Source organism: Lolium perenne, chromosome 3, assembly GCF_019359855.2.
Source record: "Lolium perenne isolate Kyuss_39 chromosome 3, Kyuss_2.0, whole genome shotgun sequence".
In the NCBI taxonomy this organism is placed as follows: Eukaryota; Viridiplantae; Streptophyta; class Magnoliopsida; order Poales; family Poaceae; genus Lolium; species Lolium perenne.
In genome coordinates this window covers 310,698,724-310,770,008 of record NC_067246.2, presented here as the reverse complement: position 1 = coordinate 310,770,008, position 71,285 = coordinate 310,698,724, and the positions used below count along the sequence as shown (strand labels likewise).

At 44.2% G+C, this 71,285-nt stretch overlaps 6 protein-coding genes across 6 annotated transcripts; 3 read left to right on the top strand and 3 right to left on the bottom strand.

Moving 5' to 3' along the window:
• The first annotated feature begins 12,914 nt into the window (after positions 1-12,914).
• On the top strand, positions 12,915-17,721 carry LOC127345428 (uncharacterized). The gene is made up of 16 exons (XM_051371902.2): positions 12,915-13,204; positions 13,286-13,485; positions 13,568-13,650; positions 13,763-13,870; positions 14,189-14,315; positions 14,412-14,470; positions 14,565-14,630; positions 15,275-15,342; positions 15,431-15,527; positions 15,619-15,687; positions 16,232-16,330; positions 16,754-16,894; positions 16,992-17,021; positions 17,100-17,162; positions 17,247-17,324; positions 17,419-17,721. The coding sequence occupies exons 1-16, from the start codon at positions 13,089-13,091 to the stop codon at positions 17,467-17,469; spliced, it is 1,455 nt and encodes a 484-aa protein (XP_051227862.1). The 5' UTR covers positions 12,915-13,088; the 3' UTR covers positions 17,470-17,721.
• A 985-nt stretch (positions 17,722-18,706) lies between these two features.
• LOC127340264 (uncharacterized) lies at positions 18,707-20,029 on the top strand. Its single transcript, XM_051366034.1, has one exon. The coding sequence runs from the start codon at positions 18,707-18,709 to the stop codon at positions 20,027-20,029; it is 1,323 nt and encodes a 440-aa protein (XP_051221994.1).
• Positions 20,030-37,965: 17,936 nt separating this feature from the next.
• LOC127345427 (uncharacterized) lies at positions 37,966-42,455 on the bottom strand. The gene is made up of 2 exons (XM_051371900.2): positions 40,068-42,455; positions 37,966-39,749 (listed from the first exon to the last, which is right to left on the bottom strand). Exon 2 carries the CDS (start codon positions 38,794-38,796, stop codon positions 38,248-38,250), a length of 549 nt encoding a protein of 182 aa, XP_051227860.1. The 5' UTR covers positions 38,797-39,749; positions 40,068-42,455; the 3' UTR covers positions 37,966-38,247.
• Positions 42,456-42,591: 136 nt separating this feature from the next.
• Positions 42,592-44,403, bottom strand: LOC127345426 (large ribosomal subunit protein bL27c). Its single transcript, XM_051371899.2, has 3 exons — positions 44,057-44,403; positions 42,948-43,049; positions 42,592-42,870 (listed from the first exon to the last, which is right to left on the bottom strand). The coding sequence occupies exons 1-3, from the start codon at positions 44,336-44,338 to the stop codon at positions 42,694-42,696; spliced, it is 561 nt and encodes a 186-aa protein (XP_051227859.1). The 5' UTR covers positions 44,339-44,403; the 3' UTR covers positions 42,592-42,693.
• A 10,928-nt stretch (positions 44,404-55,331) lies between these two features.
• On the top strand, positions 55,332-59,016 carry LOC127345425 (F-box only protein 6). Its single transcript, XM_051371898.2, has 2 exons — positions 55,332-55,607; positions 57,627-59,016. The coding sequence occupies exons 1-2, from the start codon at positions 55,507-55,509 to the stop codon at positions 58,867-58,869; spliced, it is 1,344 nt and encodes a 447-aa protein (XP_051227858.1). The 5' UTR covers positions 55,332-55,506; the 3' UTR covers positions 58,870-59,016.
• A 6,446-nt stretch (positions 59,017-65,462) lies between these two features.
• Positions 65,463-69,425, bottom strand: LOC127345423 (uncharacterized). The gene is made up of 2 exons (XM_051371897.2): positions 69,352-69,425; positions 65,463-67,946 (listed from the first exon to the last, which is right to left on the bottom strand). The coding sequence occupies exon 2, from the start codon at positions 67,942-67,944 to the stop codon at positions 65,722-65,724; it is 2,223 nt and encodes a 740-aa protein (XP_051227857.1). The 5' UTR covers positions 67,945-67,946; positions 69,352-69,425; the 3' UTR covers positions 65,463-65,721.
• Between the last annotated feature and the right edge of the window lie 1,860 nt (positions 69,426-71,285).

Below are 71,285 nucleotides of genomic sequence, written 5' to 3'. Positions count from 1 at the left end.
CACCGTCTTCCTTGTTGTTCAAACTCAATACTAGAAATTATCTAGACCTTAGAGAGACCAAATATGCAAACCAAATTTTAGCATGCTCTATGTATTTCTTCATTAATAGGTGCAAAGTATATGATGCAAGAGCATAAACATGAGCACAACAATTTCCAAGTATCACATTATCCAAGACATTTTACCAATTACTACATGTAGCATTTCCCGTTTCCAACCATATAACAATTTAACGAAGTAGTTTCAACCTTCGCCATGAAAATTAAGAGCTAAGAACACATGTGTTCATATGAACCAGCGGAGCGTGTCTCTCTCCCACACAAGCATTTATTCAAACAAAACAAAAATAAAAACAAACCGACGCTCCAAGCAAAACACATAAGCTGTGATGGAATAAAAATATAGTTTCAGGGGAGGAACCTGATAATGTTGTCGATGAAGAAGGGGATGCCTTGGGCATCCCCAAGCTTAGACGCTTGAGTCTTCTTGATATATGCAGGGGTGAACCACCGGGGCATCCCCAAGCTTAGAGCTTTCACTCTCCTTGATCATGTTGTATCATCTCCCTCTCTTGATCCTTGAAAACTTCCTCCACACCAAACTTAGAACAACTCATTAGAGGGTTAGTGCACAATCAAAATATACATGTTCAGAGGTGACATAATCATTCTTAACACTTCTGGACATTGCACAAAGCTACTGAAAGTCAATGGAATGAAAATATCCATCGAACATAACAAAACAGGCAATGCGAAATAAAAGGCAGAATCTGTCAAAACAGAACAGTTCGTATTGACGAATTTTATTGAGGCACCAGACTTGCTGAAATGAAAATTCTCAAATTGAATGAAAGTTGCGTACATATCTGTGGATCACTCACGTAAATTGGCATAATTTTCTGAGTTACCTACAGAGAATTTTTCCCAGATTCGTGACAGCAAAGAAATCTATTTCTGCGCAGTAATCCAAATCTAGTATGAACTTTACTATCAACGAGTTTACTTGGCACAACAATGCACAAAACTAAGATAAGGAGAGGTTGCTACAGTAGTAAACAACTTCCAAGACACAAAATAAAAACAAAGTACTGTAGCAAAATAACACATGGGTTATCTCCCAAGAAGTTCTTTCTTTATAGCCATTAAGATGGGCTCAGCAGTTTTAATGATGCACTCGCAAGAAATAGTATTTGAAGCAAAAGAGAGCATCAAGAGGCAAATTCAAAACATATTTAAGTCTAACATGCTTCCTATGCATAGGAATCTTGTAAATAAACAAGTTCAAGAAGCATAATGCAACAAGCATAGAAAGATAAAACAAGTGCAGCTTCAAAAATTTAAGCACATAGAGATGTGTTTTAGTAACATGAAAATTTCTACAACCATATTTTCCTCTCTCATAATAACTTTCAGTAGCATCATGAGCAAACTCAACAATATAACTATCACATAAAGCATTCTTATCATGAGTCTCATGCATAAAATTATTACTCTCCACATAAGCATAATCAATTTTATTAGTTGTAGTGGGAGCAAATTCAACAAAGTAGCTATCAAATATAGGAGGCATATTGTAATCATAATCAAATTCATCCTCCATAACAGGTGGTACCAAAAGGCTACTATCATTATAATCATCATATATAGGAGGCAAAGTATCATCAAAGTAAATTTCCTCCTCAATGCTTGGGGGACTAAAAAGATCATGCTCATCAAAGCCAGCTTCCCCAAGCTTAGAATTTTCCATAGCATTAGCAACAATAGTGTTCAAAGCATTCATATTAATAACATTCCCATTAGCATGCATATAAAGTTCCATGGGTTTTTTAATTTTCGCATCACGCAATTCATGTCTTACCTCAGGAAATAAAACAAGAAGCTCATTGTTGTCCATTATGCCTAACTAGTGTAAAACAAGAGACAAAAAGATGCAATTGCAGGATCTAAAGGAAATAGCTTCGAGCACAAATACAATGGCGCCAGAAAAGTACAGTTACCTGGAACCGAAGTATGAGTGCCTTTTACCTTTCCTCCCCGGCAACGGCGCCAGAAAATAGCTTGATGTCTACGCCCCCTCCTTTTCCTGCAGACAGTGTTGGGCCTCCAAGAGCAGAGGTTTGTAGAACAGCAGCAAGTTTTCCCTTAACTGGATCACCCAAGGTTTATCGAACTCAGGGAGGAAGAGGTCAAAGATATCCCTCTCATGCAACCCTGCAACCACAAAGCAAGAAGTCTCTTGTGTCCCCAACACACCTAGTAGGTGCACTAGTTCGGCGAAGAGATAGTGAAATACAGGTGGTATGAATATATATGAGCAGTAGCAACGGCACCAGAAAAGTGCTTTGCCCAGGACAGTAACAAGCAGTAGTAACGCAGCAAAACAGTAAACAAGCAGTGATAGCAGTATTTAGGAACAAGGCCTAGGGATCATACTTTCACTAGTGGACACTCTCAACATTTATCACATAACAGAATAGATAAATGCATACTCTACACTCTTTTGTTGGATGATGAACACCATTGCGTAGGATTACACGAACCCTCAATGCCGGAGTTAACAAGCTCCACAATTCAATGTTCATATTTAAATAACCTTAGAGTGCATGAAAGATCAACACGACTAAACCAAGTACTAACATAGCATGCACACTGTCACCTTCACACTATGTAGGAGGCATAGATCACATTAATACCATCATAGCAATAGTTAACTTCATAATCTACAAGAGATCATAATCATAGCCTACGCCAAGTACTAACACGGATGCACACACTGTCACCATTACACCGTGCAGGAGGAATAAACTACTTTAATAACATCACTAGAGTAGCACATAGATAAATTGTGATACAAAACACATTGCAATCATAAAGAGATATAAATAAGCACTTCACTATGCCATTCATAACAGTGAATAAGTATTCTGTGAAATATAGCCTAAGAGACCCACACGGTGCACACACTGTCACCTTTACACACGTGGGACAAGGAGTCTCCGGAGATCACATAAGTAAAATTCACTTGACTAGCATAACGACATCTAGATTACAAGCATCATCATATGAATCTCAATCATGTAAGGCAGCTCATGAGATTATTGTATTGAAGTACATAGGAGAGAGATGAACCACATAGCTACCGGTACAGCCTCGAGCCTCGATGGAGAACTACTCCCTCCTCATGGGAGACAGCAGCGTTGATGGAGATGGCGGTGGTGTCGATGGAGGAGCCTTCCGGGGGCACTTCCCCGTCCCGGCGGCGTGCCGTAACGTAGACTCTGTCCCCCAGATCTTGGCTTCGCGATGGCGGCGGCTCTGGAAGGTTTCTCGTACCGTGGCTTTTCGTATCGAGGTTTTAGGTCCAGGGGCTTTATATAGGCGAAGAGGCGGCGTCAGAAGGTCGAAGGGGCGACCACACTATAGGGGGGCGCGGGCCCCCTGGCCGCACCGGCCTAGGGTTTGGTGGGCCTGTGCCCCCTCTCTGGCGGTTCTCGTGTGTTCTGGATGCTTCCGGGCAAAATAGGAACCTGGGCGTTGATTTCGTCCGTTTCCGAGAATTTTTCTTTACTAGGATTTCTGAAACCAAAAACAGCAGAAAACGACAAGCGGCCTTCGGCATCTCGTCAATAGGTTAGTTCCGGAAAACGCATAATAATGACATAAAGTGTGCATAAAACATGTAGATATCATCAATAATGTGGCATGGAACACAAGAAATTATCGATACGTCGAAGACGTATCAGGCGGCGCGGCCCAGGCCCTGGCCGCGCGACCCTAGCGTGTGGGCCCCTCCTGGCGCCCCCTGACCTACCCTTCCGCCTACTTAAGCCTTCGTCGATAATAGTTCCAGTACCGAGAGCCACGATACGGAAAACCTTCCAGAGACGCCGCCGCCAATCCCATCTCGGGGGATTCAGGAGATCGCCTCCGGCACCCTGCCGGAGAGGGGAATCATCTCCCGGAGGACTCTTCACCGCCATGGTCGCCTCCGGAGTGATGTGTGAGTAGTTCACCCCTGGACTATGGGTCCATAGCAGTAGCTAGATGGTCGTCTTCTCCTAATTGTGCTATCATTGTTGGATCTTGTGAGCTGCCTAACATGATCAAGATCATCGATCTGTAATGCTACATGTTGCGTTTGTTGGGATCCGATGAATAGTGAATGCTATGTTATGTTGATTATCAATCTATCATCTATGTGTTGTTTATGATCTTGCATGCTCTCCGTTGCTAGTAGAGGCTCTGGCCAAGTTTTTACTTGTAACTCCAAGAGGGAGTATTTATGCTCGATAGTGGGTTCATGCCTCCATTAAATGCAGGACAGTGAGAAAGTTCTAAGGTTGTGGATGTGTTGTTGCCACTAGGGATAAAACATCAATGCTATGTCTAAGGATGTATTTGTTGATTACATTACGCACCATACTTAATGCAATTGTCTGTTGTTTGCAACTTAATACTGGAGGGGGTTCAGATGATAACCTGAAGGTGGACTCTTTAGGCATAGATGCATGCTGGATAGCGGTCTATGTACTTTGTCGTAATGCCCAATTAAATCTCACACTACTCATCATAACATGTATGTGCATGGTCATGCCCTCTTTATTTGTCAATTGCCCAACTGTAATTTGTTCACCCAACATGCTTATTCTTATGGGAGAGACACCACTAGTGAACTGTGGACCCCGGTCCATTCTTTTACATCGAATACAATCTACTGCAATACTCGTTCTACTGTTCTCTGCAAACATCATCATCCACACTATACATCTAATCCTTTGTTACAGCAAGCCGGTGAGATTGACAACCTCACTGTTAAGTTGGGGCAAAGTATCTTGGTTGTGTTGTGCAGGTTCCACGTTGGCGCCGGAATCCCTGGTGTTGCGCCGCACTACACTCTGCCGCCATCAACCTTCAACGTGCTTCTTGGCTCCTACTGGTTCGATAAACCTTGGTTTCTTACTGAGGGAAAACTTGCCGCTGTACGCATCACATCTTCTTCTTGGGGTTCCCAACGGACGCTGTATAGTGTGGATGATGATTGATTGCAGAAAACAGTAGAACAGTATTGCAGTAGATTGTATTTCAGTATAGAGAATTGGACCGGGGTCCACAGTTCACTAGAGGTTTCTCTCCCATAAGATAAACAGCATGTTGGGTGAACAAATTACAGTTGGGCAATTGACAAATAAAGATGGCATGACAATGCACATACATGTTATGATGAGTAGTGTGAAATTCAATTGGGCATTACGACAAAGTACATAGAACGCTATCCAGCATGCATCTATGCCTAAAAAGTCCACCTTCAGGTTATCATCCAAACCCCCTCCAGTATTAAGTTGCAAACAACAGACAATTGCATTAAGTATGGTGTGTAATGTAATCAACAAATACATCCTTAGACATAGCATTGATGTTTTATCCCTAGTGGCAACAGCACATCCACAACCTTAGAACTTTCTGTCACTGTCCTGCATTTAATGGAGGCATGAATCCACTATCGAGCATAAATACTCCCTCTTGGAGTTACAAGTAACGACTTGGCCAGAGCCTCTACTAATAACGGAGAGCATGCAAGATCATAAACAACACATAGATGATAGATTGATAATCAACATAACATAGCATTCATTATTCATCGAATCCCAACAAACGCAACATGTAGCATTACAAATAGATGATCTTGATCATGTTAGGCAGCTCATAAGATCCAACAATGATAGCACAATTAGGAGAAGACGACCATCTAGCTACTGCTATGGATCCATAGTCCAGGGGTGAACTACTCACACATCACTCCGGAGGCGACCATGGCGGTGAAGAGTCCTTCGGGAGATGATTCCCCTCTCCGGCAGGGTGCCGGAGGCGATCTCCTGAATCCCCCGAGATGGGATTGGCGGCGGCGGCGTCTCTGGAAGGTTTTCCGTATCGTGGCTCTCGGTACTGGAACTATTATCGACGAAGGCTTAAGTAGGCGGAAGGGTAGGTCAAGGGTCGCCACGAGGGCCCTACACGCTAGGGCCGCGCGGCCCAAGCCTTGGCCGCGCCGCCCTGTTGTGTGGGCGTCTCGTCGCCCCACTTCGTATCTCCTCCGGACTTATGGAAGCTTCGTGGAAAAATAAGATCCTGGGCGTTGATTTCGTCCAATTCCGAGAATATTTCCTTACTAGGATTTCTGAAACCAAAAACAGCAGAAAACAGCAACTGGCTCTTCGGCATCTTGTTAATAGGTTAGTGCCGGAAAATGCATAAATATGACATAAAGTATGTATAAAACATGTGAGTATCATCAATAAAGTAGCATGGAACATAAGAAATTATAGATACGTTTGAGATGTATCACCCGGCGCCGACCGGATTTCCCACCGATGCCAACCGAGCTATGTCCAGTAAGCCTGGACGCCCCAACCGGTCGCCACCCGGTCCAAACCAGACCGGCCGGTCCCTGGCCCGGTCGACCGGCCCCCAGAACGGCCGTGTCTAAGTCTGTCTCGACCAGATCTATTCTGGGTCGGTTATTTTTGTACTTTTTAGACCTGAGGTCATTCTGAACCCCTATATAAGTGCCCAGGACGCCCCCAAATTAGCTTTAGACCACGTTTAAGATAAATCCTAGTTCATAGTTGTTTGCTTTGCAACTCTATTGAATCCCTACACCATATTGCATTGATTTGGTGTAATACTGAAATTCTTGTGTGATCTACTGTTCCATTGGGAATTATAAGGTTGCAACCTACCGCTTCGTGGTTGACGGCTACGTGCGCAAGTGTGTGGAGTTGCGAATATCTTGCAGGGTTGAGAGCTGTTGCATTGGCGACAGGGACCAATCGAGAGATCTCGTTGCGTCATACAAATTATCATCCACTTCATCAAGTTATCTCCGTTGTGTTCGCCCCGTGATCATCATCACCACCGTTGCTTACTGAGAAGATCGGGCCACCCCTTATCATCTGTCATCCGGGAAAATAAGATCTTCGTGAAAGTTTCTGGATTTTTTTTATCTTCCGAAGTATGGTACCCTGATGATCACTTTTCCAGCAGAATTCCAGCTCCAGCAGCAAATCCCGTGAAAATCATCAAACATGCAAAAATAGATAAAATAACATAAGTATCATGTCTAAATATGAAATATATCAATAAATAACAGTAGATTATAATATAAAATAGTGATGCAAATTGGACGTATCACGTCTCCAAGTTTGCATTTTCCAAGTAGAGGTGGGCTATCAATTGAATGACTCAACTGGTCTAATGAGAACACAAGAATTACACGCTTGTAGAATCCTTAACATTGTTTGGTACTAGAGATTTTGAATAATTTTATAGGTGATTGGGTGAAGCCATTCAAATCTCAAATCTTCAATCCACGAGATAGAGGTAGAGTATTGAGAATCGACAAAAAATACACTATAATTTTTTAAAAGTGGGGATAAGTAGAAATCAAATTAGTTCAATAAACTAGAAGCAAACATGCATGCTTTTAGGAGTAACCGGGAAATTGGGGCTTGGTGGAATGGTCCCCACTGATCCCCACAAAATGCAAACAAGGCCTAATACGGTGACATATACATTATGTGTCACATGATTACTAGACCATATAAGCGCGCGTTGCCGCGCCCGTCAATCTCGAGATAATAGATAGAAGATAATGGAGAAGACAGGTATTGGAGAAATCTATGAAGGAGATATGCCCTAGAGGCAATAATAAAGTGGTTATTATTTATATCTTTATGTTTATGATAAATGTTTATATATCATGCTATAATTGTATTAACCGAAACATTAGTACATGTGTGATATGTAGACAAACAAAGAGTCCCTATTATGCCTCTTAACTAGCTTGTTGATTAATGGATGATTAGTTTCATAATCATGAACATTGGATGTTATTAATAACAAGGTTATGTCATTATATGAATGATGTAATGGACACACCCAATTAAGCGTAGCATAAGATCTCATCATTAAGTTATTTGCTATAAGCTTTCGATACATAGTTACCTAGTCCTTATGACCATGAGATCATGTAAATCACTTATACCGAAAAGGTACTTTGATTACACCAAACGCCACTGCGTAAATGGGTGGTTATAAAGGTGGGATTAAGTATCCGGAAAGCATGAGTTGAGGCATATGGATCAACAGTGGGATTTGTCCATCCCGATGACGGATAGATATACTCTGGGCCCTCTCGGTGGAATGTCGTCTAATGTCTTGCAACCATATGAATAAGTTCATAAGAGACCACATACCACGATACGAGTAAAGAGTACTTGTCAGGAGACGAGGTTGAACAAGGTATAGAGTGATACCGAAGATCAAACCTCGGACAAGTAAAATATCGCGTGACAAAGGGAATTGGTATCGTATGTGAATGGTTCATTCGATCACTAAAATCATCGTTGAATATGTGGGAGCCATTATGGATCTCCAGATCCCGCTATTGGTTATTGGTCGGAGTGAGTACTCAACCATGTCCGCATAGTTCACGAACCGTAGGGTGACACACTTAAAGTTGGATGTTGAAATGGTAGAACTTGAATATGGAATGTAGTTCGAATATTTGTTCGGAGTCCCGGATGAGATCCCGGACATCACGAGGAGTTCCGGAATGGTCTGGAGAATAAGATTCATATATAGGATGTCATTTTATGTGAATTAAAATGATGCGGAAGGTTCTATGGAAGGTTCTAGAAGGTTCTAGAAAAGTCCGGAAGAAACCACCAAGGAAGGTGGAGTCCCGGAGGGACTCCACCTCCATGGCCGGCCAACCCTAGTGGGGGAGGAGTCCCAAGTGGACTCCCCCAAGGGGGGCCGGCCACCCCCTCCATGGAAGGTGGAATTCCCACCTCTAGTGGGAGTCCTAGCTTGGGTAGGTTTCCCTATCATATGGAAGGTTTTGGGTTCGGGTCTTATTCGGAGACTTGTAGTCCAACCCTTGGGGCTTCCACCTATATAATGAGGGACAAGGGGAGGGGGCCGGCCACCTCAAGACCACCACCTGGCCGCACCCCTCAAGTGGCCGGCCACCCCCTCCCAAACCCTAGCCGCCCCCCTCTCCTCCATAGCTCCCGCGTGCTTTAGCGAAGCTCCGCCGGAGTTCTCCACCGCCACCGACACCACGCCGTCGTGCTGTCGGATTCAAGAGGAGCTACTACTTCCGCTGCCCGCTGGAACGGGAGGTGGACGTCATCTTCATCAACAACCGAACGTGTGACCGAGTACGGAGGTGCTGCCCGTTCGTGGCGCCGGAGGGATCGTGATCAAGATCTTCTACGCGCTTTTGCAAGCGGCAAGTGAACGTCTACCGCAGCAACAAGAGCCTCCTCTTGTAGGCTTTGGAATCTCTTCAAGGGTGAGACTCGATAATCCCCTCGTTGCTACCGTCTTCTAGATTGCATCTTGGTTTGGATTGCGTGTTCACGGTAGGAATTTTTTTTATTTTCTATGCAACGTTATCCTACAATCTAGACATCATAAGTGATGCAGATCCCGTAAGAAATTCTATATTTCCCTTCAACATGCAAATATTTTAAAAGCGCCAATTCAAAGGGATCACACGAATCCTATATACAGCTTCTCGTGGTGTTTACAATTATTGTTCAACCGAGGATACCATGACATCTCACACAATTGGCATACAACTATCAGATTTTCAGACTTAAATGACATAACCTTAGACATGCCCATAGACGGTTTCATGTTGTCCATCATGACATTGTTGTTCAGTTCAGGAATCCTGAGGACTAACTTGGCGTCCATCCTGCTACTCTACGGCTTTCTATTTTTTCTTGATTGCCTTAGACAAAGTTTATTCTCTCGCTTGCTCCCATGTCAATTGTTCACCTGATCATAAGTGTAAAAAGATTTCAGAAAAAAGTAAAATCAGGAGTGGATTTTCCAGAATTGCAGATAGTTTCCACAAAACAATATAAAGTCTAACAAAAAAAGACTAAATACACAAAAAGTTCTAAACGTCATGTAATATAATTAGGTGGGTAAAGACAAGTTTGCTGCCCACCAGATTTTTGAAGGCAACAATATAAACACAAGCAACAATTGTCTGAAAATGGGAGATGGTCACTTGTAATTCGATATGCTTACACCCTGTTGATTTTCCTGTGCGAAATAGCAGTTTCCAGCAAAATAAGCCAGCTTATCTTTAGTGTATACAAAACAATTATATTTCTGACAACGCATCATATATATTATAAGCTAACTTGAAGGCTGAAGGCTACAGTTTTCATCAAGTGAAAGATTGACCCAGTTTTTTACACAGAGCTTAGATAGAAGGCTAAAGCTTCAACAACTCTGTGCTGTATAAGCAACTGGCCCGAAGGTATTAAATCCTCTTTTGTTCTAATCTATATAATGAAAACAACATATTAAGACAGGCTGATTGCCGGAACACCTCCTATACACCCTGTGTCAGTCTTCAAAGTAGATTCATTTGTGCAATCTACCATGTGATGAAAAAAATATTCCTGATATTTTTCATCAATTTAATATCAAACAATAAAGCTGCAGTGCACATGTAGCATGATCTACACAATTCTGGAGATCCCGTCGGCCATATCTCTCTAAAAGGTTCACAATCTCAGTGTGTGCATTTTCCCAATCAAAGTGATACGGTAAGGTCATAAATCACAAGATTCAGAAAGGTTTGTAGTTCTTTCCTAGATCTGATCGGCAGGCTAACTCTGAGCTGTCAGGAGACCTTCGTGGAATGGTAGCAGCAGACTGTCCACGCGAGGAAAGGAACCTTGCTGTTGATCATGCTCGCAGCATGGTATATCTAGAAGCAGCACAACACATTCATTTTCGTCGGCGCGCAAAATAAATGAGTGACACCTCTAACATTTATAAAACTTAAATAAATTTGGAGTGAACATATCCAACAATGAATTGCATTCAAAAGGGTTCTTAACGAATGAGAGCATGTGCTTTCCATTACTTTGGAGATTTTATTGATGGGTTCTCATTGGCAGGAGCCTCGACAGGGAGACCAAACATAGTTTTTTTTTGTGAAGGAAGACCAAACATAGTTAGAAAAACAAGGGGGGTAATAATATGACCAGCACAAAATAACTGCGCATCAAATCATCAACTTAAATGCTCAGAAAAAGAAGGTTGGATGGACTTAGAGTGTAAATAAGTTGCATCTTTCCCTTCACCAACAGCAGTCTTTGATAGGTGGAAAGAAAAGCTCATGGATATGAGAAGCGCATATAACAAAGTACCATTTGATTAGTAATACCTCTAACAACTGCACCGGTAGCTCACCACTGTTGTTTGCTTAAAATTTTGCATAATTACTTTATTGTATTATACAACAAGAGTGGTCAAAACCACGAACGGAACAGAAGAAACACTATCAGGAAGAGATACAAAAGGAATTTCGATCTTTAACACCCAATTATAAAAACAACACTACATCATATGATGATGGTATACTTATTAATAAATTTCAAGAGCATACCTCAGTAGTAGTGCCAGGTACAATTCCAATAAGCACGAGCAACTTGTCCACCGGATCACACGAGTAATTAATAATATGATCAATGAATTTCCATGGAGTTGAATCGTGAAGAAGATCCCAATACATATCTGTTTATAGTAGTAACATCAAATGAGGTGGAGAATATCTCTGGAGGCTATATAAAACGTGTGCATCAATGCTCAATGTATGGTGATTTGGAGAGGAGCATGCTGCAAAACCTGAACATTAGAAGATGCGTGCTTGTGAAGGATGGTATCTATTTTCCCTCAAGGCTCGCTACTACTTATTCACAAGGCTTTCCCTGCGTAACACAGGGCAAATATTTTCTGCCCAGACGGAAGAAGAAGAAGAAAATACAAACAGCTTGTAAGATCCAGTTTTCCTGAAACCAATACTCAAGCAACATAGCAGATGCTTCACAGTAAGCTGCGTCAGACAGTATGTCAAGGCACGTCACCATAAAACAGTCCAAATTGAAACCAATCGGGGTCTTGAATGTTAGTAGGTAGCAACATTATCGAGACCTAAGAAGCTCGCAATCAGTAATATTTGAATGATATGTCTTAATAGGAAAATGATCTTTTCTGTGTATGTGGTGGCAAGGGAAAAGCTGATAACCATAATGCCTGTCATTTATACCAATCGTTGTAAGCATCAGAAATCTTTAGTCTCACAATCTTCCATCTTAAGCTTCTTATCTGAACCATCATACCATCATTGAGAACTCAGCCTCCAGGATGGACGTCCAAAATCAACAAATATGTCGTAAAAAGGTATACATCAATCTCGGTTTTAGTAGGATCTCATATGAGATCTTAACCTCTACTACTGAGATTCAAACTCGGCAAATACACAATCAACAAACTAAGCATTATGTCCAAGTATACCGATTTTTTTGGCTCCAATCTGCTCATATGTTCACAGTACACAATTATTAGATAAAAGCAACGGCAATATTTTCTCTGCAGATTATCAGGCCTGTTATAAATAAATAATAATTAATCAATAAGATTAGCAATAACATTAGAGATGCTAGACAAGAAAATGAATTATAAGAGGAGACACCAGGCAAATATTAAGGGAGAAACGAAGAGAAATATCAGGTTAATCCTTACAATTACAACGGTGATGGATTGGAGACCATGCAGATGAAGGGCCTCCAGAGAAACCGATGGACACCTCGTGTCACACGTTGTGTACCATCAAAAGGACATCTCCACCATGTGAAAAAAAGGACATGTCACAAAACCCTCACAAAATGTTCTGGAAAAAGCGAGTACTTGAACTTCGGTGGGCTGGCTCAGATCGCAGGAAAGAGAAAAAGTAGAGAACACGGCACCGCTACGCATGGCCTGGCCCAACAGAAGCCCATCAACCGCCCGCGAGCCAGACTAAAACCCTTGTCCTCCACCTCTCTCCCCAATCCTTCTCCACCGCCCCTCGCTCGCGCCACCAGCCTCGCCGCCGGCCTCTTCTCCACCCTACCCCGTTCCCCCAGCCACCGGACCGCGACCTCTCCGCCCGGCCGCTCTTCCCCGTCAATACGCCAAGAAACCTCCTCCTCAGCGTTCTCTGTCGGCGCGGCGGAGATGATCACGGCGATATCCTGGGTGCCGAGGGGCGCCGCCAGGACCGTCCCCATCGAGGCGGAGCCGCCCACGCAGGAGGAGATCGAGGAGGCCAAGAAGAGCATCGCCCTCGGAAGGTAGTCACCCTCGCTCGCTTCCCCACCGCGTTCCGCCCTGTTGCAGGTGACAGACGAATAACCTTGTGATCTTGCTCGCAGAGCCGGGGGCGACGCCGACGACGCCGAAGGGGACGAAGACGACGGAGACATGGAGCTCGACGACGAGGATGAGGTCGACGAGGTCGCGCAGGCCAGGGCCGCAGCCAAGGCGCTCGGGAAGAGCGGTTCAGCTGCCGTTGGCGACATCTCCGATGGGCTCGCGGAGCTCAACATGGACGCCTACGACGAGGAGGAGGACGGTAAGTGCCCGTGCTGCTCTGGCCCCATCTTAAACCGCGTCTTGGCTGAGACTGATAACTGTAACTCGTATCTCTATCTTAGAGCTTGAGGTTTTCAGCACCGGGCTGGGGGACTTGTACTACAAAGACAACGAGGATGACCCTTATATCATCAAGAAAAACGATGTGAGCATGCTTTCTCTTGCTGTGAAGGAGATATGTTTTTTTTTTGTTGTTGTTGTTCGTGGTATTGGTTATCACATTGGAAGTGAATGAGACCCCTTCTGTGCCTTATTAGGACGATGATGAAGATGATGACGATTCGGAGATTGAAGACATGACTATCAAGCCTACTGATATTGTGCTTGTTTGTGCACATAACGAGGATGAATTCAATTCTCTTCAGGCAAGTGTCGATTTACATGTCTTGCTGCATTTGCTAGTGCAGTGGTTCCTTTTTGCCATCTCTTCTTTAACAATAATGCAAATAGCAAACCTTTACATTGAGCAACTGAATTCTTGTCATAATGCTGGCTGTGCCGAGTAAATTTCTATTCACAGATTGATGCATTCGATCATACAGAATATACTTAATTCACATTAGTTTCCGTGTTCTTCTTACTCTGCCTTGCCTTTCTTTGCTGGGCATCACTAGCTCATGCTGTATGTGTTTGTGGTTATGTTGCATGCAAGGTATGACTGGTGGCCTTATTGTATATTATAGGTAAGTATAGTGGAAGAGCTGGAGGACGGGGATCCTAATATGTTTGTGCACCATGAGGTCCCTCTCTCAGACTTCCCGCTCTGCACGGAATGGATGGATTTCAACCGCGAGAATGGTGACGAGAAAGGTAAAACTGTGGTGCCACGTGGGTTTTGACAAGTATAAGAGTGCCAATTTATTTCTGCAATCTTGTTGCTTTCTCATCATCCTTTTCTTATTGCAGGGAATTTCATTGCTGTCGGCACCATGAGTGCCATAATTGAAATATGGAACTTGGATATTGTAATGTTCGCAAAAACATGCCACACAACCATGAATTGTTTTTGCTTCAAAGATATTTATGTATTGTTTGCTGGATGTTGATGTTTTTCAACAGGTTGATGAGGTCGAACCACATGCTGTGCTAGGAGCACTTTCCAAAAAGCAGATTAAGGGGAAAAAGGTATGCTACTAATATTGCATTGTTGAGCTACTTCGAAATTTTGATTGCTTCTCATGAGATAATTTCCTGGTTAGGCTAGACTTCATAAACACTCACTTCCTTGTTGTAAAGCCTTACTCGACATACCCAACGTTCTCTCAATTTGTGATGTTTTTTTTCCTCTTTGACTTCCTTGGCAACCTCAATAGTTATCATCTGAAACATCTGCAATCTGGTCTCGTAGTTGGTAATGTAACTGTAGGTCTGTGTCCTAACATTGTGCCCGCCTGTTGCCTGTGCAGCTTACTGTTTTATATGTCTGGTTGACATCCAGACTAACTCCACATGAACATAATGCACATGAAACGAGGTTGAATTGTTCATAGCCTAAGTCTATTACGCTCAAGTTCTAGTAGGTTCAGTAAGTTAATGTGCAGATTGGGTTGCATTTTGGCTATTAAATTGATGATACTAGTTTTGATATGAATGCAACAGTGTGGTGTTGGTGCAAAATGGTACTGATTGGATAAGGGTACAAGTGCAATGTACATAACTAGAACAAATGTCATTACTATGTTATGATATTATGACACATATTTGCCTCTGCGCGGGCCTTCCTTCCTTGATATTTTAGTTACACTGTCTGTGCCACATGTCATGTGCAGCCAAGGTACAAGAAGCGTAATAGCCATAAAAATTCTGTGCTTGGTCTTGCATGGAATGCAGTGGTGAGGTGTGTTTTGATTTTAACTCAAGTGATCGCATCAGTCCCTCTCCTTTCACTTATTGGACCAATGCTGATGGCTCCTTACGAATTTCAGGAATGTTCTGGCTAGTTCAAGTGCAGACAAAACTATTAGACTTTGGGATTTAAGTACTGGCCAATGTGCAGTTACACTGCAACATCATGATGGCAAGGCAAGGATCCACTTCTTGCTTCTGTAATATATATCATTCCGAAATATTATGATGGTGTATCAAGTTAATTTTCCCTCCGTCCCATATGTAGGTGCAATCAGTTGCCTGGAGGTCACCTGAAGTTCTTCTCAGTGGATCTTTTGATAAATCGATTATCATGGTAATAAATATTATTTGTCATTATGTTAATTTTTTCCTGAAATATTTGCTGCTGCTCATTACGTATTCTGGTTGTTGGCCAGACTGTAAGCAGCATGCTGATTTCTAGCATGTCAGCAATTGATAATTTCACTTGCTTTGTGTAGCCAATAATTAAAGGTGGTCACACTAATTATGCAACATATTGCTTATTACCTTCTCCTTTTGGTTCCGGGAGTTCATTTTGAAAGCCTTAGTTCACTAATTATGTAATATTTGCTTCACACCGTTCCCTTTTGGTTCTGGAAGGTTATCTGGAAAGCTCTAGTTTCTCTTCTTGTGCGGTGAAGATCCAGTTCAATGTTAATGTGTCATTCCTGATGAACAGTCTGTTGGGTCACTATAGATGTTTCGAGATGCAGTTCAGTGTTAATTTGTTATATTCTTATGAATATTATGAGACACAGACCAGTTTTAATTTGAAATTCTTGTTCAAGAGGCTGTTGCATTATTGTAAATATTTTCTACATCAACTGTACTTATTATTTGATACTAACATTTTACAGAGTGATATGAGAGATAATGGACAAACTTATCATAAATGGGCTGTTGAAGCAGACGTAGAAAGCTTAGTTTGTGATCCACACAATGAACACTCCTTTCTGGTAAGTGATCTTGTTTTTTGACATATACTAAATCCTGCTTGTCTGCCCTGTATAGAGCATATTGGGAATTGCTGATTAATAGCAGCAGCCTTTTGCTAAACATTTATTGAAGTTTCTGTTCGGAGACAGTATGATCGAAACCCAGATGAATATCTAGTTCTCTAATATGAAAGCAACATGTTTTGACTAGAACTAAGAACTATGGATGGACTCGGTCATCTCTCAACTGCAAAACTATAGTGGATCCTACCTACAGTTATAATCTAAGACTATAATGAATAGTAAATGCAGTTGCACAGTTCTGAATTTAGTTTCTGGTCCATGTGTTCACTCGATGCCTACCCCAACTTGCTTGGGACAAAGGTTTTTTATTGTTGTGTTGTTTACTCAATGTTATAGTGACATGGCAGCTGTGTCTTGCAGGTTAGTCTTGATAATGGGATGGTTCAAGCATTTGATACACGGACAGCTTCATCAAATTCAAATTCTGGGCAGCCCACGTTTACTCTGCATGCACACAATAAGGCTGCATCTGCCATATCCTTCTGCCCATCTAAGCCCAATGTATGTTTCAATCTGTATACCAGTGTGCTAAAAGTAAAGGAGGCATGCGGCCACCTGAAATTGAATTACTGATGATATCTTGCCTTTTCTTCTGCAGTTCATTGCAACAGGTGGAACCGATAAAATGGTGCGAACTTTGCATTGATGAAGTTATTAACACTTCCAATAGTAAACCAACCTGTCGCTAACATGTCTTTAAACGCAGGTGAAACTCTGGGATATATCGAACAACCAGCCTTCGTGCGTCGCTTCGCTGAATGCTAAACTTGTATGTGCTCGAGTGAATTCCTTCTTCATCATACAGAAGGATTTACATAAATTATGTTGCTAACCCACTCTCTTGCTGTTTCAGGGAGCTGTATTTACGGTATCGTTTTGCAACGACAGCCCCTTCTTGTTAGCATGTGGAGGATCAAAAGGAAAATTAAAGGTAAGCACAATGCACATATGTGTATAGTCTGTCCAAACTTGGACGCCAATGTCCATGCATTACTCTTCCATTGACACTACTGCACGTTTGGCAGGTGTGGAATACACTGTCGGAACCAGCGGTGGCTAATAAATTTGGCAAGTAGACATACGAAAATGGATCACCTTTCTGAAGACTCAAGAGACTTGGTGTCTATCAAAGTTACATGCTGTAGTTACATCTGGCTATGTGTGAGGATAGATAGATTTTCGCGTTACGGCAACAGTTTGGTGCACGAGGTGAATGTCCCAGTTTTGTTATGGGGCGAAATGGAAGGATTGGCTGTGCTATGTATTACTATCTGTTTTGACGTTTGTACAACTAATGACAGTTTAATAGATTTGCAGTTGAACTCCAATCTTATCAGGTATTTTGGACTCCATTTTGTTTGGACCTCGGGGAAGTTAGAACCCTAACCGTTTGTCTGTTAAAACAAAGAAGTGCGACCTTTATCAACACCCTAAAACCGAACTCGAAGGGACTGGGTGGCCGAACTTCATCCTAAAACCAAATTCATGTGTTGAGGTCGTCGAATACTAATCAGAGCACAATGTAGATAAAATACTCGTCCACTTTTGTGTGAAAGATACCCAGGGGACGATGTGCTCTTTTGCCCTGTAAACTAGATCAATCCTTTATCTTGTTTGCTCTTTTTTCTCTCTCACAGCTCACGTACGTGGAGTCCTTTTCGTGTCACAGTCGATGTGTCGATTTTGTGTGTTTCGGAAAACATTATCATCGGTGTTTGGGATATCTTTGAATTGAAGAAAAAAGCCTAACATATTCGTATATACACCGTGTAACACAAATGACATGTAAATGGATTTGTAATGGAACTCTGTCTGCTTATCACGCATTTTGGACGTTGTTTTGTTTGGACCTCGACAAACTTGTCTGTGGAACCAACCAAGAGGAATCCATGCTTTATCAGCACGCTAAAACCTAGTAACTCTATCTATAAAAAAAAACCTAGTAACTCATGTGCTGTTCAGTTAGCAAACTACTCGCTGAATGTGTTGATCGTAACTTTTCTTTACGGGCTAATCCAGCACAAGCACGTAGCTGAGCTGCGCATATGTAACGGCCGCGAGATCGCGACGACCTACACGATTATCTCTAAATCCCGTCGAAAGGATAAACATTATGAGCTGACCACGCAATGGCAGAGGGAGAAAAATCTGCATTCAGCATGAAATACGTAACAAATAAGTTGCGATCTAACAGGTCATGAAACAGATCGATCCCTTTCCACCAAAGACTCGCCATATTAAACGCCAAATCAAATTATTGATCGCCTCCTGTATACATCCCCTGCATCTCTCCTGATCGCAGCCGCTTCCGTCATGGGCCTGTGTCTCGGCAAGACTTCGCCCTGCCCGCGGCCGGACGTCACGCCCAAGATCGCCGGCGGCTGCCTCTGTCCCAGAGATCCCTCTACTTGGTCCTGGGCAGACCTCCCGCCGGAGATCACCGGCCTCGTCTTCTCCCGCCTCCCGTCACATGACGACCGCCTCAGCTTGGCCGCCGTCTGCCACGACTGGCGCCTCGCCACGCAACACCAGCGTGCCATGCTGCCGCCGGCGCTGCCTTATATCAACCTCGGCAACGGCGTCTGCCACGGCCTTGCCGATGGCAAGGCGCGCCGCTTTGCGACGTTCAGGGGCAGCTACACCGCCAGCGCCTCATTCGGCAGCTGGCTACTCTACGAACAGCGCGGGGGTTCCGGCCGATGCTTCCTCCGCGCTCCTAACTCCCCAGCCATCAAGGTTCCATGTCTCTACGCCCAGCGCGCATTACTAAGCGCGACCTCCTCCATTGCAGACACCGTGGACATGGGGGCGACCTCCTCCATTGCAGACACCCTGGACATGGGGACTGATGTGAAGATGGTCGTGTGCTCGTCCCGTCTCGTCGTCGCGATTTTCCGCCGCCATACATTCGGCGACATACTGCCTAGCTCTGGAGTCTTTAAATGCTCTAACATTGCTTGTTTCCGGCCGGCCCGGGCCCGGGCCTGGCAGCTGCGTCCGGCTACATGGTCACCTGTCTCGTCTTATGATAATCACCGCCGCACAAGCTATCTCTACATCGACATAGCCTTCTTCCAGGGGAAGATATTCGCTCTCACCACCTTGGAGGAGCTCTTCTGCTATGACTTTTTCGCCAATGACAGAGAGAACCAGCAGCGCATTGGTGATCGTCTCATCAAGCATGCAACAGAGCAGCGACCACCTCGGTCTGACAGCTCCTACCTGGTCGTTTCATCCGACAAGCAAAAGTTACTGATGGTGCGGTGGAACGGGATCTTCACTACTGATCATCAGCCGGCAATGGATCTGCGAGTGTTTGAGGCAGATTTTGATGAGGGCCAGTGGTCCGAAGTGAATGACTTGGCCGGCCAGGCCCTTTTCCTCAGCAGGAATTGCTCTAAGGCATTTCAAGCGGGCTCGTTGGAGCATTGTGACCTCGGCTTCCGAGGCGGAAACTGTGTGTTTGTTCTAGGCAACGAGTGGGCACAGTCATGGAGGCGCCCTGATGTCTGTGGTGATCAGACTTCCAGATATTTGGTGTATGACATGGTGAGCGGCGAAACTAGTTCAGTTACACTCGACGGAGCTCCCTGCATAGAACGTTTCAGGTCCGGATGGTTCTTCCCCGACGAGTGAAATTCTCTACCAAGATAAGGATGGATCAATTGATAGTAATTTATTCCTACCTGGTTTTTTTTCTCTACCAAGATTTTTTTCCTGAAATATTTGCTGCTACTCATTATGTATTCTGGTTGTTGGCCACACTGTAAGCGGCATGCTGATTCTAGAATGTCAGCAATTGATAATCTCACCGGCTTTGTGTGCCCAATATTTAAGGTGGTCATAATAATAATGCAACATAGTATTGCTTATTACCTTCTCCTTTGGTTCTGGGAGTTCATCTTGAATGCCTTAGTTTCACTAATTATGTAACATTTGCTTATTACCTCCCTCTTTTGGTTCTGGGGGTTCATCTGGAAAGCCTTAGTTTCTCTTCTCGTGTGGTGAAGATCTCCAGCTCAATGTTAATTTGTCATTTCCCAATATGAAAGCAACATGTTTTGACTAGATAATACTCACGCACTTGCACCATAAAACCAAACTCATGCTCTGTTCAGAGCACACAGTAGATAAATACTCACGCACTTTGAAAGATATTCAGGGGACGATGTTTATACCCTTATTTTCCACGTTCTAACGAACTACACTCGTATTATTATGTGGCAAGTACACATGTACATCAACGTGGCCATGCGTGCTCTTTTGCTCTGTAAACTAGATCAATCCTTTATTTCGTTTGCACTTTTTCTCTCACAGCTCTCACACGTTTAGTCCTTCTCCGTGTCACGTCGATGTCGTGCGGTTTGTGTGTGTTTCAGAAAACATTATCATCTGTGTTTCAGATTCTTTCAAGAAAGGCTACCGATCTGTATATACCACTGTTACCGGGAGGCTAATTCCGTGGCGGATAATTTAGCTAGATTTTCCTTTGATACAAAGAAATTTATTTTTTGGGACGGCGATCCCCCTAGTTTTATCACTTCAGATGTAATGAACGATGTATCCTTTTTTGTCGCCAAATAAAGTGCGCCTGGTTGGCTTTGGCTCATATTCTTGAAGGCTTTGGGGAAGTTACGGGGCTTGTTACTAACATGCACAAGAGCATTGCCGTGCCCATTCGCGCTCCGCCCTTGATCTTGATGATATTATGCAAGGCTTCCCTATTAGGCGCACCAACTTCCCAATCAAATACCTCAGCTTGCCTCTCTCGACTCGAGGCCTCAAGGGCGTCGATGTGCAGCCCCTTGTGGACAAAGTGGCTTCCAAGCTCGTCCCTTGGGAAGGCAAGACTATCGCCGCCGCCGGTTGGGACGGACAAACTATCGGGGGGGGGGGGGGGGGGGGGGCAATGCAAAGTTAATTGGAAAATTGTTTGTAGACCGAAGGAGAGAGGTGGTCTCGGCATCATCGACTTGGATAAATTTGCGAGAGCTTTGAGGCTTAGGTGGCCGTGGCTTGTTTGGAAAGATCTCTCTAAGGCGTTGATTGGTGCGGACCACCCTTGTGATGACGCGGATATGAATTTCTTCTATGCGGCTACCACCATAACCATCGGAGATGGGCGCATTGCGAGTTTTTGGCATGCTCCTTGGCTTGATGGTGTGAAGCCTAAGGACATTGCACCATCCATTTTCGCCATCTCTAAACGCAAGAACTTCACCGTCAATAAAGGGCTACACCATGATTTTTGGATTGATAAGATCGACACCGCCGGGGGCATCTCGACAAACAACATCTCCGAGTTTGTGGATCTATGGTCAAGGGTTCATGAGGTTCGCCTATCCGAGGGCACTACGGATGACATCAAATGGAAGTTCACTAACTCGGGTGTTTACACGGCCGCTGTAACATCCCAAATTTCAATGAGAAGAAGAAGAAGAATTCCAGAGATCCAAAATTTAGAACCAACAAAAACTTTTATTTGCATATAGTGCCATGCATAGGACTTGTGCATTTGAGTGTTATGCCATGATGATTGTTCTTGTGCTTATGTGATAAACCCTAAAACCCTAAAGTGATCCAATGAAGATCACCAACCAAATAAAATAGAAGAGAAAGAAATCAAATAAGAAAACCCTAAAAACCCTCACATATGGTTTATGCCATTTTTGCAAATCTTTACCCTAGACCATTTTGGTCTTCACCATTAGTTGTATTATGTTACTAAACACTTATTACAACTTTTGGACTCAAAGAAACACAAATCAAATCAAATTCAAACTCAAATTGGGATCACATATGATAATGGTCAAATCTGCCATTTATATTCTGGTCCCTACTTTGAGCCCTTGTATTTCAAGTTTTTTAAACTAAACTTTCCTAATTATTTGCATGTCATCCAAGAGCACATCAAGGTGAACAACTTTGGTAAAGACCACCATGCCAAAATCATCTTGTATCAAAAACTATGCTCATATAAAGTTGAGACTTTTTAACTTTTGCAACAATCTCACTTTGGGCAATTTTGCAATTCTTTGATTTTTAAAATTCCACCAACACACATGGTTGTCTCTGGTCATTTACAACTCAACCAAACCAACCACTTCTAATTTTTGCAACCATTTGAACTCAACCAAATTTTGCAAGAATTTGAATTGGGCAAATTTGGAACAAATCAAAAACACTATTGTGAATATTTTGGCCTAACCCTAAGCCACCACTCACCTCTACCCTGTCCCCTGATCCCTTCTACCTCTATTACACCAAATAGCAAGCCTAGAGGGGAGCCCCACATGCCAATCTCCAACCATGCCGGCCATGGACATGGTCACTCCCCTCTCCTCTCTTCTCTCAACACCAGCCTCGACCACCTTGCCTAACAGCCTCCCCTTGGTCCCCTGAGCACGCCATTATGTGCCGTTCGTCGAAAGGTGGACCACAACGCCCTAGCCAGCGCGCTCCCACGATGCACAGGTGCGACAGGAGCGGCATGGCCATGCCGTGCATGTCGGCCGACGCGCGCGCCACAGACACGCGCCGCCTCGCCAGGTCAAGCATGCCCTGGCCCCCTTTTCTTCACCACGCGCCTCGCCGTGCCACCAAGAACCCGTCAGACACGCGCAAGACGCAGACCCGTGCCCGCCGCCGCCGGAGACGACGAGCACATCCCGCTTCTGCCGCGCTACGCCCAGCGACCACCTGACCGCATCAGACGCCGCCCGACCAAGCTGTCCCCGCCCAGAAGACCGCCACGATGCTCTGCACAGTATGCCGCGAGCCTCTAGCTCGCTAGCTCGCCGGAACCGCCGCGCCATGGTCGACTTCCTCACTGCCCCACAACACCTCCACGCCTCTATAAATAGAGCGTTCCCTGGACGCCATTGAGCACACCATCTCACTCCCCACCCTTCACCGCTTCTCCTCGCACCATTAGCAAGACCAATCACCGCCGGAGTCGCCGGAATTGGAAGATCGGAGCCGCGGAAGCTCTGCGAACATCGCCGTCGATTCAGGCCGCCCCAAGCTCCACCACTGCTACAGGCTGCTTCACCGTCATCGACAACCTCGCCCTGAACCTCGCCGCCGACCGCCGGAGCCCTGGTTAGCCCTCCGACCCCCTAGGCTCGCCGCCAGACCCTCGGGTTCTCGCCGGAGAAGACGATGAGCGTGCGCCGTTGGATCTTCCTCTAATCCAACGTCGCACAGCTCGCGTACCGGTTCGGGTTTCAAATAGAGACTGACGGGTGGCCCCCACCTCATCAGACGGCCCGCGCGCACTGGATGCGTTGCTGGGCCAAGTTTCCCTGTTTCAAACCGTTTCGGCCCAACTCCATTTCCCGCCGGCCCTTTTAATTCAAATGTGAATTTCCAAATTCATTTGAATTTCAATACTGGCCCTGACTTTGAAATTCAATGGAATCTGTTTGGCTTGGCCAAATTTAGCAAATTTGACGTTGTTGGAAAACTACTGAAAAGATCTACAAGTTGCCACTGGTCTCACTGTGAGATCTGTTGTAGAAATAAAGTGACAAAAAGATTAAGTCAGGGACTTTTGCACATTCAAATAAATCTTAAAAATCAACCAAAAATGATATTTAGTTGATTCCAACTCTAATATCTCACATTTCACTTACACTAATTGTTTCTGCAAGAATATGGTGTGGTCACCTTGTATGATCATGCCCTAGTTTGAATAAAGGACTATATGGCTAGTTTATTTAAGTGATATTGTCCAAAACTATTATGCAAATTATATGAAGTGTTTCACTTCATTTAAATCTTGTCCCAAGTACTCTCATATGAAGTTGTACTACTGGTCAATTACTCTCACATGAAATACTTGGAGATTTTAAATCATATTAAGCATTGTTAGATAGCCTGGGGTATTTCTACCTCATTTAAATCATTTTCTCAAATGATGATGATGCATGGTTGACTTAGGTCAACATTATTTCATGTATGATTGTTTGATAAATTAAATCTTAAGAAGATTCAATGAGAGGAAATTATTTCTCAAGAACTATATGGAAACTATCATTTACATATGTAATGAGAGGAAATTATTTTTCCTAAGAAGAAGAAACCAATGCACCAAATTGTGTTAATTGTGTGACTAGAATAGTTTGTATGAATGCATGATGTGCTTAGTATAGCCATTGAACCTTGTTGAGTGATTATACCTCGTATTCGAATTTAGACGCTAGCACCGGAGAATACCAGGAAGAGGAAGGAGTCTACCAAGAGGAGGAAGAGGAGCATTTTGACCACTACCAAGGCAAGCTAATACTCTTGCAAAGTGCCAAGCCCTTTGGGGCAAGGCACCATTAGTCTTACCTTTCTTACCACATTCCTATCCCAAGTTTTACCATACAAGTTTTTACTTGTTTATTTAAGGAGTTACTTTTATAGTTAACTTTGGTCTGAGTTAAGAGTAGTAATAAAGTAGCAATGTTAGTCTCAAGTTAGCCAAGCAAGATAGCACCCCTCATGATTAGTGCTAGTGCTAAATATTAAAACTTGACTACTCTAGATGGGAACATGTGACTTGATTTGAATTTGAAACCTTGGAATGATGAGTCATTCCATTGAATGAATTTTGAAGGTGAATATGACTTGGAGAAGATGGTGATTTTTGATTAAAACTGATATTGGTTTGGATGCGATACCTTTCCAATTTTGAGTACCCCCACAATACCTGATTATGGGTAGGGCTTAACTGGAAGTTTATGCATCTTAGTATGGGTTCCCTCTGAACACACATCATAGGGGTTATGCCGAGGCTGCCTTCGTTGTTGAGAAATGATGTGAATTGAGGTGAATTGTACGGCCAAGCCTCGTGCGCTTCCCTGTGCTGACAGCTTGGTCTTCACTGGGAGGCCAAGCTCATGGGGAGAGGTGCTCATACTAGGGTATGTAAGTGAAAGGTTATGGTTGATGATCCACGTACTGTGTTACGATGATTCGGGGTTATCCCGACGGATGAAATCAAATGTTGTGGCACAAGTGTGCAACCTCTGCAGAGTGTAAATCTATTCGAATAGCCGTGTCCACGGTTACGGACGGTTGGAAAGGCCATACAGTTTCCGGTGTCAGATTCTTGAAAATATTGGTGAAGTGAATGGTGAAAGGTGACTTTTTTTGAATCACAACTGAGTTGTGGGAATGACACTAATGTTCCCACTTGAGTTAGTTAGCCCTTGAAAGAGTCTTTGTCAAAAACTTGTGAACTAAAATTGGCTTTATGCAAATAAACTAGAGCTTAGCACCCCTTACTCGATTTGTTAGCACTTACATTAGTATTAGTTTGCGAGTACTTAAAGTACTCACGGCTTTGTCCCTGGCTATTCAAATGGCCAGAGTATGAAGATGAACAGAACTACCAAGGAGGTGACCAGCAGGACGCCTACGACAACTAGGAGTCTTCCAACGTCAAACGTTGGCCTGTGGACTAGAGAGTCCATTTATCTTTACGCTTCCGCTATGAACTTGTGTTTGTTCGTTGATCAATAGATCAACTATTTGTGTAATATGAATCATGTGATTCAAGTTGTAAGACAATATGGGTTGTAATGAATAATTACTATGATATTCAACTATTATGCCTCGCAACAACAATATTCCTGGGATTGCGATGAATGACATAATAGGCATCTGGACTTAAAAATCCGGGTGTTGACAAGTTGGTATCAGAGCCATTGTTTGACCTTAGAAGACCCTAGTTAGAATGGACGTTCAGAAAAACTTAACTTTGAAATCAAATGAAGTGAATATTTATGAAAAATTATTCATACTCTTGTCTTTGAGACCTTTTCAAAGTGATGAAACATGTTCTTCCTTATGAATTTACCTAAAATTTTGCCACACTTGTTCACTCTCTAACTTACTTATCCATTTCGCTTTCAGATGGAGCCGAATGAACCCATCAACACCAAGTTTTACCAGCTTGGGAACGGAGGAAGCTTGATCTTCGAGCACGACCTCAACGCCCTCTCGGACTTCCTCGGACTCCCTCACCCCGAGTTCCACGGAATTCAGGTGGATGACCATCCTGGAGGGGAGTTGCAGTGGATCATCACTGCTGACTTAAGGGGCAAGATGGAGCCTCCCACTTCGGAGAGGATCCTCTTCTCCTTCCGCGAGAGCAAGTGGCTCGACGGACTCGCACGTGCTCTTCAGGAGTCACTTGCTCGCCTCTGCGGGCAGAATGTGGTGCGCATCCTCGCATCCCGCTTCGCGCATCTTGTGAGGCGTGATGCCATGGGAGTGCCCATGGAGCTGCAGCCGCACCCGGAGTTGAGGCACCATGCTGAGTACCTCGACTTCGTGTTGTACCAGACTCAGAAGGATCTGGACGCCTCCCGTGTGTACGCCAACCAGACCCACGCTCACATCGCTTAGCAAGGTGAGGCGATCAAGCTGCTCGCCCGCGACCGCAAGACCCTTCGCCAGCAGCGTGCCAAGAAGGACGCTACTATTGTGCGCCTTCGCGCCAAGATAGCATCTTTGGAGGCCACTGTCAAGGCCCAGGAGGACCAGCTGAGAGAGATGGAGGAAGATGATGGAGGAATAGACCTTCAGGGAGGAGGAGCCTTCCTGAGTGACGACGACAACTTTGAGGAGGACGAGTTCACCGAGGAGGAGGACTACGAGTTTCTAGAGGCAGGACCAGACGTCTTCGTCCCGATCGATGTGGATGATGAGGAGTAGTTGCACTTGATCACTTATGTAGGTGTGAGTTGTATCCCGCCCGTTGTATCGTAGCATGAGAGTATGGTTCTTAAAACCATGGGAAGTGTTAAGTGTTAGTTTGTAATGTGTTATGAATGAATGAATGAATGTTTGTGTTTGTCATCGAAAGACTTCAAGTTTTAAAATTTTGAACTTACTCAAAATAAACCATAGAATTTCCCTCTTATCTCATGATCTTCTCTATGTTCAGATGGCCCCTCCCAATCGCAACACCAACAATGTCATGATGCAACTGCTGCAGACCTTGATGGCAGATAGAGAGACAGAAAGAGCTGAACGCCAAGCCAACATCGCAGCACTGCAAAACCTTGCCAACCAAGGCCATGGAAATCATGACCACCCCGGATCCAAACTCAAGAACTTCCAGAACACCAACCCTCCGGTGTTTAGCAAGACTGAAGAACCCCTCGACGCCGACGACTGGCTCCAGACTATGGAGAATAACTTGGAAGTAGCCAGAGTGGAAGCCAACGAGAAGGTCCTGTTCGCAACCCACTACCTTGCCGGACCAGCCCGAGCCTGGTGGACTAGCACCCGTGCCATGAACGGAGGTCAAGTCATGACTTGGGCAGACTTCAAGCTCAAGTTTAGCAAGTACCATGTGCCCCCGGGTCTTATCAAGAAGATGAGGGACGAGTTCCGCGAACTCAAGCAAGGACGGATGACGGTGGTAGAATACCGCGACAGGTTCCTTACCCTGTCAAGGTACGCCCCCGACGAGACCGACACCACCGAGAAGAGGCAGGAGAGATTCTTGAACGGACTGCATGATGAGATGCAGACTGTCCTCGTCAACATCCCCTTCGCCGACCTTGAAGCCCTAGTAGACTCCGCCATCCAGATGGAAGGCAAGTTGAACCAAGCCAATGAGAACCGCAAACGCCGCATGATGCACCAGAGTGGGCCCAGCAATGCCCCGAAGTATCGCCCCAGCTCAAGTGGAGGTTTCACTCCGAGAAACAACAACAAGCCCCCGATGCAGACTTCACGCCCCGGTTATCAGAACCGGAGTGGAGGAAACTCCAGGCCAGGAGGCCACCACAACAACAGCAACTACAATAACAACAACAACAACTTCAACCGCGCTCCGCCCAGAGCCCCCAACAACAACAACAACAACAACACCAATACCGCTCCAAGGACTGGGAGCAACGCCATCCCCGTCGCAACCAAGGACAAGGCCACCATCACTTGTTATGAGTGTGGTGTGGTGGGACACTACTCCAACGAGTGCCCCAAGAGGTTAGCCAAGATTGCAGGCAACACCGCTGCACCTGCTCAGCAGCAACGCCGTGTCTCCACCGGCAAGAAGTTCGCCCCCAACAACCCCAATAACCGCAACGACCGTCTCTTCCACATGAACGCCGAAGAAGCCCAGGAAGCACCAGATGTGGTACTGGGTATGTTTTCTGTCAACTCCATCCCTGCCAGAGTGTTGTTTGATTCCGGAGCATCTCATTCTTTTGTCACTGAAGACTTTGCATCCACAAGTAAAATTCAACCTATCAGTTTGAAGCATGTTATGATAGTTCAAATTCCGGGATCAACCACCAAAGCCAGAAAATTTTACAAAAATGTACCCATCAGAATCCATGAAGTAGATTTCTATGCCAATCTGATTATTCTGGGAACCAAATGTTTGGAAGTCGTACTAGGAATGGACTGGATGTCAAAACACCATGGATTGATTGACTGTGCCAAGAAAGCCATCACCATGACTAGCAGCACCGGTATCCTAGTAGAACATGTATCTGAAAGACTACCCAGAAAATTCACCTGCAACCAAAGTGTAGCCAAGCCAACTCTGGATCAGATCAGGGTCGTTCGTCGATACCCTGATGTGTTTCCGGATGATCTACCCGGTATGCCCCCGGATAGGGATATCGAGTTTATTATCGAGTTAATCCCCGGAACTGGACCTATAGCACAGAGAGCCTATAGCATGAACCCAACAGAGCTGGTGGAGCTGAAGAAGCAGATAGATGATATGTTAGCCAAAGGTTTGATTCGACCTAGTGCATCACCCTGGAGATCACCTGTTTTGTTTGTGGACAAGAAGGATGGTGCCACTCGTTTATGTACGGACTACCGTAAGCTTAACAATGTCACCGTCAAGAACAAGTACCCCCTACCCAAGATAGAAGACCTGTTTGATCAGTTGACCGGAGCCAAAGTGTTTTCTAAGATTGATCTTAGGACTGGTTATCATCAGCTAAAGATTCGAGCCACTGATATCCCAAAGACTGCCTTTACCACCAGATATGGGTTGTATGAGTACAACGTCATGTCGTTTGGATTAACCAATGCCCCAGCTTATTTCATGAACCTCATGAATAAGATCTTCATGAATTTTCTGGACAAGTTTGTCGTTGTCTTCATCGACGACATCCTTATCTACTCCAAATCCGAAGAAGAACATGAACAGCATTTGGAGACTGTCCTAGAAACCCTTAGACACCACCAGTTGTACGCCAAGTTCAGCAAATGTGAGTTTTGGTTGAAGGAAGTAGGATTCCCAGGACATGTCTTGTCCGCAGGAGGAATTGTCGTAGATCCCGCCAAGATCAAAACTGTTACAGAATGGCAAGCCCCAACCACCCAAACCGAGGTCCGTGCTTTTCTTGGATTAGCCGGATATTACCGCAGATTTGTGGAAGGCTTTTCGAGCATCGCTCGACCAATGACACAACTGTTGAAGAAGGACAAGAAGTTCGAATGGACTGACAAATGTGAAGAGAGTTTTCAACAACTCAAGAGTAGACTGACCTCAGCCCCAATCCTGATCATGCCGGACATCACCAAGCCCTTTGACGTCTATTGCGGCGCTTCCAAGATTGGTCTTGGATGTGTCTTGATGCAAGAAGGCAAAGTGATTTCATACCTTTCAAGACATCTGAAGCAACATGAGCAGAACTATCCAACCCATGACTTAGAGCTTGCAGCCGTTGTCCTAGCCTAGAAAGTTTGGCGTCATTACCTCATGGGTAATCGATGCGAGATCTACTTCGACCACAAGAGCCTGAAATATATCTTTACCCAGAAAGAGCTGAATATGAGACAGCGCAGATGGATAGAATTGATCAAGGATTACGACATGGAGATTCACTACCACCCCGGCAAGGCCAATGTGGTAGCGGATGCTTTGAGCAGACTGCCGTGTCAGTTGAACTCCATGATTGCAATCGAGCAGCCCAGCCTGTTTCATGAGTTTGAACAGTTTAGACTTGAACTTGTGAGTGAAGGATTCCTAGCCAGCATAGAGCTACAACCCACCTTGATTAGCCAAATCAAGGAAGCCCAGAAGGGAAACGCTAGCATTGACGGGATCAAGAACCAGATAGTTGCAGGGAAGGCACCAGGATTCACCGTAGATGAAGCCGGAGTTCTTTGGTACAAAGGACGCCTTTGTGTACCATCTGACTCAGACTTGAAGCAAGTCATCCTGAAAGAATCCCATGACACCCTTTACTCAATCCACCCCGGAGGTACCAAGATGTATCAAGACTTGAAGGAACAATTTTGGTGGCATGGAATGAAGAGAGAAATCAGAAGCTACATCGCCAAGTGTGATATCTGTCAACGAGTCAAGGCGGAACATCAGTGACCCGCAGTACTGCTACAGCCACTGCAGATTCCAGAATGGAAGTGGGACTCAGTAGGAATGGACTTTATCACAGGTTTGCCCAAATCCAGCAAAGGAAATGATTCAATCTGGGTAGTTATCGATAGACTGACCAAGGTAGCCCATTTCATCGCCGTCAAGACCACATACCAAGGCCCAAAGTTAGCGGAACTGTATATCTCCAGAATAGTCGCCCTGCACGAAACCCCGAAGTCGATTGTGTCAGATAGAGGATCACAGTTCACCTCAAGATTCTGGCAGAAAGTGCACGAAGGACTAGGAACCCGTCTGAATTTCAGCACCGCCTATCACCCACAGACCGATGGACAGACTGAAAGAGTCAACCAGATACTGGAGGACATGCTGAGAGCATGTGTACTGGAATATGGATCCAAGTGGGAAGACTGCCTGCCTTATGCAGAATTATCTTACAACAACAGCTACCAAGCCAGCTTACAGATGGCCCCCTTTGAAGCCATGTACGGAAGGAAATGTCGTACCCCTCTGAATTGGTTAGAAGTCGGAGAAAGCCAAGTCTTTGGACCAGATGTTCTTCGTGAAGCCGAAGAGAAGGTGCACAAGATCCGCGAGTACCTCAAGACGGCGAAATCAAGACAGAAGAGCTACGCCGACAAGCGACGCCGAGAGATGACCTTCGAGATCGGAGATTTCGTCTATCTCAAAGTACCCCCCGTGAAAGGAATGCAGAGATTCCAGCTGAAAGGAAAGCTCGCACCCTGATATGTCGGCCCCTACAAAGTTCTCAGCCGCCGCGGTGAAGTATCTTATCAACTGGAGTTACCAGAAGAAATGTCGGCGGTGCACGACGTGTTTCACATCTCACTCCTCCGGAAGTGCCTTGAAGTCCCCGAGAAGACCGAAGTGTTCAAGAACATCGATCACCGATCGGTGGACATCAAACAGGACTTGACGTATCGCAAAGTGCCGATCTGCATCCTGGAGGAAGCTTACAGAACCACTCGCACCCGAAGCATCAAGTTTCTGAAGATTCAGTGGAGCAATCATACTGAAGATGAAGCCACCTGGGAACGCGAAGACTTCATGAAGAAGGAGTACCCAGATCTCTTTAGTACCTAACTTTCTTTTAGATCTCGGGACGAGATCTTTTGTAAGGGGGAAGGGTTTGTAACATCCCAAATTTCAATGAGAAGAAGAAGAAGAATTCCAGAGATCCAAAATTTAGAACCAACAAAAACTTTTATTTGCATATAGTGCCATGCATAGGACTTGTGCATTTGAGTGTTATGCCATGATGATTGTTCTTGTGCTTATGTGATAAACCCTAAAACCCTAAAGTGATCCAATGAAGATCACCAACCAAATAAAATAGAAGAGAAAGAAATCAAATAAGAAAACCCTAAAAACCCTCACATATGGTTTATGCCATTTTTGCAAATCTTTACCCTAGGCCATTTTGGTCTTCACCATTAGTTGTATTATGTTACTAAACACTTATTGCAACTTTTGGAATCAAAGAAACACAAATCAAATCAAATTCAAACTCAAATTGGGATCACATATGATAATGGTCAAATCTGCCATTTATATTCTGGTCCCTACTTTGAGCCCTTGTATTTCAAGTTTTTCAAACTAAACTTTCCTAATTCTTTGCATGTCATCCAAGAGCACATCAAGGTGAACAACTTTGGTAAAGACCACCATGCCAAAATCATCTTGGATCAAAAACTATGCTCATGTAAAGTTTAGACTTTTTAACTTTTGCAACAATCTCACTTTGGGCAATTTTGCAATTCTTTGATTTTTAAAATTCCACCAACACACATGGTTGTCTCTGGTCATTTACAACTCAACCAAACCAACCACTTCAAATTTTTGCAACCATTTGAACTCAACCAAATTTTGCAAGAATTTGAATTGGGCAAATTTGGAACAAATCAAAAACACTATTGTGAATAGTTTTGGCCTAACCCTAAGCCACCACTCACGTCTACCCTGTCCCCTGATCCCTTCTACCTCTATTACACCAAATAGCAAGCCTAGAGGGGAGCACCACATGCCAAGCTCCAACCATGCCGGCCATGGACATGGTCACTCCCCTCTCCTCTCTTCTCTCAACACCAGCCTCGACCACCTTGCCCAACAGCCTCCCCTTGGTCCCCTGAGCACGCCAATATGCGTCGTTCGTCGAAAGGTGGACCACAATGCCCTAGCCAGTGCGCGCCCACGACGCACAGGTGCGACAGGAGCGGCATGGCCATGCCGTGCATGTCGGCCGACGCGCGCGCCACAGACACGCGTCGCCTCGCCAGCTCAAGCATGCCCTGGCCCCCTTTTCTTCACCACGCGCCTCGCCGTGCCACCAAGAACCCGTCAGACACGCACAAGACGCAGACCCGTGCCCGCCGCCGCCAGAGACGACGAGCACATCCCGCTTCTGTCGCGCTACGCCCAGCGACCACCTGACCGCATCAGACGCCGCCCAACCAAGCTGTCCCCGCCCAGAAGACCGCCACGATGCTCTACATAGTATGCCGCCAGCCTCTAGCTCGCTAGCTCGCCGGAACCGCCGCGCCATGGTCGACTTCCTCACTGCCCCGTAGCACCTCCACGCCTCTATAAATAGAGCGTTCCCTGGACGCCATTGAGCACACCATCTCACTCCCCACCCTTCACCGCTTCTCCTCACACCATTAGCCAGACCAATCACCGCCGGAGTCGCCGGAATTAGAACATCGGAGCCGCGGAAGCTCTGCGAACCTCGCCGTCGATTCAGGCCGCCCCAAGCTCCACCACTGCTATAGGCTGCTTCACCGTCGTCGACAACCTCGCCCTGAACCTCGCCGCCGACCGCTGGAGCCCTGGTTAGCCCTCCGACCCCCTAGGCTCGCCGCCAGACCCTCGGGTTCTCGCCGGAGAAGACGATGAGCGTGCGCCGTTGGATCTTCCTCTAATCCAACATCCCACAGCTCGCGTACCGGTTCGGGTTTCAAATAGAGACTGGCGGGTGGCCCCCACCTCGTCAGACGGCCCGCGCGCACTGGATGCGTTGTTGGGCCAAGTTCCCTGTTTCAAACCGTTTCGGCCCAACTCCATTTCCCGCCGGCCCTTTTAATTCAAATGTGAATTTCCAAATTCATTTAAATTTCAATACTGGCCCTGACTTTGAAATTCAATGGAATCTGTTTGGCTTGACCAAATTTAGCAAATTTGACGTTGTTGGAAAACTACTGAAAAGATCTACAAGTTGACACTGGTCTCACTGTGAGATCTGTTGTAGAAATAAAGTGACAAAAAGATTAAGTCAGGGACTTTTGCACTTTCAAATAAATCTTAAAAATCAATCAAAAATGATATTTAGTTGATTCCAACTCTAATAGCTCACATTTCACTTACACTAATTGTTTCTGCAAGAATATGGTGTGGTCACCTTGTATGATCATGCCCTAGTTTGAATAAAGGACTATATGGCTAGTTTATTTAAGTGATATTGTCCAAAACTATTATGCAAATTATATGAAGTGTTTCACTTCATTTAAATCTTGTCCCAAGTACTCTCATATGAAGTTGGACTACTGGTCAATTACTCTCACATGAAATACTTGGAGATTTCAAATCATATTAAGCATTGTTAAATAGCCTGAGGTATTTCTACCTCATTTAAATCATTTTCTCAAATGATGATGATGCATGGTTGACTTAGGTCAACATTATTTCATGTATGATTGTTTGAGAAATTAAATCTTAAGAAGATTCAATGAGAGGAAATTATTTCTCAAGAACTATATGGAAACTATCATTTACATATGTAATGAGAGGAAATTATTTTTCCTAAGAAGAAGAAACCAATGCACCAAATTGTGTTAATTGTGTGACTAGAATAGTTTGTATGAATGCATGATGTGCTTAGTATAGCCATTGAACCTTGTTGAGTGATTATACCTCGTATTCGAATTTAGACGCTAGCACCGGAGAATACCAGGAAGAGGAAGGAGTCTACCAAGAGGAGGAAGAGGAGCATTTTGACCACTACCAAGGCAAGCTAATACTCTTGCAAAGTGCCAAGCCCTTTGGGGCAAGGCACCATTAGTCTTACCTTTCTTACCACATTCCTATCCCAAGTTTTACCATACAAGTTTTTACTTGTTTATTTAAAGAGTTACTTTTATAGTTAACTTTGGTCTGAGTTAAGAGTAGTACTAAAGTAGCAATGTTAGTCTCAAGTTAGCCAAGCAAGATAGCACCCCTCATGATTAGTGCTAGTGCTAAATATTAAAACTTGACTACTCTAGATGGGAACATGTGACTTGATTTGAATTTGAAACCTTGGAATGATGAGTCATTCCATTGAATGAATTTTGAAGGTGAATATGACTTGGAGAAGATGGTGATTTTTGATTAAAACTTATATTGGTTTGGATGCGATACCTTTCCAATTTTGAGTACCCCCACAATACCTGATTATGGGTAGGGCTTAACTGGAAGTTTATACATCTTAGTATGGGTTCCCTCTGAACACACATCATAGGGGTTATGCCGAGGCTGCCTCCGTTGTTGAGAAATAATGTGAATTGAGGTGAATTGTACGGCCAAGTCCTGTGCAGTTCCCAGGTTGACAGTTGGTCTTCACTGGGAGGCCAAGCTCATGGGGAGAGGTTCTCATACTAGGGTATGTAAGTGAAAGGTTATGGTTGATGATCCGCGTACTGTGTTACGATGATTCGGGGTTATCCCGACGGATGAAATCAAATGTTGTGGCACAAGTGTGCAACCTCTGCAGAGTGTAAATCTATTCGAATAGCCGTGTCCACGGTTATGGACGGTTGGAAAGGCCATACAGTTTCCGGTGTCAGATTCTTGAAAATATTGGTGAAGTGAATGGTGAAAGGTGACTTGTTTTGAATCACAACTGAGTTGTGGGAATGACACTAATGTTCCCACTTGAGTTAGTTAGCACTTGAAAGAGTCTTTGTCAAAAACTTGTGAACTAAAATTGGTTTTATGCAAATAAACTAGAGCTTAGCACCCCTTACTCGATTTGTTAGCACTTACATTAGTATTAGTTTGCGAGTACTTAAAGTACTCACGGCTTTGTCCCTGGCTATTCAAATGGCCAGAGTATGAAGATGAACAGAACTACCAAGGAGATGACCAGCAGGACGCCTACGACAACTAGGAGTCTTCCAACGTCAAACGTTGGCCTGTGGACTAGAGAGTCCATTTATCTTTACGCTTCCGCTATGAACTTGTGTTTGTTCGTTGATCAATAGATCAACTATTTGTGTAATATGGATCATGTGATTCAAGTTGTAAGACAATATGGGTTGTAATGAATGATGACTATGATATTCAACTATTATGCCTCGCAACAACAATATTCCTGGGATTGCGATGAATGATATCATAGGCATCTGGACTTAAAAATCCGGATGTTGACAGCCGCATCGGTATACAAGGCCCAATTTGAGGGCATGACCTTTTCCCCTATGCCCCAATTGGTGTGGAACAATTGGGCCCCTCCTAAGTGCAAGCTTTTTGCATGGCTCGTGTTGCAAGATCGCGTCTGGACGGCCGACCGGCTCCAAAAGCGTGGATGGCCAAATTGCGGGGTTTGCCAATTATGCATGAGGGAACCCGAGTCCGCAACACACCTCCTCTTCAAATGCCGCTACTCCCGGAGGATTTGGAACTCTTTACTTTCTTGGCTTGGGATCATCTCGGTCGACACCTCTAATTGGCCTAACTTCGTGACGGTCGAAGATTGGTGGCTAAGCTTCATCTTCGTCAATGGCACGAGACGGAAATCCTTAGCGTCTCTCATCATGCTCACCTCTTGGGAAATTTGGAACGAGCGCAATGCGAGGGTTTTCCGTAAGGTTTCCACCATGCCGATGGTTGTTGTAGCTAAAATTAAAGGAGAGGCGGCTCTTTGGAGCGCGGCGGGTGCTACACACTTGGGTTCTATCATGCCGCGAGAGTGATCTTTTGTTTTCCAAGTTTGTACTCGGCTTGTAATAAACCATAACTCTTTCTTATTCAATGAATGGGGCAAAGCTTTTGCCCACTTTCAAAAAAAAAAGTGCGCCTGGTTTTTTTCTTTCAAGAAAGAGCATAATATAGTGTGATATCACCAATGACAACGGCGAGAAAAGGTGGCTCAACGAATGCATGCACGCCGACGAAGCTGACGCCTATCTGAATCAGCAGCCGGAAAAGCGACCAAATCAACCAAACAAGTGGTTCGCTTCCCATCACTTGTGATAAACCACTCAGGATAATATTTAATCCCTTCTGCATCTTTGTGTACGTGTGTGCGCCAATGTACAATTGATAAATCTGAGCAAAAGTTGCATGAGCATATGCTGATATGCAGGCAGGCAGGTGCCCTTTGACACTGTTATCATGCCGGAACAATCAGCATCGCGTGTGCGACCTTCCTTTTCATTATCTTAAGAGGAGTGAAAAAGATCAACGCCTGCACCATTATTTCATGTCTCTCTTCTTTTAATTCTTGCTGGTATTTTTTTTTATTCAAGCAGTTTCCAGACAATTCTGGGGCCTAATATGGGCATCTGTCAACTGTTAGTTTACCCTGTCAAGAAAAGAACTGCTAGTTTACACACCACTTCATAGATTTACTCAACTTAAGCTTCCTTTGATAAATCGAATAAGAGTAGTGATAAGCCACTCAGAACAGTATCTAATCATCTGCGCTATCTTTTGCGTGTGTGTGTGTGCGCGCGCGCCAATGTGGCATTGATAACCTGAATAGAAGTTTCCTGCTCATAGGCCGATATGCAGGCGAGCAGGCCTTTTGCCACTATTATGATGTCTGAACATTCAGCATTGCGTGTGATCCTATTTTTTTATTATTATAAAGAAGGGATAAAATCTTTGGATCAACACCTGCACCATCTTTTCATGTCCCTTCTTTAAATCCTCGCTGGATAGATTCTATAATTATTATCTCGACAACTAGTTTTCCCGAAAGGGTGTAGCAATTGCAGTTGTTTACCGGTGGCCTGATTTCAGAGTAAATTAATTCGCCCATATGTGAACTGCTAAGTTTTCAGTTAAACACTTCATTGATGTTACTGAATTTTTGCTTCCTTTGTCATCCCGGTTACTTTGTGAGTCAGGATGGTCACAAATTGTGACCACCAGGTTCTCCAAGTGCTATCATAATCATGGCATCATCACACTAGCCAGACACAAAGCAATATAACAGAAAGACACCATGCATCACTTCTTTTTTCCTTACTTTTTCAAAGATCACACACATTCCTTATCTCTCCTCCTCTCTGCCTAATTCCCGGGCATTGCTACGCCCCAGAATTAATCAGCTACACCGCGAGAAGACAGTGGAATAGGTTCTTCTTACCTCTGACCCTAACATGCCAAAATTAAGCATAGTAGCACACATCATTACATGTCCTTAATTTGGAGTAATCTTCTCGTGCATCTTCAAACACCAAGGAAATTAAGTAAGCTAGATCATTCATGGTCACCGATCAGTGTCGAAGAAGCTCTTGGCTTCGAGCTTCCTCTGCCTCCTCACCCTTGCGATGAAATCGTCCACCCTCTTCTCCAGCTCCTCTTCTCCTTGTTCCTCCTCTTCCTCCTCCTCTCCCTCCCAAACTACTCCAACCTGGGCGCTTTGATCTGTGAACACCACCGTGGTCGTTGTTGTCGACGTGACATTTCTCTTCACGTGCTCCTCGTGGATGCCATCCACATCCACTAGGGAAGCAGGCGGGCTCCTCGGCGCCAGCCTAGACTCATTGATGAGGAAGGCGACGATGAGATTGCCGACGACAAAGAGGCACTTGGGGCTGAGCAAGAAGGCCGTGGCCAGGTCAGGGAGGGTGGTGAGGAAGGAGATGAGGAGTGAGCACAGCCTGGGGAACCAGGCAGGGCTAGTAAGCAGCAGGCAAAGAACACAAGTGGCCACCATGTAAGGGGTGAGAGTAGGGAGCAGCTTTTGCTGCTGCTGCCTCCTGCTCCTCCTGTACTTCCTCATGGCCTTGATCTTCTCTATGCTGATTGGATCCATTATTTTTTTGAGTAATCAAGCTCTTGCTATGAACAGCACAAAGGTGTATGTACAGAGACCTGAGGAGGCTCAAGAAGCTATGACCAGAATGAGGGGGCAGGATGGGTGGTGAGAGGGTTTTATATGCGGTTTGAGCGGGAGGCTGGCCATGAAAAGGCAGAAGAAGAGAGTCGGAAATTTAAAGCACCAAGTGTCTCAATACAAGAGGGGGCAACCATGCAAGTACAGACATCTCCTATCCTATTGGTGGTGGAGATGAAGAGGAACACATGACATGATGCTTTTTTGCAATTTGATGAGATTTTATAGATAAATAAATTTATGTGTTGTGAGTGGGGGCAATTCTTTGTCAGAAAAGATATAGTGTCTGTCTGCCTTCTCTTCACTTTCTTTACCCCCTTTCTTTTCCTTTCCCTATCTTGCCCTGCTTTGGGTCCCTCTGCTCTCATGATCCTGATCCCTGGACTTGATGACTTGGACTTCAAGATTTGGATGCCTCCAAAATACCGTGGATTCCAGTCCATTGGATTTGATTTACAGCCACAAACTGTGAGAAAACATGTTGAATGGACATAACAAGCTTTACAGGCCACTGCTATGTCATGTAGCAATTGTTGGCAAACATACAGCGTTTCCTAGCAGTTGGTGCACAATAATTCAGTGTCAGCTCTGGCAGTTATGGACTCATGGTGGTTGGTGAATGATGATTCACCCTCAGAGCCAACTGTGGTAGGAGTTGCTGAATATTTCTGCTCATGTGATATGTGTGGACTCAACATTCTAGACGCTGGTGGTACAGTCGGTGCAAGTACACCTGGAAACTGTGTGGAGTTTGGCTTCTCTGGAATAGCTCTTTGTGTCAGGAGCTGGAATAACCATGACCAGGTGCTCATCTGTACTTCAAATCTGGAACTCAACCCCAGCAGGTTGGTAATTACACTTCAGGAAATTCACTACAAAAGCAAAAAAAAAAAACAGTACCAAATCGTCTAGGAACTTTGACCAAAACGGTTCGATAAAAAGGGTGATAAAAGGGTGACAACTTTTAATTAACTGATGGCCTGAAGATCAGCTAAGCAAGAAGCCAAGATTCAGTCTACCGTACTATAAGTTTCTACCAGAATATGTCCATATAGCCTTTTAGTTGTCATGTTCCATTGCATCCTCTAATAACCTATGTACACAGGAGTTCAAGTCTGATACTGTAATACAGTAATTCTACGTTATCATTATCATATGAAAGGGAAGTTGAGGTTGCGAGGACCACATACCCTCCGAATTTCAAGAAAGAATGTCTTCTGTATATGATCAATGCATCAGTAAATCCTTCGAACGTTCAGCAAAAACTTGTTTTGTAGCAAAACCGTGCGCAACTGTCGCTACATGAAATAACCAGAGACTTGATGGCTAAGGAAAGATGAGGCTAGGAGTCCAACAAACACTAGTGCAGTGCAGTAGTGCCCCTTATCCCCTTTGAAAGGAACTAGCTTCTCTCTTTTCCAAGACTGGTGAGGGGCCTGCTAACTGAGTGCAGTGTAGAACTGGTCAGTGTTGAGCAAGGCAAGTAGGCAACACAAAAGTATATGTTTGCCCCAGCAACTTGCCTGTCATGCCAATATGACATGCATTGCAAGACAAGAATGGCTCTGGAAATTATGGCCTCCAGCACCAGCAAAATGTGCTTTAGGCTAATAATAGAGCGGATGAAAGGAGCACAATTCTTGATGAAAAAGATTCATTAGCAGTTGGTGGATGCATCTTAGCTTTACTATTATGTGGTGCGGAGTGTGGAGTGTGGACTGGAGAGTCTGCATGAAATGGAAAGATTTGAGCAATCAATCCGGTATCTGTATTTTAGTGTTCTACATTACCTGGACCATGTGTTGTTACAAGAAAACAGAAGCGAACACAGTAAGGAGTTCTTCACCCCATTGCTTATGTATAGTTTTAAACCAAAACTCCAGCATTAAACAGCTCTATAACAAACAAATGGAATTATGCATATTGGTTTCTCGCAGAAGTAGGTGTTAAGTTCAGTTTTGATGCCCGGTATGTATTACTGTCAACAAGCAATATCTAAACCAGATTCTGCAAAAGCTTCATCTAGTAGGTTAACAAGCAATGACTTCTACACCATAAACAAACATCACATGCACAAGTTTGGTTACAGAATCCTAGTGCCAGATCGCTTCTGAAGTGATCTTTGTAAGAATAAAAAACGATATAACATTAGAAAATCTTAATAGCATTGTGCTCAACTAATTAGATTAACCTAGATAAGCAAAATCACTGATGGCTATGCATTGCGAAGAAATAAAAATCCATCATTGTATATGATACACCTTCCAGGGTGTATTCTAGAAAAAAAGAATCCATCATTGAAAAAAACTGGAAGGTTCCTAGAAACGTGACAAGAAACTAAAGACATGACACAAAATGCTCTGTGAATCTGTAGTACAGCTATTTTGGACACTGTGCACATGCTTAACCACCTAAAGTTATTGTTCTCCTAATGCTGCGTTACTTTAGATATACTTTATTACTGGCAGTATTTTATCCTGCAAATTGTATCCTCATCAGCATATGTAACTGGGAAAAATAAACTGTGACTCAAAATGTGTCAAATGGTTCCCAATACTGTGTTAATAAGCTAACTTCAGCATGGTAAACTTTGGTGTCAAAAAGAGAGAACGACAAATGATGTGCTTACAGTACCGTGCAATGTCAATACTGATTCCTTTGCAAGATTCCACATGTGAGGAGCATATGGGGACACTGAAAGAGAAAAAAGATCTAGTAATTCACATACTTTGTGCCCCTCTCCATGATTCAACTTGCACAAAGCTTGTCGAAAAACATGGTGGGATCTCAATAATGCTTGCCTTGGCGCCATCATTCACCAGTGCAGCTAGCTCCTGGGTTATAGGATGATACATAAAAGAGAGAGCAAACAAGGATCACGCTTCTTGATTCCACAGCCCTTTCCTATCCCTTGTGTTGTGTTCTTTGATCAAGACTTGTGTCCTTAGAATCGAGGGGGCGAGTAAGGGTCCCATCTACCCTGTGGTAGGTCAACTTTATTTAACAAAAAGCCCACCTGAGCTCAATTATGCTCCTCCTTGCTTTGCTTCCGCAAAAGCTAGATGGCTGATAGACTACACCATGGGGCATAAAAGAGGGGCCAAAACACCATAGAAATGGCCCTTCTATATTTCTATGTTGGGTAGATAATCAGCCTCTACTCCATAAGTTTCCTTAAGAATAAAATATATTTTCTTCTCTGTAATAATTAGGGATATGGTGTATTGTTGTGGTTCCCCGCATTTGAGCAGAGATAATGTGTACTACTAGTTTCTGTTGTTTCGTGAGGTCATCTCACAACTTAAATTGCTTTCACCAAACGGAACCTAGCATCTCCGAATTATTGGCAAATCAATTTAGTTTGAACAGAAACTCCTATTGTTTATAAATGCAGTACAATACCCCTCAAGAATAGGGACCATGGAAGAATGAAGAAATGCAGGGAGCCTGGTTGCAATCTTGCACGCACCAACTAACCTAAAACCGTTTACAACCCTACATGCCAAAGGTAACTTTTCTGCAAAGAGAACCTATGCAAAGTTTTGTCTAATAAAGCCTGAACCACATAACACGCTCCCAGTGATGACGGCGTTGATGTATTGGCACTATCACAAATTAAGTGGAATTTGTGGTTTGCGGGGAGTTAACATAGACCCCTCCTGGTCCCTAAAGTGTGCAGTATCCTGAAGACACACAACCAACACACAACATGAATTCAAAATGAAACTGGACTTGCATTCAACTTGCAGTCGACGATTTACATTCGAGAAAGATTTGTCAAGCATGGAAAAAAGAGAAATACATTACAGTAAACTATCAGCAGTCTGCTTTGACCTCAACACTTCCATCGGCAGCTGCCAACACCAACTGTGGCTCATAAGTTCTCTCTGCTCTTGCCTTCTTGCGCTCACGCTGCAAGCGGAAGTTCTCTCTCTTCCTTGCCCTGTAACTGTTTGGGTTCTCGGGCTGTTTCTCATATGGGTAAACGCTTACCTGGAAAGAAAAAACTGGGTAATCACATAACTGGTATTCCCCAGAGACCCAATTAGATACAGTTACTAGTGACTAACCTTTTTCCTGTCTGGTCCATATTTCTCAAACTTGACAAGTCCATCAATCAAAGCGAAGAGGGTGTGATCCTTGCCCATTCCAACATTATTTCCAGGATAGACCTGGAGTGTTCAACATAAATGTACATAAGAAAACATAAAAGCACAGAGAGACACACACGGAGATTTATATAATAGGTGCCCTTTTCCTACACCGTGTATAACTACTTTATAAAAAAGGAAGAAATGACAGAAATCATATATCACCAACAACATGCATATTACTAGAATATTGAAGGATGTCAGAAACCAAGAGCTATATTAAACACATAGTTCATGTATATATGGAAAGAAGTCGGGAAGGAAATAGCATTTGCACATTGAGTAATTTCGGGGACAGAGGATTGTGTTTTTTTCTGCCCTTGCAAAAATGGGACAAGCCAGACTCTGAAGACGTTAAGAGTGCAACCAGAAACGACCATACTGCCATACTGGTAAAGTTTGTACTACATGCAGCCACGTAGATAAAGGTCACACTTTGCAAAGACACGCTTTAGGACATGGCCATAGGCATGCCCTTTTTGCTCTTCTGATACCAAATAGCATGGCATTGGTATGTTGTATGTATGAAGTAAACATTCATTCAATCTAGTCAAAATGAAACTAGCAGCCTCTAACCTGCTGAAGGAAAATGTTTCGATTCATACAACAGCACTATATACAGTAGAGATGCACACTTTTTTAGGAATGGAGCTTCGATTACTGAACAACTTAATCAGCGACGAAGCATTCTACTAGAAGTGCCGAAGCACTTCCAAGTCTTACGGTTTCATTGAGAGCTGACAGACATCAATTGACAGTGTTGGCAATGCTACACCCTTCATTAACGGCTATGCATAATGCCAACGACAACCTTGTCCTAGAACTCCCTGGCGTGTACTGTAGGTTCATCACCTCACCACGGTCCGACCTTCCACAAATCCTCTCGCGCTAAAACTCAATCGGCAATTCGAACTACTACAACGGAACACCCAACATCAATTCCACCGTAATTTACCACTCAGCACGCTAGGCAGCGCCGAACGAACCGGCGGCATTAAAAGGAGCAGAGAGGCGGGGAAAGCGGGGACCTTGGTGCCGCGCTGGCGGATGATGATGGCGCCGGGCTTGGCGAGCTGGTCGCCGTAAATCTTGACCCCGAGGCGCTGGCCCTTGGAGTCCCTGCCGTTCTTGGTGCTACCGGCCCCCTTCTTGTGCGCCATCTGGATCGTCAGCCCGCGCGCCGGCAGCGTCGCGACGCCCACGCCCATCCCGACGCTGTTGCCTCCGAGCGCGGCGCGGTCGCCGCGGAGGAAGGAGGAGGATGAGGAGAGAGAGAGGCCCTTGAAGGCTCCCACCAGCGTGAACGCCATTTCTGTTCGCGCGGAGAAGGCAGCAAGCCAGCAACGGCAGGTTACAAGGCTCTGTACACGGCAGGAGAAGGAGGAAGAAGATGAGGTGATAACGTTGGGAGTGGAGTGGAATGGGGCTGAATCCTGGGCCTCTCGTGGGCTGCATGTACTGGGCTACCCACTATTTCGGCCTGGTGATGCTCGGGAGAGCTGTGCCGCCCAGATGGGCCTCATGGAGAGAATTGGCAACCGCTGAGCCCATTTCGTATCAGGCCTGCATATATTGATATTATTCCCTAGAAAAAGGTATATTGGTATTATTGTTTTTTTCACTTTGAGAACACCAGTAAGGCAGTAACATCATGTGACAAATGATCCCAGTAACCCAGGTAGCGCTGTTTTTTCAATAGAACTCTTTATTTTTTATTTTTTGTGTGATGTCCCGATCAATCAGCGATCAAATTAATGCTCGAGCAAATTATTGTAGGTACCAAAACACAGCAGATTCAAAAGAAAGTGACAGGTGTTGGAATGGCGTTGAACAGTCGACAGGTACAGGAACAGCGAGGCCACAAGGAAAAATCAACCAGTTCTTCCGTGTGAGTCCTGGAGGAGGAGGTGACACATACGTACATTGTGTGGTGTGAGCCGTGAAGTGCAGTGGAATTGGACGGGAATATGATTTTGGGCTTGACCGGAGGTGCAAAGGCATATCTTGGCCGTGAGAGAAAAAGACTATTCACCTTCTGCTAGCTCAGCTGCGACCTACATCAGTCTCTCCATCAGTCCCGTTCATCCCGCTGTCGGTACGCTGCATTCGACGCCCGTAGCAGTCTATCATCTTAACTTTTAAGATAAAATTGACATTCAAGAGAGACCGCCAACCAATTTCCTAGTTTGGGAGATTTCTTTTCGAAGTTTTGGCGTCTGTTACTTTGGTGAAGGTATCGTTGTTTTATCTCTCGGCTTCTTGCCTAGGCAACTCTAGAGGGGGAACCTAGATCTATGTCCGGATCGGATGAGGTGCTTGGCGCCTCTCTCTGTGATGGGGATGTCGTTTGGGAGCAGCTGTTGGTTCGAAGGATCACTAGGTGGAGCTGCGTGACATCTACCGCGTCGATGACAACTGGTTTCGGCACCGTGGCACAACGGGTCTCAAAAGCGGACAAAGGCATATGTACACACGTAAGGCGGCGGTGAATCTGTCTATCATCGTGGTAGATCGACGATAGGCCTAGCAGGTCAATGCTTTGATCCCTCTTGAAGATAGATCGAGGAAAGACCACAGTTGCATCTTCTTGAGCATGTGGCGATGGAAAAGGCCAGAAGGGAAGAATATGATTGTGGGGCTTGACTGGAAGCTGGACCGACGGGTCCCTTGCACAAATTACATGGTGATCCTATTCACCGCATTAGGCGGCCTTTGTTCCCTGCTTCAATTTTTGTTGATTTTATGTTATTTCTTAAATACTTTATTTCAATATATTAGATTAAAAATGTTTAAACCTAAAAATGATCAAAATTTAAAATATTTATACTTTAAAAAATCATATTTACAAAATGTTGAAATATGAAAAATATTTGAATATGAAAAAGTTCAAACCTGAAAATGGCCAGAATTGAAAAAAGAACAGGTTTTTAAAAAGTTCAAAAAAAGCTAACTCGCAAAATTGGAAAGGCGAAAAAATACCATGAAACCCGAAGAAAAACAAAGAAACGTCTTGAAGAAAACCGATATAGCAACAAACTATACCTAAAATGAAAACCAACAAAACTAGGAAAAGCGAAGAAAGCCCAGCGGAATCCAAAGAGAACCGGCTAAAACCGGAGAAACCCCAACAAAAACCAATATCCCACCTCAGACTAATGGCATGGCCCAGAACTAGTTCCCTTCAACCTACAACGATCATTGGCAGGGGCGAAGCTCTCCTTAGGGCAAGGCAGCGCAGCTGCCCTATCTTGATTTTTAGCGCATGCATTTAGATGCACATGGTTTTTCTGAATGATTTGAGTGATTGCACATCGAAAACAAATTATAAGTTATGCTTGTTTTAGTGAACACTGCGTAAAACCAACTTTGAACCGAGAACATGAACTAGGCATCAAAAATAAACTCATTTTTTAGGTTTAATGTGAATAAGATTGTTTGACTTGCAGAGATTTATCATGGATCTTACTATATAAAATATAACATTGAGCTATTTGTTATTCATACACGGAGAATTGACGGTTTTAAAGTTTTCTTGATATTTAAAAGGCACAATATGTTTCCTCCGGCCACATTATCAGCTCATTGAATTGGTTTTGCATTTTTCGGTGGTGACAATAAGAACTGAAATGCGTTTTCCGGCGATAAAGATCATCAAGACCAAGTTATGCATCAAACGAGGGATGTTCATAAGTCTTGATTGATTACAAAATATTTTTGAAAAGGTAGCTTTGCCATTGAGATGAAAATTTGGTGTATTTGTAGGTTCTACTTATAATTAAATATTTTATAGTTTCATTGTTCTAAGTGATGTGTTAGTATCATCTATAGCATTAATGTCTCATGACTATTTTTTTTTGTCTTTGCATCATTTTTCAAGAGTTTACGCCCTACCTCATATTTATTTCGTCCTTTGCCACTGATCATCGGGATAGCATCAGGGCATGGGCAACCCGACGCGTCCCAAAAAATCCTAGGCTAGGCTAGGCCAAGGTTGTATGTGGGCACATGCTCAAGCCTGCATTTTGAGCCCGAGCGTCGGGATGGACTAGGTTCAAGCATATAAAATACGTGATTTACACAAGCCAGGCCGAGGCCTGGCCGTGCCTTTTCATGTTTTGGGTTGGGCTTGTGCCTGATTTGTAGGCCCTAATGGTTGGGCTGGGCCAGGCTCGGGCCTACGTTTTTTGCTTCGGATTTTTGTAAGCCTGACCCAAGAATTGCCTAGGTATGATTGGGCGGTAAATAGGTTTCTCCCGAATTACCACGCATGATGGATCCTTCAACAAAAGCGTGTGCGCCTCTCCCTCGCAAGGCAAATCATAGCCCAAGACCCCACCGTCTCCTATGGCTACTGAGTACGGACTATGGTGCATGTTTCTTCTGTCGCCACGGCCGTTCTTTTCTCCTTTGAACTCGTCATCACGGCCATTCCTTTGCATATGAACATGCTTCGTTCATAAAAAAAAAGGCCCTAAAAGAGGTTTCGTTTGGAATCACGGCCAGTCATGATGATTTTTCTTTCGAATCTTAGAATGTAAACTTGATTTGCGAGCATCTGCCTACTACAACTCTACAAGAGGTTTGTCCCTAAAGATTTGCATCAACTGATCGATCGGTCATTACCATCATCGTGATCTTCGCCGTGACAAAAAGTCCTTGTGCTAGCTCCAGCGTACTCCATCTATCGTCCATAACCGTCCACAATCAGCTTTATTTAAGGTACGCCTAGATCTCTGGTTTGACGGTGCCAATGGGTCTACACAGGAGCACAACAGCGACTTACTGACGTGACGCCGGCCATCATTAGGTGGTACGACGTCGTCCGAATTTCAGGGTCCGGTGGTGCCGACGGTGGCACGTATCAAAAGAAAAAATCTCGTGTTCCAACATAAGTTCCCTCGGCCTACTTTTTTAAACATAAGACTCAAAAAGCCCAGCTTTAAAATTAATAAGGGTTTTGCTAGTTCTCAAATCTCAACTTGTGGTCCGTTGGATCGTGTGCCAAGATTCGTGCAAGTTCTGGAGCCTTTATTTAGTTTTTTGCGCCTCTATTTCCCACCTAGAGCTTCGACTATAAGATGGATCGCCATGCTCTACCTGTGCCCACTTCTATTCCTAGAAAACAAGATGCCTCGCCACCTAGCTACCCACGTACATCATGCACTTCCACGATATGCGCGAGCGTTTCTCACCGCCAGACCCAACTCCCCTGTCTTCGGACGATGACACCTACAAGGAGCCACCAATGGAGGAATTTGACAAGGAAGAGGAGCCGTCGGTCGATCCGGAGTAGGCATTCCTCCTCGCGTCGTACGAAACATCTCGCCGAGAGAGAAACGATGCCGCCAATGTGTTGAGGAAAGGAACACGACACTACTAGCCCACTCCAGCTCATGGCAGCCGAGCACCAGACTATGGTGAAGCCGATTGCCTAGAGAAGATGGAGACCGCCGGAACAACGACAAAGGAACCAACCACACACAACAACAACGGAGGCACACCGGCAGACCTCGAAGCCTGGGACGAGTGTCGGGCCAAGGCGGAGGACAAGAACAAGGCTGATCCCTCTCGCGGCCCAAATGATTGTGAGGTTGGTCCCTCCCTAGATTAGATTAGGTTAGGCTAGATTTAGTTAAATTTCATTCGTATTTGTGAAATATCTTCAAAAAAAAATGAAATTTGTGTTCGCCATTTGAATATGAGTTTAATTTATATATAGAAAGATGCTATTTGAGGGCGCGACTAGGGAGGGACGCCCCAAACGTGGCTGCTAGTCGGCGCTCCCTATAGGTTCGATCTAACGATTGTACTGTATGATGTACGGTGAATGCGACTGAAGATGTTCTTAGACCGTCGATCTTTTACACACGAGCTCTCGCCATTCGCCAAAGCATGCACGATCTTTCAGCAAAGATCACCAAAAGACAAAGATGAAAAGGATGGCGCTAGCCGGTGTCTCGATGAATGATGCCCCTGGCTGGCTGGCTGGCGGTAGGATTCGAACCACCACGGCCGGCCGTGAAAAGATGCGCAAACCCGTACCAGAAACGATCGATTGATCACCAACTTTCATCCCTTGGTCATCGGCCATGATCATCGATCTGACCGACCATACTTCCATAGTTCCATGATTCCATCCTACGTTCCTACTGCTAGTGATCACAAGTTCCATCCATCTTCGCGCAAGCAGTTCAGGGAGGCCATGATGTGCCAGCATGCGCTACATCTCGATCGATCGATCTATCGATCTCACGTGGTCACGCACGCCCCGTCACAAGTCGATCGCAGCTCACATCACATGTGGAGAAACGGATAGCTGAAGAAGGCCTGATGGAAGCAGTGTTGGCATCGATCGGCAGTCGGCAGTGGGTGGTCGCAAAGTGAAAGCTCGGATCATATATATGGATCCGGTGGCGGCCGTTTTGGACTAGGTTTCTTGTTTCTTCCGGGAGGAGATAGATGCGATGCAACGCGAAGCAATCATGATTTGTTCCCGCCGGGTGGCCTGGCCACCAACACCGAATCCACACGACACGACCCAGTCGTTCGTTCGATGGCCAACAGATCGAGACCAGACCTGCCTGCGTATCTTTTGGTTAGCTTGAAATTTCGGTCGAGCGGTTCTGATTTGGAGTGTAAGTTACAGAGGACATGATTGGCCATCATGGCTCTTCATCATCCATTCCATTCCATTCCATGGCTTAGTCTGCTAACCAACTGGCCACTGCCCGTGTCTCCATCTATCGTTTTTTTCCTTCAATTCCATGGGTTAATCTAAGCAAAACATGGAACTTGAGGATCAATGACCGAGCGGTTTAGTCTTTCCATTTGGTCATGAACTGATCTAAGACTCTAGTGGTAAAAAGAGTGCTAGAATTATTGCTAATAATTGTTACCACGGGTGGAGAGGAGGCAATCCTTCAAAGATGCAATGATCCCAGGCATCCAGAGATGATGAGACGGTAGATCAGAGGAGAAAAGAAAAGGCAAAGTGATAAATTCTCCAGCAAATTATTAAAAGAGATATTTCAACGATGCAATGATCCATCCCCTACCATCCAAAGCTGGTAGATCGGAAGATGATGGGCAAAAGCAGGGATAAAAAGGAACAAAGGTTTTAGGGAAAGTAATCTTTGGATCAAACCTACTAAGCCCTGCTGCTGTGATTTAACCCCGGGGGTTAAGCAAGTCTTAGTCTAAACCAGGTTGTGTATGTATGTGTGTGTGTGGAATACTGTAAATTAAAAGTGGAAAAGAAAAGGTCGATCGTGCGTGCGTACTGCCTGTTCACGGCCGAGCTAGCTGAAGCTGCTTCCACACGTGCGAGACTTCTTTTGCTTTATTCCATCCAGCACCTGCCCTGCTCTGCTCTGCTTCTTCACAATTCTTAAATTCCCCTTTGATTTCGTGCGGCTTTTAAATTTAAGAGGAAATTGCTCTGCTTATGGACCGTAAAATTCCCGCTTAATATCTGTGTAGTTTCCTTTTTTAAAACGAAGGAAAAGTTTTGACTTACATATTGATATAGGAGCAGCAAATACAGAGTGGCAAAAGAAAAAAGAAAAAGGCAATTAACTGATAATTTTCGCTAGTTTTTTCGCATCGGCAACCAACATTATCCTTTCTCGGGTCTTTGATTATTTGCTATTTAGAATGTTAGTTAAGATTCACATATTTCGCTCCTTTCAAATCTCCCACAAGATAATTTTGAGGTTCTTTGGGGAGGAGGATGGGGTTGAGGTCAAGGCTTGCCAATATTAAAGTACCGCTTGCCTACGGAACATGTTGCAGGAGGTACGAGCAGGAGAGCCAAGAAGTAGCCACCGTCAAAAACCGCTTAGAGTATTGTCGCTCGAACAAAAGGTGCCTAGCTATCTCCGGTTGACATATGCAAAGTTGGCAGGTTGCCTGGTGAGGCCAACCACAAATGACAAGGCGGTCAAAGGTCCACTATCTATTCTGAACGACAAGCAAAGCAAAGAAGTCACACTTTGGCGGGGCCAATTCTTCCACACAATGTTCATGAAGGAGCACGAGGAGGAGCCTAGAAGTTGTGTCGTGTAAATGGATCTTGCTGAATAGATTTCATAGGCCTTGAGGGTCCAAGTAATTAGGTCGTCCACCCCTTGAGGGTAGGGTAATGCCTGCAAGAAGACCCCGTAGGTAGACGAATTGAAGAATATGGTTAGTTGTGTCCATGCAGATGTCAAAAAAATCGAATAGATCGGTTAGGGCGTCGTGGACTTTCTAGTTTGTCCGCCTGGAGACCTCCAATAGCTCAGGAGCTAAATTTCCGGAAATAGAACATGGATCCACATGCACCTGATTTTTCAGAAATATTTAAAATCGTATTTCAGCGTTTCAGAAAAATTGTAATAAATTGCACACATTTATATAGCCTTGAAACTACTCCTGCAAAATATTAAGAAAAAATTACAACCGTATGCAGCCTACACAAAGAAAGAGATATTTTTTGTTGGGTTGGGTTGCTCATCAAGCATTTCACTCGATCAAAGAAAGAGATACTGAAACTTTATATTTTGTACTATTTCTTATACACTACGTCTTTTTTGTGCACAATTTACACTTTTTTGTATTTTACTTCCAAACTGCGTACATTCTCTACATCGATGATTTATGTCGTATATTATTTTCTCTGATTTTCCTATTCACGAGGGTTTACATGGACCCATGGCCACCAAATCCACGCCGCTAAATCTCCGATGTAATTTTCAAGAACCAAGTAGGTAGCTAGCCCTATAAAAATTCCAGCACATTTTATGATTTTATACGTTTCATCGGCGTACACCAGCTGCAACTAGCTACCTACGAATCATTGCAGCTGCACCTAATTGCACTAGAACGGTAGCGAAAATATAATGACCAATTGGGACGAATTATTTAGCTACCAGTGTCATGGAATACCATGATGGATAATGCCATGATGGTTTCCACTACGAGTACTCTAACTCTACCGGTCTACACTGTCGCTGACGCTGCGGGTATTGATTAGCAGTATTGTGACCCCTACCGTACGTACCTGTATCGGTCGGTCATACGTCTAACGTAGCTGGACGGATATATTGTCCGTCGCCGCGGCGATCGATTGCTCCTCCAACGCCACTTTGACGAGGGAAGTTACCGTCACGGCTTCCAGCGGCCATGATGGCGAATATATGGACGAATAAAACCCGCTTTCTCATCATGGAAAGCTCCCTTGCAAGATATATCATCCATCAGATCAGATCAACCACCCAACTGCTGCATTAGTGTTAGTATTGCATTGCAGTGACCGTCATGATCGTTACCGTTTTCAAAGCCACTCCTTAACAGAATAACAGTCTCATTTTTTGTTTTTGTGTTGCAGAGGATAACAAACCTTGGGTCGACAACAGAAAACTGCAAATATAGGTGTTGGATGCAGATATATATTCAGCCGCAGGCTAGAGTCCAGACCACTCAAAAAATCTATCGGCACATTATGCTCTTTTTGAGCCTAGGCGCCAGAATCCGGCTCGATGGGGACAAGTTGCCGCTCGAATCTACTCATTGCAAAGCATTCAAAGCTACGCAATGAAACAAGGCCATTTTTCATAATTGTGTCGATTCCATTCCACCCAAGTAATCATTCATAGAACTACATCACTGCATGCCCGTTCTATTCCTTTCCTTCTATGCATTTTTCTCCTTTATCTTTTACTGAGAAAAAGGCCAAATGGTTCTACTCCCACTGATTGCATATAATTTGTCTTAGACATCAAGGCCATCTTTTACATGAAACTTTGATCATTATTCTTTCTAAGAACATGCTGGTTTCAGTACAAATAAAGATATTACTCCCTCTGGATCGAATTAATTGTCGTAGCCCACGATTCATTCAAATGTGTTATGTTCAGTTTAAATCCACATCAATTAAATGGGGCCGGAGTGAGTAACAAACTTCATTAATACGGACATTAGCAATATGAGATTCATATATACTCAACGTTGGTGTTTTTCTTCCATAGTGATGGTCAGATCAGAAAATGTAAAAAAGCTTAATCTCTAGGGAGCCTCTTTTTAAAAAAAAAAACAAAAAAGAATGTTTTAAAAAAATCTGTAGAAGTAACCAATTAAATATAAATGTCTAGCATGTACAATTTGTTTTGGTAGAAATACGTTTTCATATGCCACTTACACAAAAGAAATTCAAATGTGAATGCCAAAATCGAATTTTTTAATGTCTCTTAGAGCCGTTTTTCTGTAGCCCAAAATGCAACGTACTTTTCAACAAAATTTGTCCCATTCATATAATTCATCTTTATGTATATGTGCACAAAAATTAATATTTTTTGAAACTTTTACTTTTGTAAATATGAGGCACTCTCGACCCAACAACTTGTGTTCCTGCTTAGAGGAATAACAAGAAAACACCACCTTATCCATGTAAGAGTTTGTAAAGAATAGGGAACTCGATCTATATGCGTTTATTATTTCACACGTGTAATTATGTTTTTTCTCTATATCATAATATACTAAACCAATTATTTGTTGCATGGAAACATAAACTTAATTATGAAAATGAAAATACAAATAGTACAACTTTATTGCTGCCTCTGTGTCATATTTCCATCAAGAAGACCTGGCGGGATAAACCAGGAAGAATGAAGAAGGGGACGGCCAAGGCCAACACCACCGAACATTGATCATGATACCAGGTGTATAACTAGTGACAGAGGCACAGCAATTTGTTGTTATCGGACTTGGATGACACCCTGCTCAATGGTATTGACATTTAATTAGCGTCGATGCATTGAGAGGCGGGACAGAGGTAACTAAGGAAAATGTAGCTAGGTTGATGGAGCAAGTGAGCAGTGGCTAGACGAAAGGCTTATTTGTTCTTGTATTGGTTACTTGGTAGGCATGGGGAAGGTCGCAGAAGACGGTAACATGAGCAAATAAACTCGCGAGATGTGGAGAACATACTTATACTGGCTTCCACATTATGCATATAAGAAGACTTCGACGCGATGAAAAGGGTTACGGAAAGATTTATCTCTATGCAATACTTACCTTCATTTCGGACTTTCGAGCGTAGGAACACATGTTAGATGAATGTATATACCCCCATACAACATGTGGAGGTTGTGTCTGACACCCCGACGGACTTCCGGTGGGTAGGGTTTTCTAGGGTCGTTGGACGAAATCATTGGGACTAGTTATTGATTGAATTGCTCCATAGAGGGCACGACTGAAAGTTGTCATGTCTGATCCCTGGAGGGACCTAGAAGCTTTCATTAAATGGTGGTGGGACAATTACAAGGAGGATTGCAAGAAAGTAAAAAATTATAAATAAGAGCATCTCCACCGGCAAGCCCCAAATTGTAGCCGGCAGTGCATATGCCAGACACGTTTGGGGTGCGCCGGCGATAGTGCTGACGGTTTTGGGGAGAGGTTTTCACACTGGTGCTCAACCCCAATAGTGGGAAAAGAGAAAGTGGGGAGAGAGAGAAAAGGAGGAGAGAGAGAGGGGTAGGTGGGGAGATGTGAGAATTACTAGCAGGCCAGGCCAAGGAATCCGACGTGGAGTTGTTGCTCTCCTCATGTCGGCGCGCCCGATCGGAACCCTTCGTTTGGGGCGCGCCGGTGTTTTTATTGGGCTCGTGCTGACATGGACTTTATATTGGGAGCGCTGATGTGGCCACTTTCACTCTCTAGGTAAAGCTATTGAGCTTGCTATTGGGATCGTCGGTGGAGATGCTCCAAGTCCGCACTTTATCACAAAGGATCCTAGATGGAAAAAAAGCAAAACGCAATTGATCCCCGGCTCCATCACCGCCGCTTCTACGACTCGCAACACAGATGAGCACCGCACTGCGGGGACGTGACAATTTGGGGTGGGGTGGGGCGGGGAGGGCCTTCTGAACGGGAGTGCAACTTGGCATCTTTGCCTAGAGGTTGTTGTTGCCCTCGTGTTGCCGGCAAGAGTGAACCGATGCCGACAAAGAGGGGTTCTTTTTTTTAGAAACAAGAGGGTGGAGTGGTCTTGGGTGCTGCTTACTGCTTTGTACCTTGCCCCGTGCCTTGTTTCACCCGAAACAATTATGCTTACTTAACCCGCACCGCACACACATACCATGCGACAAGCAATTGCAACAGGAAAGCAACGCAGTCCGACCACCCAACCGTAGCACCACCGCACTGTCGATCGAGCCGATCGAATACTAGGAAATCTCACAAAGTCGGGGCACACGCGACGCACGGCCGCGCGCGCACCATATATCCCAGCCAGCGGCCACGCACGAGCCGGCCGAGCCACACGCACGCACGCGGCTGCAGCGGGCATTTAGGCAGACACGCAGGGAGAAAAGCGGCGAGCCCAGCCAAGCCAAGCCAGCCCCCCAGAAAAGGAGGGGGGAGGAGGGACACGCACAGACGCGCAGAGCCTCCCGCGGGCGGGCGGCCGCGACGAAGGCAGTGGCGGCGGCGGCGGAGGAGGATGGGGGAGGTGGCGGCGCTGCGGCAGCTCGTCGGCCAGGTGCAAGAGCTCTGGGACCTCTACGGCGCCGTCCACGCCCACGCCCACGGCCCCATACCCAGGCAAGCTATCCCAAACCCGAACCCCCTACTCCTCTCCTCCCCCTAATCCCCTTCCTCCCTCGCTTCCCCCTCCTCTCCCCGTCCCTCTCTCGCTCCTCCCGCCGGTTCGCACGGATCTGCTCCGCGCGCGCTCTGCCCCCGTCTGTCGGAATTCGTCCTCTGTTTTTCGTTCGCCGCTCCGCCGTGGGGTGGGGGGCGCTTAGGCAGTCGGGAAATTAGTTCGCGCAGATCCTCCGTCGACGTGTTTACATGCTCTCTATGTGCTTGTTGGTACTGTACAAATTCCCCCGTTCCTTATGCTTCACCGTGTCGGTCGATTTGGTCACCGGAAGAGGATTAGTTCGAGGCGCGGTGGCGTGCGTCACGGGGAAATGGAAGAATTCGTCGCCTCTGCCGTCGCCCGCAATTCTCGCTTGTTTTTCGTTTCTGCTCCTCGACCCCCGTAATTGTTTTGTTGATAATATGCTAGTACTCTACTAGTAGCAATATTTTAGCCGGTTAGCGTTTGACATCGCCCCAAGCCGCAAAGCACAGGACGAGATTGCTCACGCGTATCCATGGATCCTGGAAAGTGAGCCTGGCGACGTCCAGCCTATTTTAGAGCACGGGATGCCGCTCTTAATAATAAGATATCCTAATTAAGTTGACTTTTGGAGGCGCGCCGTTTGTAGTTTCGACATTACTCCTCTCTTTAGCTTTAGGCTAGGAACCAGGCGACAAAAATGAAAACGGTGACTATTATTTTGGCAGTGTCCGCGTCAAAGTGAAAACGGCGAAAACATTAACTAGCAAAGAAAGAAAAAGGAAGCATGGCTAGTACTTGATTACAGCTACCTAAATCCAAGCTCTTGTGGTATCTGCCTTGCCTGTAGGGACTAGAACCACTAAATTTATGCGTGCGTATTCATCACTTTGCTGTTGCGCTTCATCAAGCGTTACGTGGAAATAGACGCGGGAGATAGAAGAATTCTTTGCCTGTGGCCTCGCGCACACAATTGATTGTTGATAATAGAGTAGTAGTATATTACCCAAGATAGTGTTTGACACTAGGCTGAGCTGTAAGGCGTAGGATTAGATTGCTCACTCCTATTCATGGACCGTGGAAAGCAAGCGATGTATAGGTTATTTTTAGAGCATGCGATGCCACTCTTAAGATATCCTAATTAAGTTGACTCTTGGAGGAGTGCTGTTTGTACTACTCCTTAGTTTTTTAGGCGAGGAACCAGGCAACAAATTGAAAACGGTGATTATTTTGACGGATACTAGTTGCAAGCATAACTAGTGAAGGAAACGGAATCGCTGCTGCTTGATCACCTATGCTAAGCTGCCCAATTCCAAGCTCTTGTGGCATCTACCTTGTGTATACCAGAGTATGCGGAACAGAATGATGTGTCCTTATTCGTCACTTCACTCCTGTGCTTCAGAGTTCAGGGATTATATGTCAAAATACTTGAGCTGTTTATTTTAGGAATAAACAGATGCATTTGCTTGGTAAGTCGTATGGGTCCTCTTGATAAAACGCTGCATTATTTTCTTTTTGTACTCAGTAAGTTGGTGTAACTATAACAATAAACAGTATACTCCATTTTGGTAATAATACAGTTTTGTGTGGTCGTTCAAAGTCTGCACATATTTCTTTCCTTGTCTAGAGAGTCTAGACTACAAAGGTATCAAGTTCCTCTCTAGAAACATTTTGCCTGCTATTGTTAGGAACACAAATTGCTTTATTCCATCAGGGTACCCCTATGTAATTACCGCATGACATAGCAAGTACTAATATATAATGGGACTGCTCAGTACCTGTGTTCCTGATTTGACAAACCTGTGGACACAGTTGTGAAGCACTTCTTACAAAGACAAAGTCATAACTTACGTGCTACACAAAACTGTCAATCATCTCATCTCCTTTTCCTGTGTAGTCAAAAGTTCTTGTTGCTATCCTTTCCAGATTTTGTATACCAGAATGAACATGGATATCTTATTTCCTTTGATTAACTGGGCTTATTTGATATCTTACAGGTGGTATTTACTTGACTTTGAGCATGGTTCGATCAAGGATGATTATTGTGGAGGAAGGACAGGATACAACTCAGAATTATTGAAGATCATGGAAGCCAACCAATCTCCTTCTCGCAAGCGACCACGCAGAGACAGAAACCGTGAGAAAGCATCCGTGTTGAACACAGCTGAACCAATGAATCTAGATGTTTGGAAAGAGTTCCCTGAAGACCTTTTTGAAACTGTCATAGCAAGGCTTCCAGTTGCTGCAATATTTCGATTCCGCACTGTTTGCCGGAAGTGGTGTTCCCTGGTTGGTTCAGACAATTTCTCTCAGCAGTACTCTGAAGTTCCGCATGGAATACCATGGTTCTATACAATCACACATGAGAATGCCTGCAACAATGTAGCGATGTATGACCCTTCACTGAAGAAGTGGCACCACCCTTCTGTTCCCGTCGCTCCTGCTAAGATAGTAATTCCAGTGGCATCTGCAGGTGGCCTTGTCTGCTTATTGGATCTTAGCCACAAGAATTTCTACATATGCAACCCTCTTACGCAATCACTGAAGGAAATTCCACCCAGGTCAGTTCAGGCATGGTCAAGAGTATCAGTAGGGATGGTGCTGAATGGAGCAACTTCTGTCGAGGGTTACAAAGTGATGTGGTTACCAAATGATGGGAACCATGAAGTCTACGACTCTATGCAGAATATGTGGTCAAGGCCTGGTGATTTTCCCCCGAGCATCAAGCTTCCACTTGCTCTAAATTTCAGGTCACAGCCTGTCGCAGTTGGCAGCACGCTATACTTCATGTGTTCAGAACCAGAGGGTGTTTTGTCATATGATGTAAGCACCGGGATTTGGACCCAGTTCATCATCCCACTGCCGCTGCATCTGAGTGATTACACACTTGCCGAGTTCCAGGGAAGGATCATGCTCGTGGGCCTGGTGTGCAAGAACGCAGCAGCCTGCGTCTGCATATGGGAGCTGCAGAGGATGACTCTCCTGTGGAAGGAGGTGGACAGAATGCCAAATGTCTGGTGCTTAGAGTTCTACGGTAAGCACATGAGGATGACTTGCCTGGGCAACAGCGGTTTGCTCATGCTCTCCTTGAAGGCGAAGCGGATGAACCGCCTCGTCGTATACGACCTTCTGAGCAAGGAATGGCAGAAGGTTCCTGATTGCATGCTCCCTTGCAGCCGCAAGAAACAGTGGATTGCATGTGGCACGGCATTCAGTCCGTGCCCCTCTGCCGTGCCCTGACAGATTCTGGCAAAGGTTAATGCTGCCATTTTGTTATATGTTTATTTCCATGTTGAAGCTTGATGTAAGGTTATATGTTATGTATAAATTCTTGTCAAAGTGGTTGGTTACGTGACTTGCTGAAGCAATGGAACTGTTTGGTTATTATCCGTTTTAGCACCTGCATGAATTTGGCTCAGTGCAATGGCAACTGATCAAGTCGTCGTACCTAGTCTGTTAAGGTCACTGGTCAAAGGCTGAAGAGCAGGCATATGTTGCGTCTAGAATTTTGTTTGCTCCGATATTTTCTCATCTCCAGTATGTAATATTTCTGAATATTGGGTCATCTCCAAAATTGAGTCTACTCTACAATAAAAACTGGGGATCGGCTGATGCTCCCATATATGCTATGTTCATTTGTTTGAGTTACTTTTACTGTGATGTGCTGATACTGATGCATATGGAGATAGGATTTGTTACCATTACTTGGGTTGCCAATTTGTGTGAGGTTGCCTGATGCATGGGGATAGTCCGGCAGATGCTGGCATGAAAATTTTAAGGGTGCTAATTTTTCTTAGTTGCATCCCACTTGCAACTGATGAAAATCCCAGTTGCAACTGAACACAGTGCCAAGGGTAAGACATAACCGACTTTGATGTTGTGGTGTTGACCGAAAAAGAAACATTCACGACTGGGAGGCATGACACCCTCGCCTAAGGTATAAGGAGCTGCAAGCAATCTGCACCCTGGTGTTGAGATGTAGCTTGGCCAAATTGAAGATATGCATGTCCCTGCTGAAAATTCATTCCCGAAAGTAATCATCTAGGTGCAAAGGAAGTTGCATTCAGGCGATTTGTTTGATTTTAGGAAGTGGATTATAGCTGAAAAATGTAGTTAACGACTAGAATGGCCCCAGAGTAGCCAGAGTCTAATGGTCTAACTATGCGCAAAAACTGTCACCAAAGCAAATAAACATTGCGCACGATTTTATCAGGCGCAACAAAAAGATTTACTTGAAAGCTCAATGACTTGCAGCAGCGGTCAGACAGATGCTTTACCTGAAAGCTCATGAGAACTGCCCAGATCATTCTTCTTCCATTAAATGAGCATCGCAGAAATAGCCTGCAGAATATCACCAGCCCAGCAGGTATATTCAGAGTGTTCAGTATAGTTTGACAAAGTCATTTTTGTCCCTTAGTATGATTTCATGTACTGAAACATGAATTGATAATACCTGAGAAAACATCATTTTCATGTATTCTCTAAATCAGTTATATATCGTTTCACACATCTTCATGTCTATTTTATTAAATGTGCAATAATATATGTTGGGATTTCACATATAGTTATATGGACTATGGAGTACAAGTCTGAACAGACATCACAATTATGAATTATCATACCCCATTTTTCAGTGTGAACGGAGTGTTTAGAATCTGAACTCTGAACACTAGTCTGAGTTCACTCTGGAAAGTTATTAACATCGGAAGAGTTCAGACGTTTGAGATCACGCACAAATGCTAGTAACATCAGAAACCTCCAGCTCACTTGAATTGGAACCAAAATTTTCTAAGCAGAGTACATTGTCGTATGCTCATAACACTAGCATGATACATCGACAGATCATTCACAGTCTAAAGTAAATGATCATGATATGTACGCTGGTTAAAACTCTACACAAGTTGCATCATTTCATCCATTTGCATATTTATTTATTTTAATGTGCAATAAACAGACATCAAAGTTATCATACCAGAATTTTCATTATTAACGGGGTGTTAGAGCCTGAACTTAAGTTCACACAAATGTTGCAACATTTGAGTTCACACAGAAACGTTAACTATGTTAGTTACACCAGAAGCCTTCAGTTCACTTGGATTTGAACCAAAATTTGCTAACACAGAGTACATTGTCGAATGCTCATAACACTACCATGACACGTTAACATATCATTCAGTCAAAACTAAATGATCACAGTATGTAAGTAATTGCACGCAGGACATTATACTGTAAATACTGAACAAGCCCTAAGGGCTCGGTTGTGGCCCGATCTCATGAATTGACCAAGAACAAGAGGGGGTGAGGGATTAACACGAAGAACACGGCGAAGAACACGACGAACGCACGCAACACAACCCGATGCAATTCCGGTTTACTCCCGATAGCCCGAACCATTATCACGATAGAATCCCCCAAGGAGAGACACGAGGTAGAATCCCAGAGAGAAAGACCGATATACGATCTATGGAGTCACACGTGTGAGAGACCGCGGTAGAATCACAAGTGCGAAAGATAAATCATATAAGGAGTGCCTTGATACAACTCATAGATTTGTGTCTAAGAGAGGAGGGGGTTTCCCTAATCCCGGAGGGATGGTGGAGGCATAAGCCAAATTCTCACTCAAGTTATGTCTTACCTAATGAAGGGGGAGGTGGGAGCCTATATATAGGGAGCCACTAAGGAGGGGTAGTTTAGGGAAACAAATGGGTACATGGGCCTTGGCCCGAATTGACTTGTGGCAGGCGTCTTCTCTCCTAGGCGACCTCGGACGTCTTCTCTCCTAGGCGACCTCGGACGCTCTTCTTCCTTCTTCTCTTCCATGCCTCCGTGACCTCGGCCTTGAGTGTGATTCTTGACGTTGACGCATATGATGAAGCGAAGACCGTAGGTCGGGCTGCATCAAATACTCACCATATTATACTGTAAATACTCACCATATATGTATACTGCTGAAACGTCTATGCTACATTAAGCATTTCCAGTGAAACTTTTCCAAATATAGATTTTAAATAAACTGTTGGAGGGAATACCCATACCACTGTATGTAGAAACCTAAACAGAATCATCTCTGCAAAATCAATACTAAAATATGTAGAAAGTTATGCACAGGTGCCAGATCAGAGGTCTAGAAACCTAAATCATTTCTTATATTGGTCCAAAAAACTAAAGAGATGCACATAATTTTCACAGGTGCAACAATTTTTTCACAATGTGTTTAAGAGGTATCATAAAGCTAAGTGACTGGAAGTAAAACAACATGATTTACCTCAAAGCTGAGACACAGAAGTGTCCAGATCAATTTGTCCATTCCAAGAGGCACCACATCAACTCGTACTGTCCATTCCAAGAGGCACCACATCAACTCGTACCTTTTTGTGGCAACGACCAGCAATCCATGCACAGCAATACACCGACTACATTCTTAACATTTGCTGCTTTGGCTGCAACGTAACGAAACAGTGAAATTACATGTAGCTACGCACAGAAGGCGTATATTCAGATGGTTAGGTGCATTTCCCCTGCAAAAGAGAGTAGACTAAAATCCAGGTATATTTCATTCTTCAAAATCCCAGGCGTTTTTAACCTTAAGAAAGATGCTGCTACATAACACAACAAGTGGGTATACATGGGTAGCATATAAACAGGTCAAAAGCTGAATTTGACCTGTACATACAAGGAATATAGGATAAATAGGGAAAAGGAACATCCACATTAAATCTGGGACATATTTCGCCTTCGACATGACACCCTTGCACAAAGGATATCTGGAGCAGCGAGGGCTCTGCATCCTGGTGTTCACAGCATAGTCAAACTGATGATATGCGTGTCCCCAATGGAAGTTCAACGCTGTAGAAAGCAAATCATATGGGTGCAAAGGGGACCAATCAGGCATTCAGGCGATTCTTATAATTTTAGGAAGTAGATCATTGCATAGACACCTAGGCACCAACTGAAATGGAACCAGAGTAACCACACGTGTAACTGAGCACAAATAATATTCTCAAATTAAATTAACAATCTCACAATATGTTATCAGGTGCAAAAAAAAAATTACTTGAAAGCCCAAGAACTTGCAGTGGCGGTCAGACAAATCCTTCACCTGAAAAATCATGAGGACTACCCAGCCCATTCTGAAGAACATCACAAAAACAGCCCACAGAACACAGTATGGGATACCTGCTACTGAAAAGAACCAAGGATATCACCAGCCCAGCAGGTATAATAAGTGTTCAGTACACTTTGACCCATGCATAGCATTTATCCCATGAGAGTATGCTGCTACAAATCACAAAATGGGCAGTATAACTGTATAAACCACATTGTCATATACATATTGAACCAAGTAAGACATGAGAAAACATTCACTTCATGTATTAAACTCTACATGAATTTGCATATTTTCATCCATTTGCATATTTATGTTTCTATATGCACACTAATTGTTTTAGGGACTTCACATATAGTTATATACAGTCTGAGCAGACATGACAATTGTCATACCTAAATATTCAGCAATAACTGGGTGTTAGAGCCTGAAGTTTCAGCATCAATAGCAACAACGGAAGTCTGAGTTCACACACAAACGTTAGCAACAACGGAAGTCGGAGTTCACACACAAATGTAAGCAACACCGGAAGCCACCCCCACCGACTTCCTTGGCCACCTAGCGGCGCAGGCACGCAGCTCTACACGTGTGACGCACAAAGTAGAATGTGCATGTGCGACATATGCACTGCAGGATTGGGTCTGTAACTTCAATTATGTTCCCTCTTGTGGTTCGCAGATCAACTAAATCACAGGGGACACATGGAGCAATTACATTGTTTTCTTAGAATTTCAAATACTTCTTTGAACAAATTCCACTTGTTATTTGGCCGAATTAATTGCATTTTGCAATAGACACCACTCATATATGATTTCCCCTTAGGATTGTCAGAGGATCACTTCCTTTTTAATTAGCAAAGGAGAAAAGACAAAATAGTAGCATGGTAGAAATAGGATGGTAGATACCCAATAATAGTCACACAAGTAACGTTCACACCACCCTTCAGCTCACTTAAATTTATACCAAAATTTGCTAAGGAAAAGTAGTTGGTATGCTCATAACACTAGCATGACACACCAATGTGTCATTCGCAGTAAGAACTAAATGACCATGGTATGTACATAATTGCCCACAAGACATCATACTGTGAATACTCCCCATATATTTTTTTTGAACAATACTCCCCATATATGTATGCTGCTTAAACGTCTATGGTAAATAAGCACTTTGATGAAAAATCTCCAAATATGATTTTTTTAATTTAACTGTTGGAGGGAATATCCATACTTGTAAAAGCCTATAGAGAATCAGGTCTACAACACCAATACTAAAGAAAATATTTAGTAAGGTGCATCGAGGTTCCGGATCAGAGTTCTAGAATCCTAAATCATTTCTTGTAATCCAGTTAGAACAATTAAGCTAAAGAGATGCACAGAATGGCACTAAAACGAAATGTTTCACCTGAAAGCCGAGACACTAGAAGTGCCCAGAACAATTTGTCCATTCCATGAGGCACCACGGCAACCTTTTTGTGGCAAGCCGAAAGTAGACTTTAACCCGGGTATATTTCATTCTTCAAAATTCTGGGTATGTTTCCCTTAACATGGATGCTGCTACATAACGCATGGGATACCCCATATATTTCATTCTTCAAAGTTCCAGATATGTTTAAGCTTAACAAGGATGCTGCTACATAACACAACTACTACTCAATAAATACTAAAAAGAAATAAGGATATTACCAGCCCAGCATGTATATTCAGAGTATTCAGTATGCTTTGACCCAGGTATGTTTATCCCTTCAGAGGATGCTGATAGAAATCACAACATGAGTATAAAACACCAGTATATACGGATTGAACCTGATAAGATATAAGAAACCATTGACTTCTGTATAAAATTCTACATAAACACAAGTTACATCTTTTCATCCATTTGCACATTTTCTTTTTCCACATGTGCAACAAATTATTTGGAACTTCACATATATAGATATATATAAATATACAAGTCTGAACAGACATCACAATCATCATAGAATTTTCAGTATTAACTGGGTGCTAGAACCTAAACTTTGAGCAGCAGTCTGGGTTCACACACAAATGTTAGCACCATTGGAAGCCTTCAGCTCACTTGAATTTGAACCAAAATTTGCTAACGCAGAGTATGTTGCCATGTGCTCATAACACAAGCATGGCACATTAACAGATCATGCAAAGTCAAAACAAAATGATTAAGATATGTAAGTAATTGCATGCGCAAGACATCATATTGTGAATACCCACCATATTGTGAATACCCACCATATATGTGATCTGCTGCTCAAACGTCTATGCTAAATTAAGCACTTTCGATGAAAAAACCTGAACAGAATAATCTCTGCAGTACCAACATTAAAATATGTAGAAGTTGTCTAGAGGTGCCGGATCAGAGTTCCAGAAATCCAAGTCATTTTTTTTTTATCATAATCCAGTTTGATCAATATAGCTCAAGAGATGCACAGATTTTTCCCAAGTTAACAAGTTGGCTTCACCAAAACTAAATGGCTCGAGTGGCAGTAAAACAAAATGCATTACCTGGAAGCTGAGACAATAGACGTGCCCAGATGAATTTGTACATTCCAAGAGGCACCACAGCAACCTTTTGTGGCAACTATGACCAGCACCCATGCACAGCAAAATGTTAACTACAGTCTTAACATCTACTGCTTTGGCTGCAACCATAAAGAAACAGTGAAATATCATATAGCTAAGCACTGCAAGCATATTCAGAGAGTTGAGTGAGACAGTAGACTCTAACCCAGGTATATTTCATTCTTCAAAATCCCAGGTATGTTTACCCTTAACAAGGATGCTGCTACATGACACAACATGGGGGGTATACTTGGGGACTATATCTACAGGTCAAAAGCACGACCAGGGTATATATGGTACAGCTCTAGAGAAACCGCACCACCCAACAAAACCCCAGGTTGAAAGAAGTGAAAAATAAAATATTCTGGTGAAGCATGCTACAGAGCAAGCTTAGGAGGCACCATCGGACTGGAACTACTTGTGGAGAAGTTCCTTTGGTGTTGAGCCTGGATCCAGTTCATAGCACCCCTTAGGAGAGTTGTCAGCTTCTTCACCAGTAAGGACATGAAATGGCACCTGGTGCGAAAACCGTAACATCTCCTCTTTTCGAATCCTCCTGCTCTTTGTTGGGTCAACAAGTGGCTTGAACACTGACACAAAACCAGGGACTTTCTCTAAAGGCATAACAGAAATGCCTTCACCTGGGCTGTAGCTGTCAAGAACCTGCACCAACTCATACTTGTACATTGTTTCGTCAGGTGTGAGTTCATCCCAGTCAGCAGACCAGTTCTGGTACAGGGCCCAGATATCACCTTTCTTGGGAAAAATTCTGATGATTCTACCTGGACCTTTCTCCCATGCGACAACATGAGAGAATGTATTCAGCTGGTCAATGTCTTTGGACGCACCAGGCCTGAAATCGCCACAGGTCTTGGAGTATCCACATGAGAGCCAATCTGAATTTCCGAACTCATCGCAGTCATCTGCTTTGAGGAATGCAAGCCTAACATTGAAAGGGTGTGAGGAGTGCACTTTACGGATCAGAGCATAGTAGCGAGGCATGCCATCTTCTTCATCGTATGTGGCCCACACTTGATCCTTCCGGAAAGAGCTTGCGGGATGATCACCAAAGCTGCGGAAATCTGCATCAGGGACAAGCATTTCATCAGGAGATGGTTTTTGTTCCTCGCGGCTTCTTCTGGTGTACACAAAACGTATTTCAGGTTTCTTCCACTCCCGTGACTCCAATTCTCCAGAACCAGCGCATTTGCTGTTCTGTGCCTTCTCCTTTCCTTCCAAAACTACTTTTTTGTTAGCCAGCCCCTTCCCATTATCTTCTTCTGGATGGACTGAGTTACTGCTTCGTGTCCTCTTTATTTTCTTGGTATCAACTGCTGTGCTACATCCAACCCCTTGCTTTATTTTCTGACTAGTTTGCCTATTCTGTTGGTTCTCTACATTAGCCTTCCTCCTGTTGAACTCCTCCAATTTGTCCCGATATTGGAGTTTCATCTTGTCGATTAGTATGCCTCGCATATCCAACTGCTCCATCCCCTTAATGAGACTGGTCCCGATAGCTTCATCGTTGAGACAATTAGAAATCTCCTTGCGTCTCTTGGTTCCTGATGCCCGATCAGTGGAACGAGCCTTTCTTTTTGCTGGGTGTGTCTGTGAACTTGAGTCACCATCAAGGCCAGAGCTTGTTGACTGTGACACCACTTTCTTGTACCTCTTCTTTGCAGCTTCCTTACCCTTTGCTTCTGCAACTTTTCTTTTAAGGACACTGGTTGCCGGAACTGATGACCCAAAGGAAGAACCTGGAACAGTACCATGTGTCTGTTGCACTTTATGTGAAGAAGTGTGCGCACCGGCTGCAGATTTGGTTGAAGAACACCGCTGCAGCATAGGATCGCGATTTTGGCTGCCACTAGCCACTCCTTTTCTTGGCATTGCCTTATCTGGAACTGCTGCACCACCCATACTAGTACTAGTATCCATTGTCCTCGGTTCATTAGCATAAATTGGAGTTGGTGGAGGAGGAACTTCTACAGCCTCAAACACGTTAGGGCAAACTGGACACTTCATAAAAACTTTGAAGTATTTGCTTGGGTACTGGAAGCTCATGCCACAAGAGTTGCAGAATGTCCAAAATGTGCTTGCCATTGGAATATTATGGCACGGCACATAGGCAGGTGAGGCTGGACCAGTATTTTGTCTGCAGAAGCCATTCATACTTGGCATAGAGGAACTGGAAGTGCTCTGAACATTTGCTTGCGAGTTATTCTGATGGACTCCTACAGAGCTCATATGCCTTCTGTGATCATGAAGTATCCTCTTGTTTTTGTCAGACAAGGCATTCCAAGCATCTGATATGAGCTTGAAAGCACCATCAGCACCAATGAATCTGTTCTTGTCAGGATGAGTTTGTAAGGCCAGCTTCTTGTACTGCTTCCTGATAGTCTCCTCATCAGCGAAGGTTGATACCTCTAGAATGCCATACCAGTCATGCTCCCCTTCAAACTTTGTCTGCGCCTTTAGGTGGACATCCAAGGCTAGAATCATCTGATCAATGCCCTCAAGCTCGAAAAGAGCCTTTGCTTTCAAGGCAAACTTCTTCGCGCCTGCAAAATCGTTCTCCTTGAACTTCCTTTCAGCGACCTCCTTTGATCTAATTGCGTCATCTCTGTTGCACTCCATATCTGTAGATAAGTTTGTCAGCCTTGTTTCAACAAGCATCCATAACATTCCAAAACCAGCAAAGTAGAGTATTACTAGCACAAGAGACTCCACGGCATTAGCATTTCTGTTTAGGTTTTAATTATCATCTTTGAAACTGCTATAATGTCTCAGTAGTTGAATTCATGATGGGCTACCATGTCTTCTGAGTCAAACAAGCAGATACTATTACCATTGTTGAATTGCATGAAATGTTTCATAACACACACATGCGGTCTTGGTGATCCCGCCAAACCGAATGTTCACACGAAACTCCACAATGCACTGTACACTAGCAGGTTTCAACACTTCCCCAGGTTGTGTACTGTACAAAATTAAACAAACACTCCTAAAGAAGCCACATTTCGCGCCATCGAGTGAGTTACTGACTGCATACTATTCCTAGAGCCAATACCTGATCCGTGGCTTCGAACCCCTATGCCAAACTGAACTACTTTCAATCATGACAGAAATCTAAACACTGATCATATTAAAGCCATACTAAATGAAGCATACTCTGCAATCATCCTAGAAAGATTCTAGCTAGATACAAAAACTACACCATGGCAGAGTTGATGAACCAATGTCCTCAACAACTCACAACGCACAAAAGGTGCGGCGAACAAGTTCGCGCCATCGGGCGAGTTAATAGCCGCTTAATTGTTCTTAAAGCTCATACTTAATCTGGAACCTTGCACCAAGCACTACCAATCAATCATAAATAAACTAAATGTAAACAGTAATCATGTCCAGGCAATGCTAAATACAGTAATCAATACTAATGAGGACTACAGTTTCCAATCATCACGGCGAGATTCTGCCTAAATACAGCGAACTAGAGACCAGGACGAACTTGATCAAGTATTCCCCAATCCCCAAAAAAGTACCCACGCACAAAAAGACGGCAAATGTGCGCTGCTCCTAACGGAGAGGAAAACGGGGATTCCAATCCGTGTGCAGAGAAGCCTCGCGCAGCAAAGGGGTTTCCGCCCGCCCGCCAGGGATAGGGTATCGTCGCGGCAACCAACCAAGAACCGAACCAAAACTCCCAGATTGAAGTGCAGACACCCACCCAAAGCCGCGGCGCCGGAGCCTAGGCAATCGCCATTGATCCCCGAACCCCCTGGAAGCCGCCGCCGATTCGCCCGGATGCTCAAAGACGCCTCTCTCTTGTTATTATTTTGTTCCCTCTAGGAAAAGACGCCTTTCTTTCTTTCTTTCCCAGGTGCCGAAACCCGACCCAACCCAACGGAACTCCCACTTCCGGCGGCGGACGGCGGCGGCGACCGTACCATCCGAGAACCGCGGGAGCAGTTTTGAACGCGTCACTCACCCCCCAAATTTTTCGCGGAAGCGGAGAGGGCGAGGAGGGAGGGGAGAGGGGCTCACCTCGTTTTCCTCGAGAAGTAGGGACGGACACGCAGAGAGAGAGCGACGGCTCTTCGGCCGCTCGGTCTAGTAAAGTTTCCTCCTTTCTGCGACGGAATTGTGTGCGTGCGAAAAATATAAACTGTGTTTGTGTGTGGGGTAGAGCGAGCGAGCGAGAAGATGAAGACGCCTGGGCTGGGTACAAAATCGAATTACGAGTCCGGTTTAAATACGAGTGGGGGAGTTTGTAAACCCTAGCGAGCGGCGAGTTTGTAATTTTTTTTTGGAAGGAAAACCGAAAATTGACCGGGTTCCCACGCTCGGCATTTCGAACCGTGTTTCCTTCCAATTTTAGACGGTTTTGAAATTGAAAAAATTGACGTGGTACGTATTGGCACTATCGTTAGCCATATCGAATCGTGTTCCCTTCCAACTGTAGATATAGTGGTTCAAGTTCAACTAAAATTAAGACGTGACACGGTACTTAGTCAAGTACCAAGTACGTTTTTGTTACCATTTTTACTTTGTATTAATATTTTTTTTTACGAAAGGCTCCCCCGATTAGCTAGTTTTCAGTGGGATTTCAAACCTACATCAGTGGAAGTAGGGATGTCTGGACATGGACCGTCCCCTTTTTTTATCGAAAGGCTCCCCTGATCAGCTCAAGTTAGAAAAGGGCAGTTCATTCCCGTCTTGGTCATGCCGAGGTGAGCCAAAATCGGCCAGCACCGAGATGCACTGGTGTTACCGCAACTCTTTGTCGTGCGGTAGGCAAGGACCTAGTGCATCGCTTCTCCGAGGTTAGGGTCGCTAGCAGTGGCTCCACATCGCTAGCCTAACGGAGCTCGTGCTCTAGCATACGGAAAGGTCCCCTAATTAGGTGAACTTCGAGGCGCAAATCATGCATGTTTTTTTTGTTAGGGTAAGGGTTTCCTTGGTGAATGCGGCTATTTGGGGACATTTGTGTTGAGCACTGGTGTGGTGATCTAGCATACCACTGCATATTGTAGTACATAATTAGCTGACATAGCACTTATGGAAGTACCATTTCACAAATATTACATCCTTAGAGTACTACAATAACAACATTGTGGGTCCAAATATCAAGTAGTTATTATTAGAAGCCAAAATTGTACAAAGAATTCGATATTCTCATCCGTACCTTGATGAGACTGGAAGTAGCAAACCAAGTATCATTGGAGCTCAACAACTTATTTAGTTAAGGTTGTAGTCTCCTCGGCTCATTTAGGACTACTCTAAGCGTTTCTAGGTCTCAACTCATTCTCCACGGCTCTGTAGGCTATGTCATAGGCCATGCCTTCACCTCCTCCCAAGAGGTTTGGCTCCTTGTAGTAAACATCGCCATTGCCTTCGGCTTCCTCCGTGTAATTCGCGCCATGGTCCTCAAAGTCTAAGCAAGATGTATAGAATGAACAGATGAGTACGAGCATACTCAACAAACTCAATTTAAATATGAGTAGGTGTTTGATGAACTATCTACAACCATGGACCAAAGATTTGTAGGATAATGCAGGTTTTTGTAAATATTTTTTCAAAAGTTTTTTTCTGAAAAGCTATGTCTATGAGTCTTTACCGTTTGACTAGCTAGAACTTCACGCAGTTCCTTTACTATTGTGTTCATAGTTCTTTTCTAGAACAAGGAATGACAATCAATAGTTCAATACACTCTACGGAGGTGTGCTACTTTTTCCACAAGAGATTCTTATCCTTGTTGCAAAATCATGCATATTTTCCCTTCTATACTTTTTTAGTATGGGGCCCTGACCTTCTCCATGACCCCGTGTATCCATCCTTTTGCAAAGTTGGCTCATATTTAGCCGCTTACAATCTTGGGTGCTTGACCCTCGACAAGACATTGTGATCCATCATAGACACTAGAAGCACAAGACGTCTCCTCAAGACCAGGTCTCCTAAAGACCATGGAATTTACAACA

What these genes read in the sequence shown, in the direction of transcription:
- LOC127345427 (XM_051371900.2), bottom strand. Translation starts at nt 38,796, where the DNA reads ATGGATCCAATCAGCATAGAGAAGATCAAGGCCATGAGGAAGTACAGG.
- LOC127345428 (XM_051371902.2), top strand. Translation starts at nt 13,089, where the DNA reads ATGATCACGGCGATATCCTGGGTGCCGAGGGGCGCCGCCAGGACCGTC. An exon ending in ATGAATTCAATTCTCTTCAG is followed by an intron (nt 13,871 to 14,188) that starts GCAAGTGTCGAT and finishes TGTATATTATAG; the next exon opens with GTAAGTATAGTGGAAGAGCT. An exon ending in TGCAACATCATGATGGCAAG is followed by an intron (nt 15,528 to 15,618) that starts GCAAGGATCCAC and finishes TCCCATATGTAG; the next exon opens with GTGCAATCAGTTGCCTGGAG.
- LOC127345426 (XM_051371899.2), bottom strand. Translation starts at nt 44,338, where the DNA reads ATGGCGTTCACGCTGGTGGGAGCCTTCAAGGGCCTCTCTCTCTCCTCA. An exon ending in TCCGCCAGCGCGGCACCAAG is followed by an intron (nt 43,050 to 44,056) that starts GTCCCCGCTTTC and finishes TGAACACTCCAG; the next exon opens with GTCTATCCTGGAAATAATGT. An exon ending in ATGGACCAGACAGGAAAAAG is followed by an intron (nt 42,871 to 42,947) that starts GTTAGTCACTAG and finishes TTTTCTTTCCAG; the next exon opens with GTAAGCGTTTACCCATATGA.
- LOC127345425 (XM_051371898.2), top strand. Translation starts at nt 55,507, where the DNA reads ATGGGGGAGGTGGCGGCGCTGCGGCAGCTCGTCGGCCAGGTGCAAGAG. An exon ending in GCCCACGGCCCCATACCCAG is followed by an intron (nt 55,608 to 57,626) that starts GCAAGCTATCCC and finishes GATATCTTACAG; the next exon opens with GTGGTATTTACTTGACTTTG.
- LOC127340264 (XM_051366034.1), top strand. Translation starts at nt 18,707, where the DNA reads ATGGGCCTGTGTCTCGGCAAGACTTCGCCCTGCCCGCGGCCGGACGTC.
- LOC127345423 (XM_051371897.2), bottom strand. Translation starts at nt 67,944, where the DNA reads ATGGAGTGCAACAGAGATGACGCAATTAGATCAAAGGAGGTCGCTGAA.